Genomic DNA, 61,041 nt, shown 5'->3' on the forward strand with positions numbered 1-61,041 from the left:
GTTCAGCGGTTAACTGGCCGAATAACAACCCTATCTCGGTTCTTGCCGAAGTCAACAGACCGAGCTCATTTCTTTTTTTTAGTGTTTAAAGAAATCGATAGAATTCCAGTGGACAGAGAATGTGAAATTGCTTTCCAAGAACTGAAACACTTCTTGGCAACCCTTCCTATCCTGACAAGACCAGAGCAGGGTGAGGAGTTCCTGCTCTATCTTTTCGTGATCGAGAACGCACTTAGATCTATGCTGGTCAAAGATGAAGGAAATGTACAACGACCAATATACTTCATCAGTCGAGTTCTGCAGGGACTCGGAGTCTGGTACCAGAAGATAGAAAAGTTGACCCTTGCCCTGGTGATAGCAGCCTAGAAGCTTAGGCCATACTTCCAGAGCCACCAGATTACGATCTAAACTGACCAGCCGATTCCACAAGTGCTCCAAAAACTAGAACTATTGGGCAAAATGATCACATGGTTGGTGGAACTTTTCAAATTTAGCATACAATATCAACCTCGCAAACACATCAAAGTTCGAATAGTAATCCTTGGATCTTGTTTGTGGATGGAGCTTCTAATGTTAAGGGAAGTGGGGCTAGCGTCATCTTGGAGGGACTAGATGGGCTGCTGATTGAACAATCCATCTGCCTTGGCTTCAAAACTAGTAACAACCAGACCGAGTATAAAGTTCATAGACGGACTAAATCTAGCATAAAAAATGGGAGCTACTTAATTGATCTCAAGAAGCGACTCCTAGTTGGTGACGAATCAGGCGAAGGGTGAATTCCAAACAAATGATCCTCAACTCGATTGGAATCTTAGTAAAGTCAAAACCTTAGCTGAAGCGTTCGAATCCTTCGACATCAAGTACATTCCATAGGAATAGAACTCAAGGGCAGACCTACTTTCAAAACTCGCTAGAATTAAGAAACTGGGGAACAACTAGTCTGTTATACAAAAGACCCTGAACTCACCTACCATCAACCTGGTCGACATGCAAGCCATAGAGATAGGCCTCGGTTTATGAGGATTCCCTATCATCTAGTTCTTAGAAAATGGGGTACTACCCACTAACGCCGAGGAGGTTAAGAAACTAAGAAGAGTAGCCGGCTTTTACGTCTTGGTCAAGAACTAGCTTGCAGAAAAAGCCTTGCGATGTCACTCCTGAAGTGTATAGATAATGACTAATATGCTTACATCATGTTAAAAGTACGCGAAGGAGTCTACGGAAGCCATATGAGAAGCCGATCCCTGGTAGCAAAAATTTTGAAAGTCGGCTACTATTGACCGACCATGAGAAGCGATTGCCTAGAACATGTACGGAGATGCAACAAATGCCAAAAGTTTGTAAATGCGCACCACTCCTCACCAAAAGAGCTGTTAAACCTAGGCACCTCATGACCTTTCTACAAGTGGGGGATAGACCTACTCGGGCCCTTCCTGACCGCCCCTAGACATCTCAAGTTCATCATTGTGGCCATCTATTTCTGTTCACTTTAATTATAGTTGTTTGTGTAAAGTATGTTTGGACTATTTAGAAATGATTGGCACATTGTGTTTCCTCGTTAAACCATTTTGTCGAATTCTTATAATTGTCCTCAAGTAATAGTTCCATTAATCATGTTATTCTCTCTTGATATTAAGTTCAGGTTATAGCCTTTTCAATTTATGTTTCACCTTGTAAATTAATTCTTTCAATGTTTTACAATGTGATGCTAGTCAAAATAGATTTCCATGTTAGCAGGTGTAGGAAAAAATTGGGAGACAGATCTACCGTCATAGCTAGGAGGTTCTATTTTCACTCGTTTCATGATAAATATCTCGGCTAAATATTGAGAATTGCTATTGTCAATAGTACCAGCAATGTCCCTTCTAATACATATCTTCTGGCACTCTCCTGTACAAAGTTAAAAATAAGAAATAATAATTTTCAGAATTTTTCACTACAAAAAAATTGATTTTTCGCGACAATTTTTTTGCGACAGTTTCTTTAACATTTAGTGGTGGTTTTTTAAAACTGTCGCAAAATTCATTAAAAATTTAATTTTACAACGATTTTCAAAAAATCGTCATTAAATTTAAAAAATAAATAATTAATTAAAAAATAAAATTGAATTTTGTGGCGATTTTTGAAAATCGCTGCTAAATTCAAATAAAATTAAATAATTAAATAAAATTTAATTAATATTTGCGACAATTTTCAAAATGGCCACAAATATTTAAAATTATTAAATAATTAAAAAATTTAAAAATATTAAATAATTATATAAAAATTAAATTTTTTATTTAAAAAATAAAAATAATTAAATAAAATTTAATTAATATTTGTGGCGGTTTCAAAACCGCCGCAAATATTTAAAAAATATTAAATAATTAAATAATTTAAAAATATTAAATAAATAAATAAAATTAAATTTTTTATTTAAAAAATAATTAAATAATTAAATAAAAATAATTAAAAATTTTAATTTAAAAAAATAAAAAAAACATGCAGCAAAATTTTAATAATTTTAAAAAATAAAATCTTTATTTTATTTTTTAATCAATTAATTTATTTAATTTAATCTAATTAATTTATTTAAAATTTATTCTATTATCCTTTTAAAAAATAATCCATCAATTTATGTTTTTCAATTTATTTTTAAAAAATATAGAATATAATTTTGAAAAATGGGATTGATTTAGTATATAAATTATATGTGCGAATAATAACTAATGAGGCTTTACAAATCAGCTGGTCTTGTGCACGCGCGCATACGGGAGGTTGCGGGTTCGAATCAAGAGAAATGAGAGGTTGAAAATTAAATTTCCAGCATGGCCACGTGGTGCGCGCACATGCAGCCACGTGGTGAGTGCGATGGGGGTTAGGCGCGGGCTTGAGCCCATGCTCGCGAGCGGGGCCAGGCGCGGGCGTGCAGGCCCGCGCCCATGAGCAGCGGGGCACCCAGCCTTGCTTTACCGCACTGGTGCGGTAAATAGTGGGCGTTTTAAAACCGTCGCTAAAATTCAAAATTTTTGAATTTTTTGTGGCAGTTTTGGAACCGCAGCTAAAATTCAAATATTTTGAATTTTTTAGAAAATTCAATATTTTGCAATTTTTTTGCGGCGGTTTCGAAATCGCCGCTAAATATTTTAAAACCGTCGTAAAAAATAGCATTTAGCGGCGGTTATTCCAACGGTTGTTGAAAACTGCCGCTAAATGCTTCATGACGTTTGATTTAGCGACTGTTTTCAAAACCGCCGCTAAATTATTTGAACCGTCGCAAAATGCAAAAAAATCGCCATAAAATTCAAAAACAAATCACCACTAAATGCTGGTTTTTTTGTAGTGTTTGTTGCTAGTAGTGTAACTTCTTCTGATATAGATTTACCTTGAGAGGCAAAATGTTGTGTGCTAATGCATGTTTCCTTTTGATAGACAAAGTGGGAGATAAAACCATTGCATTGCTGCTCTTAGCTGCATTTGGATTCGGTATAAGGAAGTTCTGATCAGGGTGCAAACTGCAGTGTTGGTAGTGTCATGCATGAGTAGCAGAGGAAGATAGACGCTTGAAGATAAATTTTTATATTGTGTTAATTTTTAACTATTTTTATTTTAAGATTTAATGTTATTATCATTACTTATGTAATACCCCATAATTGTGTGAGGTCGTCATGAAATTTGGATGAGTTTAAAATACCGAAAAGTGGATTTGATAATAAAATAAATCGTCAAATTAGCTGTAAGGAATGTCCCGAGGCTGAGATTTCAAAGGAAAATAATATGTCATTGCTAAGCCTCCTGAGATAGGATTTTTAGTATCAAAAGAAATCGAATCGGAGTTAATTTTTTATACAGCTTCAGTTTGGGCTGAAAATTGAATTGTCGATAGGGAGCACTTCAGAATTTAGATATTTAAAAGAAATGATATATTAGATTATAGTTATTTTTTTATAAAAGATATTATAGTTATCATGTAAAAAAAAAAAAAATCAGATTTCAGCGTGAGGCATGGCCGCCTGCTGCCGTTGCCGTCAAATCAACAACCAGGGTATGGACGAACCTGGCATGGATGTGGGGGGGGGGGGTCTCTAGCTCACGTTACCCCCTGTGATTGGTTGAGAGAGGTTCGGATTTGGCTATAAATAGCCAAGTTTTGGTTGAAGATTTTCATCAAAGTTCATAAACTTAGATCGAGAGTTTGGGAAGGAATTTGAGCGTTTTGATAAGGGGCTTTTGTTCCCTAGGTTGTGAGAAGCAATTTTGGAGATTTTGAGAGTTTTTGGAGTGGTATAGGGGTGTTTTTGCATTCGACCGTATATATATATATATATTGAGTGAAGGTGAAATCAGCTTGTAGAGTGAACAATCGAATGATCTAATAAGGGGCTTTTGGTTGCAAGGTTATGGGTAACGAATCTGGAAAGTTTTGTGTCAATCGGAGTTCGAATCGAAAGTCAATTTGGTTCGTCGAGTTCGGTGGCGGGTGGCTTGGGCAATCTATTTTCGGCCAAATCGGAAAGCTTCCGGTGATTTTTTCCGAGCAAGATGGGTATCATTGGGATCGACTAAGGGAGAGGAACAGCCTGGTGTCATCGCTTCGATTTTCCTGTGTGCCGTCGTCGGAGAAGATGACCGGAGGTATTTTCTGCATTTTTTTAAATACTGAAAATATAGAAAATTCGAGAAAAATAGAATTAAAGGAATTACAATTCTGAAAAAATATCCAGAAATTCAAGGAAAAGAAATAGTTTATTTTTATGAATTTGTATCTTGAAAATTTCTTGAGGAGATAATTATTTTTGATTTTTGAAAATAAAGGTAAATGAAAAATAAATATGAGGAATTTTTATAAAATTCTGGGAAACTTCCAGAAGGATAAGGAATTTATTTTATGAGTTTTGGTGATTTTTCTTGGAGGATATTCGAAGGAAATCAAGGAGAAATAAATTTTCTCAAGAAAAAATAATTATGGAAATTTGAGAAAATAGGAGAAAAATCTAAAAATTTTCACAAAATTCCAAAGGATTATAAATATTGTTTTATGAATTCTTATGGAGAAAAAGATGGAAAAATTCTTGAATAGGTATTTATTTGGAATTATCGAGAGAAAAATAGGATGAAATTAGAGAAAAGATTATGAGAAAATAGATATTTACTTTCCTTTGAATGCATATGATGTTTAGGGTATCGTTGAAGCTCAAAGTTGAACTACAGGGCGCTTGACACGAGAATTGAGGTCAGGCACGCATTTCTAGAGATCTTGAATTTAGCCCAAGGTGAGTGTTTATCCCTATGGCTTGGTTTATTGTGAGTGATTCTATGGAAAAACTCATTTGTGGCATACGAATGGTTTACTGTTCATCCCCATGACTAGGTTTATTGATAGTTTTACAAATGATTATTTACACCTGTGTTAGATTTTATACGGTAAATTGCATGTATTGAGATATTAATTTTATGTCATGCATGTTATGATTTTTGGCATTGGCATGTTGTGTGTTGCCCATGTGGGACATGGGTTGTAATCCTGTGACGTAGCCCTCGAGTGATAGCACTCGAGATGCGTGCCGAGGATTAATACTATGTGACCCACTTGGGACGGGGCTGAGACGGATTTCACCCTACGGTACTCAAGTGGTGGGGCTGAGAGTGGACACCACCCCGGTTGTTGGCTCAAGTGGCGGGGCTGAGAGTGGACACCACCTCAGGTTCCTTTGAGCAATAGCATTAATACCGATGTGTCGTTGATTTCGGGGATAGTGCTGATATGATACTCTTGGGGCTAAGGTTGCGTTGGGTTTTGAAATGCTTTTGAGTAGGAGCGTAATGCCTAACAATGACAATGGGGTGGTTCCCGGGTTCATTTGTCGAGGTTGTCCCTCTTAAACAGGATTGGGTTTCCCAATGGATCGATGTGGTCGTGTCGCCTTTAGAGAAATTGCATTTTTTCCAGTTAGGGCTAAATGCTGTGTGGGATTCTCTTAGGTTGGGGCATATCAGGATTTGTCGGTTTTATATATGATTTTTCATATCTTCATGAAAAAGTTTTTGAACTCTCGCTTAGATGATTCAGCATCTAATTTGGATTATGTCCCTAGAATATTCAAACGTTCCAGGTGAAAGTAGTGGCGCTAAGGGAAATGATGTTGTTGAAATGTAACTGCTATGTTTAGTTTTCGTAGGTCTTTGTCTATGATTACGATGTTTAGAGATTATGTAATATTTTGATATTTTCATGTGAAACATTGATTTGGTTATTGTAAAAGGAATTGTCAGTTATATATCTTTGAGGTTTTGATCTTGCTTCCGCTGATGTGATTGATAATACCTGTCTTAGTCCATTAATTTTTAAATTTTGATATGCTGAGAAGGTATAATCGAGATTGTCGGGAAATGAATATGATGAAGGTATGTATATCGAGAGACTTATGTTGTGTATGATGTTGAAAAAAAAAAATATTCTCGAAATCTCGAGGTAATGCGTGTATTGAGAAAAAGGGACGTTACAACTTATATTGGTATTATGTACTAGTCACATTCAAAACATTTGGAGATTGTAGTTGACATTAGTTTTATTTTATGTAATTAATTGAAATTTTTTTAAGTTATATATTGTGTTTTAAATTTCATCTAACTTGTAAGGGTTGTAGATTTAGAGAAAAATATTATTCTAAAAAAAAAGAATTGTTTTTATATGAAATTGAATTTAATGATATCGTAATAGTTAATTAGTTGCATACAGAATTAACTATGAAAATTTAATTTTTGATTACAAATATATTGATAGAGAAAATTAATTTTCTACGAAAATTGTTTTGTGAAAATCAATTTACTACGAAAATTTACTACAAAAATTGGTATGTGAATCAATTTGCTATGAAAATTGGTATGATTAGCTACGATTTGATGTATTTAAAAATAAGTGATTTCTCTACACTTTGACATTTGTAGAAAAAGTAGTGTTATCTGTTACGAAAATTAACATCACCAACTATGAAAATTAGCATCATCACCTACGAAAATCGACATAATTAGCTACAATATATGTTGCAGTAGAAAATAAATGATTTCTCTACGTTTATTTGATCGTAGCAAAAAGTGTATTATTGTCTATGAAACCTTAAATTAAAGCTAAATACTATTAGCTATGAGCATTTGGCTACGATTCATGTTACGAATAAAATTTCGTAGTTGATTAGTTTTTGCTACGAAAATTGAATTTTTAACCATGAAAAATTTCGCAGAGAAAACTAAAATTTGTTGTAGTGAAGCTGAGCCCTTGGCCACTATCACTACTGAAAAGGTTAGGAAGTTTTTATGGAAGAATATTATTTGCAGATACAGCATACCCGGAGTACTTATCTCAGACAATGGCACTCAATTCACCAACAAGAAACTTTGGGAATTTTGTAAAGAACTTAGCATCCACCATATCTTCACCTCGATCAAGCACCCCCAAACAAACGAACAAGCTAAAGCCGTTAGCAAGGTCATCCTCATCAAGCTTAAGAAGCAGCTCAATCAGGCTAAATGAGCATGGGCAGAAGAGCTTCCGATGGTGTTATGGTCGTATCACACCACAACACAATTTTTGACAATGCAAACCCCCTTCAGGCTCACCTATGGAGTCGAAGCCATGATTCTAGTAGAGTTTGAAGAACTAAGTCCTAGAAGATAACACTTCCAGGAGAGAACCAACGAAGCTAAGTGAAGGGACAACCTTAACCTTATCCAAGAGTTACATGACATGGCACACATCCGAGAACAAACAGCTAAGCAAAGAGCAACCCGAAAATACAAGACAAAGATCTTGCCCTGGAGCTTCCAAGAAGAGGACCTAGTCTTAAGAAAGGTCGAAATAGTAAGGCAACAACCCAGAGAATGGAAGCTCGATGCTAACTAGGAAGGCCCCTATCGAGTCACCCGTAACCTCGACAACGGAGCATACCACTTCGCTGAGCTCTCAGGGCAACCCTTACCACATGCATTGAACATTGCTAGCTTGTGGAAGTACTATAACTAAATGGCCATCTCAAATTCTTTTATGCATTATTAATTGATTCATTGGATTCATTATGTCCATATTTATACCAACACGAGTTTAAGCCCGATTTTGTGTCTTTACCTTGTTTCAATGTTCATTGCTTCAGTAATTATGCCACTATTGGTTTATTATGTTTTATTCGACTACACGCCAGCGAACCACATAGTATCTCTAAAATTGAAAATTCTGCTCGTCTCTTCTTATTATATACAAGGTTGTTAAAATTGAGATTTTAAGTGGGATCGACAAAGGGTCCATAAAATCGAATCGTAAAATCGTAAGATTTTAGAGATAATTAAAAATACGCTTTAATTTTTGTAAATATATGTTTATAATAACATAATTTTGTAGAAAATGAATTAATATCATTTAATAACCTAATTATTCCTTATTATAATTCAAAAGATGATATTTCCAAAATATAGCTCAAAAACTAGCATGTTGGTATAGGCAATTTAAAGGCAAAATATAGGTAATTTAAAGGTAAAATATAGCTTAAAATTCTTTAGAGGATGCTTCCAACGTCTTCCATTAGATTTAGATTACAATTTTTTCTTGATTTAACATTGATTAAATCAAGTAATATCCCGATTTGGAGTTGGGTGGTCCATTAATTAATTACTTGTTTGTCTTGATTTACTTATGCAATCAATGTTAAATCAAGTAAAAATTATAATTTAAATCAAGTAAATTGAAACTTATGCAATTAATGTTAGATGATATGTGACATTGGAACTTATGCAATCAATGTTAAATCAAGTTCCAATTTAGAGGCAAAATATAACAATTCATTGCATAAGTTCCAATGTCAGATGCTATGTGACATTGAGACGTTGGAAGCATCCTCTAAATTACAACTTAAATCAATGGAGGTCTTTGAATCGTAAAATCGTTTGGGGATCTCTGAAGCGTAAAATCGTAAAATCGTACATGTAAAATCGAGATTTTATAGGATTTTATCCCAAATTGAATTTTACATGGGATTTGAATCGTTTGGGGGTCTTCGAATCGTAAAATCGTACGCATAAAATCGGGATTTTAACAACAATGATTATATACAATTGCTCTGAGCTTATCTCGGTCTCCAAAGCTGTGCCCTAGGTCAGATAGGGTCAGGTCGGTCCACCCCCAAGTGCCTGGGTCAATCCCAGTTGGTGGACCTTAAGTAATCCCGGTCTCCAAAACCCTTTCCTAGGTTAGACAGACTTGGTTAGTCCACCCCAAGCGCTCGGGTCAATCCCATAGGTGGACCTCTAGTTATCCTGGTCTCCAAAATAGTGCCCTAGGTCAAACAGGCTCAGTCAATCTACCCTCAAGCTCCCAAGTCAATCCCAACAAGTAGACCTTCGGTCATCCTGATCTCCAAAGTCATACCCTAGGTTAGACAAGCTTGGTCAATCAACCGCCAAGCGTTCGAGTCACTCCCAACGGGTAGACCTCCTCTCATCCCGACCTCTTCAATCTCCTTGAAGCCAACGCACTCACTTCACTTAGTGTTGGAAGTAAACTAAGAGGCAATAGAGGAAACAAAATATGCTACGCACAATAAAATCAACATACAAAATGAATCATGCACAACAAATTGTTAATAAAAAAAGTCCATTAATTTCATTAAGAGTCAAAATTACAAAAAACATACCAACCTACACTATAACAAACAGTACAAATAGTCGAGCAAAAATGTCCTTTAATTTCATTAAAGAGTCAAAATTACAGAAGATATACCGACCTACACTATACAAATCTACTACAAAAAAGAAAGAAAAAAGAAAAGAGTCAAGGTTCGGTAGGTCCAAGGGCAAGCTCGACTATGGGCTCGATGGGTTGGTTAGCATCCTCCATAGGCTAGTCTCCCTCGGCCTCTAACATCTTCACCAAACACCAAAGGCAAATCCACAAGCCAACCAACTACGACCTCTTTGAAGGCACTGCAGGCCGAGAAGTTAGCCCCAGTAAAAAGCACCAGAGCTTGGGATAAGGCCTTCGTGAAGCCCTGTAGAAATTGGTTAACGGCCTCATCCTTTAAGCTTTTAACCTTGGCTTGCACCTTGATTGCCTCACTCTTCAGTCGGGCAACCTCGAGCTTTTCCTGGTTGACTTGGAGGACAGCGGCTGCAAGGTCGGTTGTCAACTTTGCCACCTTCTTTGCTCCTTCCAAGGCAACAGCTTTGGTAGCATGGGTCTCCCCCATTAGCACCGTTAATTCCTCTAAGCCTCATTCCTGCTACTACAATAGTTGCCTGAAACGATCTTTAGCCCGGAGAGCTAAGGTCTCTACCTTTACAACCCGCTTCCACAACTCCTCTATCTCGACGGTCACCTCCCACTCGCCTACTCAACCGTGTTCTCGCAGGCCCGACTGACCCTTTTCGATTGGGCTCGGTACTCTAGCTCTAGTGTTCGGCAAGCACTGGTAAGGTGGAAGGACTGCATCTTAGCCTAACAGCATAGCCCCCTAATCCCAAGGTCTAATTCCTTCTGTCGGTCAACTAAGAAAGAGAGATGCTCCTCAACAAAGGCCCTAGGGTAGAAATCCTTGCTCTAGAGGCTCTTTGAGTCAAACTTGGCATCATCACAGCCCCATAAGTCAGGCCTCGATAAAAGTTGGCCCGTGCACAATGATTGATCGGTGGCTGAGCTTAAGGCCCTAGATGGCTTGGACTCCTCTTCTTGAGAAACTTTAGGCTGCTTCCGCTGCAACGGAGTCTTCTTGATGTCAATTTGCTCCTCGACTTATCGGGGGACCAAGTATTTTGAAGAAATAGGTTGCGAAGCCATTCGAGGAGTCGTCACGTGACCCTTGGTTGACACAGGGGCCTTGGAAGATCAGGCACCCCTCTCTAAGGCAAGGACCTTCTCAACGACCTTGTCGACTAACCCAGAGCTCAGCTTAGCACCCCTTCTCTGGAGTGCGCGCTACCTCACATCCCCAACAATCATCTTAGGGGCCATCTCACTTGAAACAAAAGACAAGCAATATAACAATAAAAGATAATCAAGAAAGAAAGGTAAGTCAAAAACTGACCCATATAGGCGGCCAGACCCTCTCGTTCATTCCCATACTTGACAAAGATCGAGCTTTCCAATACTGGTACTCCCCAAAGAGATCCATAGTCAGCTAGTCCTTTTAGCTTAAGCTTCGGTATTCCATTCCAGTAATGGAGAATAGCTCATTGCTCCAGCACAAAGGGAATCTGACAGCAGCATTCTTATCCAAGAAGAAAGCAAGCTCGTTCTGCCAAGAAACAACTTTGAAGTAGCTGGCCTTGAAGTTCTTGTAAGAGCTGTCGAAGGCCTTCAACAATTTCCTCCTCAAAAGCTCACCGAAAGAAACCCAACTACCCTTGCTGACTCTCTTCAGCTAGAAGAAAGAAAATAAGACCCTTGTGCTCGCTTCTCGACCTAAAAAGCTTGACAACACTTCAAAGGCCCTCATGAAGGCCCAACTATTTGGGTGCAGTAGGGTTGAGGTGATGTTCAACATCGCCAACACCAAGCATTAGAATTTGATAAATGGGAGTAGAAGATGAAGACACTTGAAAAATGTCTCGTACACAAAAATTGACCTCGAGTCACGGCCAAGAACACTCACTCCTCTTTCCCATAAGGTCGACACTCAAACAAACCTTTATCGCCGTTGACAAAGAGATCTATGACCTCAGCACGATGACATTGCCCAGGGAGTCATATATCAAGGCAACCTTGGTTATGTCCTCACTCACCTAGCTCTAATCGCCACTCGCACCAGAAAACGGACTTGAAGGTGACCCAGCCATGGATCCAACACCTCCACTATCCCCGGGGAATAAGAGAAAATAGAACTATAAGAAGTCGATACCCTGTGCCTACTTTCAACTACATTTCAAATACCCCGATCTATATGTTGAATCATTCCCCTAAGCTCAACTAGAAAAGCTTAACAGCTAGCCCTATGCATAGGCGTCAGATTCCTCGCCGGGAGCTCTCCCATGACAATAACGGAATCACTTATCTCCTTAGATTTGCTCCCTAAACTCGCCATAACGCTTGATAACCAGTAAAAAATAACAAAAAGAAAGAAAGGAAAAGAATCAAAAGAATCATGTTTGTGGAGTTACCTGTGGAGCAAACAGAATCTGTAGAAGAAGAGTGAAATGAGAACTTGGCCCAAGCTGGAAGCACAGGACCAATCGAAGGCAGGAAGAATGTGAAAGCTTTCAGAGAACCAGGGTATGAAAATCAGACACATGAAAAAATGGGATAGAAAAGCAAGAAAATGGCTTACAAGTGTCCTTATATAGATATCGCTCAACGATTGTGATCTAGGCCCATCCCTGATGACTTATTAGCACTGTATGATCCATCCAACAAACAGAGATCAAAGGTCGTCGATCACCTATAGAGATTGTGCCACCTATCGCACCACCTGACATACATTGAACACCTGAGTAGAAATGGCGGGACAACTCCCTATCCACCCACGACATCACATCTTCTAAAAATAAGCGTCTCGAGTTTGGAGATTGGGTGCACTACTTGTTAGTGCCTTAAAAATGACCCCTATAATTGGAAAGCTTGGCCCTAGCAAGCTCTACTTGAGGTCAAGGCAAGCTAGAACGGTTAGAGCACCTTGGTTGCGTTGAGGTCATGGCAAGCCAGAATGGTTAGAGCACCTCAGCTGCGTCCTGAGCTCGAATTTTTGCCCTTGTGAACATTTAACCTGGGGGGCTATGGACTGTACTAATTCCATTGAGCCTAGCCCAACAAGAAGCCCATTGCTCAGTACTGAGCCTGGTCCCCAAGACCCATCCCATCAATGTCAGATCAACAACATCCTCCATCCCCTTATCGTTATGCCAAGATCCTTGCGCTTAAACCATGCCTCAATTGCCCCGAGATTCTAGACTCCTAATCCACTTGCAATAACCGGCGACACACAATGGGCTCTCTCCTTCCCTCCTATATAAGCTAGCCGGCCATCAGCTAAGGTATGTTCTTTTCGATCTAACAAAAACTCTACCACCTTAAACTCTTACTTGAGTGTTAGAGTACTTACAGGCGCCACCCTTTCGTCATGTGGATTACTAGTGCCTCAAGACCTCCATTTGATCATTCCTTTTTTAGCCAGAAGGAATAGGTTTTGTCTATTTTGTAGTGTCCAGGCTTTAGGCGCTTTGGATTTTCAGTTTTGAGGTTGTGTTTGTTTGTTTGTTCTAGGACTATTCTCCTTCATTAATTAATCAAAGAATAAATTTTACATATTATTTTTTAGACTTATTTAAATCGTATTAATCATTTTTTCTTTTTTTAAAATGTTAGTAATCTCATTTAGGTTAACTTTCACACAATACATATCTCTTGTTATTAATTAACAACAATCAATTTTATTAAAATTTTCAAAATATCATTCCTTCATCTAAAATTACAAAAACAAAAAAAAAACAAAACTTAACTGAAAAAACTAGCTTGGAGTTTCGATTTGCAACAGGGTTTTGATGAACCCACTATTGTAGTGTGTTTGTTGGTTGAATCCATGCACAATGGGCTTAATTAAGAGGGAGGGGAAGAGAGATCAATTTATTTGGTCTCGTGAACCTTTATTGTCTTTAGTTTTTGTATGGGTTTCTAATTGAAAATTGAACCATATGGGTTTTCATCTTCATGGAATTGATCATCTTTGCGATTTTTATATTCATTGTATCATTCATCTTGATTAAAGATTATCTTTATTCTTATATGTTGACGTACGAGAACCGTCAACCGGAGTTCAAGAACCCACAATGTGATAACAAGTGCCGAAGAGTCAGGAACAGAAGCAAAAGAACAAACAAGAAGCACACAGGATTTTTACGTGGTTCGGCCCGAATGATGCCTAGTCCACGGTTGTTCTCTGGTTATTCTGGCAGAGTCACAGTATGTAATTCAGTGATCCATCCTTTTACAGTGGCGTATCCTTCTCTATAAATAGAGTCGTGTTGTTTACAATTTGAATCAGTTCTAAGTATGGAAGAAGTCTATTCCGTTGATGGCGTTTTTCTTATCGGCTTCGGAATATCAGAGATAGGTTCCTTGCCTTCAGGGATTTGAATTACTTCTGATAGACAGGTATATATCGCTTCCGATTATCTCGCGGTCTTCTAGCTGTTCTAATCTTTGGCGCGTCTTTCGGCAAAGCTGAAGTCGTGATGTTGTGATGCTGGGATGTTGTTTTGAGCGAGCTCGCTTAGGGCAAGCTCGCTGTCTTTAAGCGACCTGACTTTTTACCGTGAGACTCTTCATTGGTGGTTTTCGATTTCTGGGCTTGGTGGGCCTCTAAGGAATTCTGGCCGGCCTATTGGGCCTTGGGTATTTTGGGTTTGCCCTGCGGGGGCGGGTCCAGCCTGTTAGCTGATTCCCGGAGATCGCCCATAACATAAGCCCCCCAGCTCTTAGTGCGAGCTGCGGACTGAGAGCTGTTTTAGTTGTCGCGACCTGTTTATCCGCATTTCGGACTATCTCCCGTCCCTTCCTCGAGAAACGTTTCGAATGGCATGTCTTGTCCGTACCGCTTTTAATGTGCGCACTTTACCATTACTGCGCGTGATTATGCCTGTGGGCCCCACGAGATATCGTCCGGCGGATTTACTTGGGGTATGCCATGAGCCGTTTTCTGATCCGACGGTTGAGATCTTTCGAGTAAAAGGTATAAATAACGGGAAGAGGCTTCCTTCTTCCCTCTTCGCTTGTCATTTCGAATTTTTGCTTGTGCAAAGGCTTTTTCTTCCGTCTTCGCGCTCAATATCGGTTACGATCGCCTTCTTGGTTTTTGGGTGCCTTTGCTGCCGTTCCCGACTCCGGCACCACTCGCCTGCTGTTTTTCCGGTAAGTTCCAACTCTTTTAATTTGCCTTTTTGTTAGCTACACTTCAGCTTTACTCACGTACTGCCTTCTTCGTGATAGCTATCTTTTTCCAGTTTTGGAGCGTCGTTTGCCCCTTTTTTGGCTTGCGGCTGTAGAAGCGAGCTCGTCTCGCATTTAGATATCTTTCGGGTTGGAATGTCCAGCCCTCCCCCCCCTTTGCTTTAGGAAGTGTCCTTGTTTCGCGAATCTTGCGCGACCTGATTGAATGGGGGAGTCCTTAGGACTTTTTTCTATCTCGCGAGTACTGGTCGGCTTTCGGTGACCTGACTCTAATTTTTTCATAGATGTCCTTCTTAGGTCACAGATGCCGCGACTACAAGATAGGAGACATGGACACTCCGACTTCTTCGGAACCATGCGAAGGGTGGGAAGAGACTGTTCAAGAGCTCTCCTCTCGGCGAGATGGGGGCGCTCGGGAACTCGCTTCGTCTGTCTCTACTACTTCGTCTCAGTGGTTTGAGGATGACCGAAGTGCCCGCGAGGTGTTCGAGCGTCATCCTTCAAACGTGACCTTCAGCGAGCTCAATTCATGGGTTAGGGAGTATAGCTTCCCTTCGAGCTCCAGTGCCATGGTTCCTTCTCCTGAGGACCATGCTGCCAACCCCCCTAAATGGTTCATTGCTCTAAGCCTTCAACATCTAGAATCTGGTTTTAGGTTTCCAGTCCCTCCTTACTTGATAGCCCTCCTGAACGACCTGAGACTTTCACCTTTCCAGCTCACCCCAAACTCCTACACCTAACTTTCTTCATTAGCTCTCCGTTTTAAGAGGGCAGGCCTTGAGCCTCCATCCCCTAGGATCATTAGGTTCCTCTTCTCTTTCAAGGGTTTAGGTACGGGCTGTACTATCTCACAACTCGTAGGTCCAAATATAAAGATCTCCTGCCAAAAGGTAAGGCAAAAGGGAAGTCTAATGTAGGGGCATATAAGGCACGGTGGTTTTTTGCCTCTTGCATTTCTCTTCACGAGCTCAAGAGCTACGACTTCGTTCAATGTCCCAGTAAGCGAGCTCATATCCTTGTCTTTCATGCTTTTCCCTTATTCTTTTGACTAACTACTTCCTTTTTCAGATACCTCTGGTGAAAAGCCCAGCTTGACCAAGGACGAGATTGAGCTGCTCGAGAGTGTTGCGGCTCTGAAGACGGATGCCGATGATATCGAGCCTTCTGACGACCTGCTTCGCAAGTTTGGGCTCGCCCCCTCCCTTAATGTAAAGGAGATAGACAAGAAGAGGATAGGGGTCTGGGGGAGGAAGGACGTTAAGTCCGCCCTTGAACAGATTGACTTGGGTGTGAGCTCGGACGAAGGTGATCGAGAAGAACAGGCCGGTCCATCGTTGCCGAAGACAGTAAAACTGAAGTACGCCCTGCGCGGCAAGCCGGCGGCGACCTCTGCTGCAACTCCTTCAGCTCTGACCTCGCAGGCTCGGGTGAATGTGCCCGGGTTTGAAGGGTCCATAGTACCTGCGGTCGATCCTTCAGTGATTCCATCTGCTCTACCCGCCCCAGAGACAGTCACGACCCACGACCCCGAGGTGGTTGTGGCCATACCTGCTCGTGGGAAGGCTCAGGTCGAAGGTCAAACTGCCTTAGCTTCTGGGAGACTTCGTCTCCTACTACAAGGGGCTAAGCCGAGAAGAAGAAAAAGGCTGCCGCTCTTCCGGACTCTGCAGCCCAAGAGGTTTCTGCAGGGGGAGTATACTTTGACCTCCTTTTGGACAACCTGAACCGAGTCCTCGGGAATTCTGCTCAGGCCCTGGAGAGGGAGAGTGTTACGGGAGAAAGACTCCCACTCTTTTCTGCTCGTCACGGCCTCTTGGTAAGCTTTCCTTGTTTTTCATATCTTCGTTGTTCCTTTTGTTTGCAAGTTTACACGTTTTGTTTTGCCTTTCAGTTTGTCCTCAGCTGCGTCAAACAAGCGGAAGAGCTCTCTGTCCTCTTGAAGGAGAAGGAGAGGCTTGCGACTCTCGCGAAGGACCTCAAGGAGGATAAGAAGAAGTTGCAAGATAGCCTCTCCTATCTGACGGAGGAGACCCGGAAGATGCGGAGTCACCAGGAGGGGCTCGAAGACCACGTTCGGGTGGCCGAGGAGACTAAGAGGGAAGCTGAGGATGAGCTCTTTAAAGAGAAATCCATGTATGTCGAGGCCTTTTCCAATTATAACGTGAAGCTTAAGAAAGCTTTGGAGGAGCTAGAGGAAAGTAGGAAGGCACAGAGGTCGGCCGAGGAGCGAGCTAAAGCTGTTGCTCGTGAGCTGGAAAAGTTTAAGGAGGAGCTCGTGCAGAAAGAAATCGAGGTTGGGGCTCGTGTGATCCGAGAGCGCGAAGAGGCTGCCTCAAAAAATTCAATCGAGTTTCTGTATACTTTGTGGACAGTTCACCCCGAGCTGGACGTCTCTTTCTTTGGTGATGATGCCGTGGAAGAGTTCGCAAGGTATGCAGCTGAGGCAGCTGAAGGAGAGGCTGCTGGGACTTCCACTCAGCCTGATCAGACCGAAGCTACCCCTCTTACTCAAGATGCTGCCGGCCTTCCTCATGAAACCGTGGCTCCCCCTCTAGCTAGGGTTTTTCTCCCCCCCTTTTTTTGTATGACATTTATGTTTCAATGAAACCCCAATGCTTTTGTATCTCTTTGATTTTTTCTTCGAGCTCAGATTTGGTCGAGCTTTTGGGTCTTGGTAGCTCAAGTCTTGGCGGGTCGGGCTTCAGGGTGCAACTTTAGAGAACGAGTAGAGATGTTAGGTCGTGTCAGAGCGGGCTTTGAATTGGCTTTGGGTCATTTCGAAATTTTCACACTGCGAGCTCATTATCGGCTGTTCGAAGACCCGTCAAGGAGCTCGCACCTCGCAATGCTTCGGATATTGGCCTAGCTCAACGCTCAACCTCGCATCCCCTAGCTCGCAGTTCGTCAGGCGATCTGGGAGCTAAGGTTTAATTCGCCAGCGATCTATCCTTTGCTTTACGAAGTTGGACCTGTCGTCTTGGGACTCGCCATATCCTTGGGAATAACTTTTGGACTCCGGGAATGGTCAGCGGACCCAGGAACGAGGGCTACCATTACAGCCCCGCTTTTCATGGTTTTGACCGTGCGTCCCCCTTTGTTCCAGGACGAGGCTTATAAATACCCCATTTGTTTTTAAGCTATCAAGGCATTTTTATTATGGGTTGCTTAGTGAAATGTTCTTGCAGGCGTGAGGCTACTCGCTGTACTCCGATATTTCAGCTGCGGCCAAGCGGTTCGACAATCTTCTTCTTCCTTTTCTGTCGAATGTGGGACAAAGAAGATTGCCGGCCGCTCGGTCAAAGCTGAAGATTGTTGGATCGCGCGGCTAAAGCTTGAAGACTGCCGGGAGAGGCCAGAGATCATTGTCTTTTTCTTGCTTTCAGGAGAGGCCAGAGATCATTGTGGATTCTGGTTATCCTCTAGTTTGTTTAAGCTTCATTCCTTCATGTTGTAGTTCGATAGAAAATTCTTGTATCAGATACCTTCTTGTAATAAAATGATGTTCACTTTGAATTAATCCTGTGATCTTAAAGAGTTTCTTAGAACGATTGTTCTTTAATAATAAATCTTTGATTATAGGTCGCAGGTTGCTTGTCTCGAAAGCTTTGCCTAGTTGAGTAGCAGGTCGTAAATAAACTTTAGTCGCTTTAATCAGTTCGTCGAGGGGATAAATGATCTGCTGTTGAAATAACTTATAAAACCAAAATGAGTTGTTGCAAACATAGAGAGAGAGAGAGAGTTGTATCGTGACTTGGCCGAATCATACGCCTGCATAGACCATTTCACGATCTCAGCTAACGGGCTGCGGCTCGAGACGAGCTTCCTGTGGGAGATATATTTCCGCAGAAAAGTTGAAGACATAGCCAAGATACATGTCCAGGTAGGTGGCGGAGCGACCTCAGCTAACACATCAGGGCTTTTCCATAAGTTTTTTCATGGAAGTTGAAGATCCAACTAAGATATATGTCCAAGAGGTCGCATAGCGGCCTCAGCTAACATACCATGGCTCTTCCATAAGTTTTTGCATGGAAGTTGAAGATTCAACCAAGATATATGTCCGGGTAGGTCGCAGATCATGACCGTATTGGGGATGAAAGGGGTCTCAGCTAGTGATCCCTTCGCTCGAGATGGAAGTGGTTGCCCAGGTAGGCGCCAAACCGTGACATTGGGTCAAGATGAATGGGCCCCAGCTAGCAAACCACGACCTGGGGGAGGACCAAGAGGAATGCTTAGATAAGCCACAAACCATAGCCCGTCGACTAAGATGAATGGGCCCTAGCTCGCAAACCATGGTTTTTATCCTTCCCCCAAAAATGTTAAGATGTTGTGGTGGAGAACAGACAACAAAGTGCAGCAAAATTGATTAGGCAAAAATTTATTAATCTCAATCGAGCTTAAAGAATTGTAACATGAAACATAGGCAAAAATAAACACTTTTACTGATAGTAGGGGCGGAGGTGCTCCGCGTTCCAGGCTCGCGGGAGGACAGCCCCGTCCATGTTGGCTAGATGGTACGCCCCGTTGCCCAAGTCTTTGTGGATGACAAAGGGTCCTTCCCAGTTTGGGCCAAGCGTGCCGTCACTGGCTTTCCGAGCTACGAGAAGTTTTAAGCGTAGTATGCGATCTCCAACTTTATAATGCCTGATCCGGACTTTTCTGTTATAGTAACGCGCTACCCTTTGTTGGTATATGACGATCTTTAAACGAGCTATGTCTCTTGCTTCCTCCAGTAGGTCCAAATTTACAGCTAGCAGTTCGTAATTCCCTTCTGGGTTAAAGGTGGCTCTTCGCTGGCTTGTCACCTCGTATTCTGCTGGGATCATAGCTTCGGATCTGTAGGCCAATGAAAAAGGGGTCTCCCCTATGCTGGTGCGAGCTGTCGTCCGATATGCCCAGAGCACTGTTTGCAGTTCGTCTGCCCAAGCACCCTTCCTGTTCTTTAGTTTCGTCTTTAGGGCATGCTTGATGATCTTGTTAACTGCCTCGACTTGCCCATTTGCTTGGGGGCGGTCTACGGCCGTGAAGCTCTTCTGAATGCCTAGTGACTCGCAAAACCGAATGAACTGCTCGCTAGTGAATTGAGTCCCGTTGTCCGTAATTATCTGTTATGGGACCCCAAACCTGCAAATGATATTATCCCAAACGAATTTTTGTACCTTAGAGGTGGAGATTTCGACGAGTTCTTTTGCTTCGGCCCACTTGGTGAAGTAATCTACCGCCACGATAGCGTGCTTACAGTTGCCTCGAGCCGTTGGGAGCGACCCGATTAGGTTCATGCCCCAGAAAGCAAATGGCCATGGGCTGCTCATCTGTTGGAGGTAGACCGGAGGAGCTCGCGGGATTTTAGCAAACCGTTGGCACTTTTCACACCTCTTCACCAGCTCTATCGCATCCTGTTTCATCGTGGGCCAATAGAATCCCTATCGAAGTGCTTTCTGGGCTAGCGACAGAGCCCCAGCGTGGTTGCCACAATGTCCAGCATGTATTTCCTCCAGCACGGTCCGGCAATCAGGGCCCTCGATACACCTTAACAGTGGAGCTGTGAATCCTCGCTTATACAACACCTCATCGTAGATACAGTCGCGGACAACTCGAGCTCGCAGTCAGTGCGCTTCGAGTTTATCTATTGGCAGCTTTCCACCCTGTAGATACTCCAGAATAGGACTCATCCATGAATCATGGGGCGCGCCAATCACCATCGTCTCAGCCGATTGTTCCGTGCTAGGGGCGGCTAGAAATTCCATTGGTATAGCCCCCAGGAACTTTGCATCTCGCGCAGTTTCCAGTCGAGCTAGTGCGTCTGCATGGGAATTTTGAGAATGGGGAATCTGGCATACCTCGAATTTTGGGAGAAAGGCCAGAAGCTCGCGTACTTTGAGCAGGTATGCCGCCATCTTTGCACCTTTCACTTGATATTCCCCCCGTATTTCATTAACGACCAGTTGGGAGTCGCTGAAGATTACAACTGCTTCGGCTTGTACCTCCTTTGCCAGGCGTAGCCCTGCGAGCAATGCCTCGTACTCGGCCTCATTGTTGGTAGCTTGGAAACCGAATCGTAGGGCACAAAGGATCCTGTGGCCCTCTGGGCTGATTAACATAACTCTAGCCCCAGCTCCTTGATCGCTTGATGATCCGTCAACATATAGCTCCCAGGACAGTCCTTCCGAGGCTTCTTCTCCCACTTGGGCTGGTCCAGTGAATTCAGCAATGAAATCCACGAGTGCTTGTCCTTTGATAGCCGTCCTTGGTTTGTATTCCAAGTCGAACTGAGCGAGCTCGATCGCCCATTTCAGCAGGCGACCTAAAGTGTCTGGTTTCTGCAAAATCTACTTCAGGGGGTACTTGGTCAGAACGTCGATCTGATGGGCCTGGAAATAGGGACGCAACTTCCTCGATGCTGTGACTAGGCAGTATGCGAGCTTCTCCATCGGTGTGTACCTTGTTTCCGTGTCCACCAACCTCTTGCTGACGTAGTAGACGGGGTATTGCACCCCCTTCTTCCTCCCGAACCAATGCTGCGCTAAGAGCGTGCTCTGACACTCCCAGGTAGACGACCAATTTTTCCCCATCCTTAGGTTTTGAAAGTAACGGCGCTTGCCCCATGTACGCCTTCAACTGTTGGAAGGCGAGCTCGCATTCTTCACTCCAATTAAAGCCTTGGGCTTTCCTTAACGTATTGAAGAAAGGAATACACTTGTCGGTCGCCTTGGAGATAAACCGGTTCAGGGCAGCGACCTGACCGGTAAGGCTCTACACATCCTTCATCTTTGTGGGAGATCTCATATCCAGCAAGGCCTTTATTTTTTTCGGGTTGGCCTCGATGCCTCTGTTGTTGACCATGAATCCCAAGAATTTCCCGGAAGCCACTCCAAAAGCGCACTTCAGTGGATTTAGTTTCATGTGGTAGCTCCTGAGGATCTCGAACATTTCTCCTAAATCGCAAACATGATCTGCGACCTACTCAGATTTAACCAGCATATCGTCGACATATACCTCCATTGTTCTCCCAATCTGCGTTTCGAACATCGTATTCACGAGCCTCTGGTAGGTGGCCCCAGGATTCTTCAGTTCGAACGGCATAACTTTGTAGCAGTACAACCCACAATCGGTGATAAATGAGGTGTGCTCCTCCTCGCTAGGATTCATGGGGATCTGGTTGTATCCTGAGTAGGTGTCCATGAAACTGAGGAGCTGGTGCCTTGCTGTTGCATCCACGAGCTGGTCAATCCTGGGAAGGGGAAAGCTGTCTTTCGGGCAGGCCTTATTTAGGTCGGTAAAGTCAATGCAGGTCCTCTATTTTTCGTTCTTTTTCTTCACCAGGACTGGATTGGCTACCTAGATTGGGTACTGGGCTTCTCTGATGAATCCATTGTCCAAGAGCTTATCCACCTCCTCCTTAAGGGCAGCATAACACTCTGGAGTCATTGGTCTCCTCTTCTGCCGCACTGGTTTGTAGCTGGGGTCCACGTTAAGCCTATGCGACATGACCTCCGGGGCTATGCCTACCATATCTTCATGGTTCCATGCAAACACATCCAAGTTAGCTTTAAGGAATTCAACCAATTAGCATTTTACCTCAGGGGCCAGATTCTTTCCGAGCTTCAGACACCTTTCAGCATCCACTTCCCTGGCCGGGACTTCTTCAAGTTCTTCTACCAAGCCGGAGGCCTTGTCACAATCCACTTCTCGGGGATCTAGGTCATAGTTTACCCCGCTCTGACTTGAAGGTCGTTGAGCTCCTCCTGCGACCACGTTCACTTTCTTTCCTTTGGCCCCCATCTTGACTGGGTCCTCATAGCAGCGTCTCACGAGGTGCTGTTCTCCCTGCACGCATCCTGTTCCATTGTTGGTCGGGAACTTGACGGTCAGAGCCCTAGTTGAGGCGACCATGTCCAGCTCATTCATCACTGTCTGCCCGAGTACGACGTTGTACGCTGAGGGGACAGTCAATAATGAGGAATTCCGCCATCGCCGTTGCTTCGCGACTTGGGCTCCCAACAGTGAATGGGAGTTTAACCCGCCCTATGGGAACAACTGCGTCTCCCGTGAATCCGTAAAACGACTCTAGGGACGAGCTCAATTGCTTGGGCCCTAGTCCCATCTGGTCGAAACAGGCCCTATACATCACGTTCACCGAGCTGCCAATGTCCACCATTATTCTTCGTACCTCCATGTTGCCGATGTGAGCACGAATGACAAGGGCGTCATTGTGCGGCCAGTGTATGTCCCTGGCATCATCTTCGGAGAAGGTGATTTCGTTCATTGCCACCCTAGCTCGCTTAGATGGTCCCATCTGCTCAATAGATCCTGCTATCAAGACGTGATTAGCTTCGCGTACATACCTTTCATGCGACCTGTTCGATGTGCCTGCGAGGTGAGGTCCACCGTGGATTGTGTAGATCGTTCGAACCGCAGGCGCATGCTCATCCTCAAGGGGAGGTCGTTGTTGATTCGTCTGTTGGGGTGGCTGGTTTGCAGGTCGCACCACTTAATCTCGCAGCCGGCCCCTTCGAATCAGTTCTTCAATTGCATCTTTCAGGGCGTAGCATTCGGAGGTGTCGTGCCCCACCTCGTTGTGGTACGCACAAAACTTCTCCCAGTTTCTGAACTTATTGGGAGTTTTTATCGGGTTCGGCCTCCCGAAATCTTCTCTCCTTTTTTCCATAGCGAAAATCCTCTCTTGAGAATCCGATAGGGCCGCATAGTTGCTGAAACGGCCCTACCGTGGAGATCGCTCCTCTCACTCTTCCCGTCGAGCTCGCTTGGCTACCTGATTGCTAGACCGCTCATCACGGTTGTCCCTTCCATTTCCCCCGTCGTTTCTTTTCCTGTCTTGACTAGAACTTCTAGCTTCCTCCCTATGTCTGGCGGGCTTCTTCGAACCGAATGCCTCTTCCCACCGGATCTCCTTTGCAGCTCGCTCATAGAACTCTCCCAGATCTGTAACGGGGGATTTGTAGATGCTCTCATAGAGCTTTCCGTCTTTCCGGAGGCCTGCCGAGATGGCCGTCAAGATACTTTCATTAGAGGGACTTTCGACGTTACTCACCTCGCGCCGGAACCTGGCGATGTAGTCCTTGAGGGACTCGTTCGACCTTTGGAAGACCGTGGCGAGGTGGCACGGAGGAGCGACCTGCCGCCTCAGTGCCCTATACTGACCGAGGAACCTCCGCTGGCATTCTTCCCAACTGCCAATGCTGCGAGATAGAAGGCTTCTGAGCCAAGCACGCGGAATGTCTCCCAAGGTCCCAGGGAACACCCGACACCTTACCAGTGAGCTAGTGGTCTGCAGGTCTATCTGGACATTGAATGCGTCCAGATGGTCATAGGGGTCGCTGTCCCCATTGTACTGCAGTATGCTTGGAACCTTGAATCTCCTGGGGAGAGCTTCGAGCTCAACTTCTCTCGTGAACGGCGTCCTCTCTCCGTAGCCACTATTTTAGCCACGAGCTCCTTGCTGTGCCTCCAACTCCTCCCCAGCTGTGCCCTGGTCCACAGATCGCTGGAGCTGAGGTCGCCTGCTTCCTCTCCCCGGGGAGCGATATAACGGGGGTTCTGTACTCTTGGACTTTGAGTTAGAGGAATTTACTAACCCTTCTGGCGAGGGAACTCTATCAGCTTCTCTTTCATTTGGCGGGGGCCTTTCCTCTCGTGGGTGGCGAGCTCTCCAGGATGATGGTGGCTCTAGCTGTCTCGAGACCGTTTGCGGCTGGGCCTGGGCAAGGGCCCTGACGGCTTCAGCGAGCTGCCTTACGGTGTTTTCCAGTGCCTCCTGACATTGCTGCCAGGCCTGAATCGCCTCTACTCCGACGGGTGGGTCGGCAGGTTGAGCCGAAGCCCGCGGGAGCACTCCAGCAGTGACTCCGGTAATTAGTGGAACCAAAGTTTCCGTTGCTGGGGCAACGGACCCTCCGATAGGCGGATCGTCGTGCGGTTGGTTGTGACGATTTTCTAGCAAATCAGCGATTGCATCAGAGCTTCGTGCATTCCTTCCTCTTGCCATTGCTATCGATCAGTGTGGGCCCTTCCTCTAGCGCCAAGATGTTGACGTACGAGAACCGTCAACCGGAGTTCAAGAACCCACAATGCGATAACAGGTGCCGAAGAGTCAGGAACAAAAGCAAAAGAACAAACAAGAAGCAGACAGGATTTTTACGTGGTTCGGCCCGAATGATGCCTAGTCCACGGCTGTTCTCTGGTTATTCTGGCAGAGTCACAGTATGTAATTCAGTGATCCATCCTTTTATAGTGGCGTATCCTTCTCTATAAATAGAGTCGTGTTGTTTACAATTCGAATAAGTTCTAAGTATGGAAGGAGTCTATTCCGTTGATGGCATTTTTCTTATCGGCTTTGGAATATCAGGGATAGGTTCCTTGTCTTCAGGGATTTGAATTACTTCCGATAGGCAGGTATATATCGCTTCTGATTATCTCGCAGTCTTCTAGCTGTTCTAATCTTTGGCGCGTCTTTCGGCGAAGCTGAAGTCGTGATGTTGTGATGCTGGGATGTTGTTTTGAGCGAGCTCGCTTAGGGCGAGCTCGCTGTCTTTAAGCGACCTGACTTTTTACCGTGAGACTCTTCATTGGTGGTTTTCTATCTCTGGGCCTAGCGAGCCTCTAAGGAATTCCAGCCGGCCTATTGGGCCTTGGGTATTTTGGGTTCGCCCTGCGAGATCGGGTCCAGCCTGTTAGCTGATTCCCGGAGATCGCCCATAACATTATCGAACTATTTATCTTTAACAAAGATGAACTAGGTTTGCAAGAAATCGAACCTCCAATATTCAAAAACCTAATTTTGATAGGAGAAAAAGAAGAAAGAAGATAATAAAGAAAGAAAAGGGAAGAGAAGAAGAGAGAAAGAGATGGTAATGATGGTCCAACAACAACGAAGACCACCTCGTGCGATTGGACCATTGCCATTGATGAGAGATGGGAGAATGTTAAGAAAATAGAAAGAGATGGTAATGATGGTCTAGCAACAACGATGACCACCTCGTGCGACTGGACCATTGCCATTGATGAGAGATGGGAGAACGTTAAGAGAAGGGGAGATGAGAGAGAAAAATGATAGGGAAAGAGAGAATAAGTAATTTAAATACATGAGCGAAATTGTCCATTCTTAAAATCTATTATAGAGGTTTGTATAAGTGCAATTTAAGTAAATCTCAAAAGTGGAATATAAAATTTACCAAGTCCTCTTTAAAAAAAGAGACATATTTACAATGTTTATACTAATTAATTTTGGCATTATATTAATTAATTTTGAGAGGAAAATTTTGAAAAAAAGTAAAATATGAATAGACTAAAATTTTCTATGAACAAAACATATTCAAAATTCGAGGAAATACTATATTTACAAACAAGTTTGATAAAGAACTTTCACAAACTAATATGACACGTACAAATTTATAATAGTTCTATGCATTAAGCATCATCTATATGTTAGCAAATGAACCTAAACAATGTATGATGACTTTAAATGTATAAATTATTTTTATATGAAAAATTATATTAAGTTTTTGTAATTTTAAAATATAATTTAAATGTGTACTTGTCAAAAAATGAACTTTTTGAAATTATAAAATGTAAATATAGTTTTAATGCTTAATCTAAAATGAATGTATATTAGATATTTATGTAATTTAATGGTAATGCTAACTATTGTGTAGTAAATATATTTTGTTTTCAAGTAATTAATATACATTTATTGCACCTTATCATTAGTCTAGCATTATACTTAATTTTGAATGCCAAAAAGAAAATTAATATTGATTAGATTTTTATTTCTTTACAATGTTAATTTATCCTTTTATTTATTCATTTAATATTTTTAAAATAATTTTATAATTGATAAAATAAATTCTTTTCAATAAAAAATGGAAAAATAAAAGATGATGACTTTAAATTACTTCAATGTAATTTAATATATTTAATAATATAAATAATTTTAATCCAATTGAATATGATTTGAAATTTAATAGATCTAATAATATAAATAAATTTAATTTAATTTAATGTGATTTCAATTTTGTGTCATTTTTTATGTTTATATATATTTTTATATATAGATACTAGAAGTGTGACTCATGTACGTATAAAAAAATAAAATATTTTAAATAAAAATTTATTAGGTGACTATTGATAGTTATAGTTAAATTATATTTTTAAGACAAAATTTAAATAAAAGTTAAAGTTAGTAGAGACATAAATAAAGTTAAATATTTTATATTTGCAACATGAGATCAAATCTTAGTGATTAAGTTTTATTTTTATTTTTAAACAAAATTTATAAAAGATATTTTAGGAATTCACTTTATTGACATACCTTTATAGCACTAAAATGCCCTCTTTGCTTATATAATAGTATGGATAGATATGCATATCTATATATAAATACATATAGGGTAATTGAACCATTCATCCCCTAAACTTTGACTATTTTATTAGAACACTCATTTCATTACTAATAATATTAGGTAAATTGATTGTACACCACATAAATTTTAGGTTTTTGACTTGAATACCCTATGAAATGTGGGTTTTTAGTATGGACACCTATTGAAAAAATAAATTAATGTTCAATGAATCTCTGATACAAAAAATCAAAATTCAAAGGATATGTTGTCAATTCAATTGACACTACTAGTATAATTAAATAGTTAAAATTTTAAAGGATATATGTATACACAGGGATGATACATAATTTAAGTATGCATATATAAATAGGTAATTTAATTCCAATCAAGAAAACACTAGAATCTACAATTCCCTTCTATTTTTTAATTCCTTGTTATAATTAATATATAGCTAGCTCCTTGAGAAGCTGATGAAGAAGAACACAGGCCACAAGGTTCTCATCCAAACACATGCCCACATGCATGCTTATGCTTCTCTTCTCTTCTCTTCTCTTCTTTGTGGACTCATTAATATATATCTTAATTACTTGCCTTTATATCGTAATCTTCTCGGGATCTTATTGCAACTATACATCACTATTTTATACATATATATATGGGACCAAAGTTATGTATATGATGATATATCTTGCCCCCCCAACGCTCACAACAACTGCTTTCACGCACGAGGGGATAGATTAGTAGATAGGGGGAGGAAATGAGCTGTGATTACACAAATATGGAGTTTTTTTTTAATAAATGAGTAGAGTCCATTAATTAATTCATGATGTATAATTCAATTTGTTTGGCTCATAAGTAATAATTCAATTGAATTACATAATCTATATATTCATAACAAAATGGAGCCAAGTCAGGAAACCACAACTCAGCTCAACCAGACTATCATTTCAAACTCTTGGATAGAAATGAATTATATAAAAAATAGCGGTGTATAGTTTTAATCCATCTGTACAAAATTTTATTAATGAAATCTATAGTTAGTTAGCAAATTGTATCTTATTATTTGCAAGAAAATCATCACTTGCTCCATGACACTCATATTTGAAGTTGGTTGTAATAGTTTGAGTGTTTTTAGGAGATCACACAATTGGTAAAATGCGCGCTCTTGATGTTATATGAATAGGTTCAACACAATACTTATTATCTTGATTTATTAAGGTAAGTAGATAAAATTTTCTAAAAGATGTTGTATTGATACGAGGTTGTCTGAGTATGCTATTACTAATCTCATACTCATCAAAGACTAAAGCGTTTACAACAACTACAACTACTGCAGTCCCTTGCACATGGCACGAACAGATTGGGCATCCATCTAAAGAAAAAGGATTGTTGCAAAAGTACAAACCGTTGTCAAATCTTAATCAAATTATTAGGGTCCAACCTTACACTACTAAAGCATCACAGAGAGTATTTTAAGGCAACAAGAACATATCCAAAGCATCAAAAACTCTCTCCGGCACTCTTTCTCTCTCTCTCTCTCTCTATTCAATTATAGCAAGCTCTGAGATTACCCAACTTTAAAAAACTATTTTTCTATCTACTGAAAAGAGTTTGTAATTGACTTATGTGTTTTCTTTCTCTCAAACAATGAAAAATGGGGAAAGTATTTTCTTTTAAAACACTTTTTCCTCAACAAAAAAAAAAAAAAAAAAATCTTACAAAAATTGTATAATTGACCTCACATAATAAATAGAGACTTAATATGTTATTCTTCTCTACATAAAATTGAGAGATATTTAAAGGGATCATGGACATAATGCAATCTACGAGCCAATCTTAGATTTCTTGAGAAACCCCCCTTAATAGTTATTCACAAGAATTTTATAAAGTTTTTTACCTTTAAAATTTATGAATTTTATGACAAATAGCTACTTAAATCATCCGAGACATGTACAATATTTTTAACTTAAAATTTTTTAATCTCAAATTTAAGGGTGTTTGCATATTTGGGTTATTGTCATGGAGCTTGAGCTGCATGTTAGTGATTCACCTCACTTCTATATGTACAAATGCTTAATTGCTAGCACTTACTTTTGATTTCCTTAATTTGCATATCTTTAGTATTTTTTTCGGTCGATGCGCATTAAATATCACCGCCCACTTTGTCTTCTATTGATTTATTATTATTATAATAATTACATGGTGATTGATTGCCACTAAGATAGACTAATAATTATTTTGAAATTGACAATCATCCTAGCTAGCATATACATACATACATATAGTTCATATATATATATTTTGGTATTAGAGCTTATCCATGATAATGATTGATTTAAGTTTTTCAATTTTGAGGACAACAAACCAACTACCAAAGATTTAAAGTGTAAATTTCACCTAGGATCTGTTAAAAAGTCATGATTTTATATAACATATATATTAGATAAAAAGAATAGAAAAAGATAAAGACTTTTAAGTAAAAATTATAAAATTGATTTTAAAACAACCATTAGATTTGTATTTATCTTGTATAATATATGTTTTTTTTTTAATTCTTGAAAAAATGTATGTTGCTTTTTCTATAGTAATATATGTAAGTAGTTTTAAAACAATATGAAATAGTCAATAAATTTTGTTTTATTGTGCAATGGGTCGAGACCCATATTGAACTGAGGTCCATTTCTAAAAAAAAAAAGTCCAAAAACAACAGATAAAACAAAAGAGAAAAGCTACAAAAGGTCTCCGGGAGACATTGGCAGAATTCCATAAACTAAATTATGTGGAGAGACTCGCTCAATTGAAGTCCATAAACCCATTCCTCAAGGAGACTTCTCCTGCATGGTATTGTGTAAACACATGTTTTCGATTTTTTTTTTTTTTTCAAAAATTACGCAAAAAATAAGACTTATCTACAACAGTCCAAGTCATAACTAATTTCAAAACAATATATATTCTTATCACCAATCTCCAAACTCAACCATAAATAGAAAATAATCCATCTGGTAAATCACTTTTAATGGTTTAAGAGTTCTACAATTTTTCAACAATTTTCATTAATTTGATTTAAGTATTAGAGAACCCCTACATTCTCTTATGTTTCCTTGTTGTAGCATGCATCTTGATGGCTTGAAGTTGAATTTTTCAGCAAATAACTTGAAGTTGTATTTTTTAAAAAATAAATTTATTGTTGTGTTCTAGCGACAATAAATTTATAAATTATCTAAACCAATTTGAAAATAATTACTTTCAAATTAACATATCTAGTTAACCAAACAAATAATCTTACAAGGTCATATCTATATAGCAATTAACTTTATTTCTTATAAAGTAGAAACAATGATTTTAAATTAAAAATACACTATTCATTCATAGTTCAAAAAGAAAAAAATGAATAGTAAAAGTTTTTAAGAGATTAAATTAATCTTATTTAACTATGACAGTTCATCTTTAATTTGAACAGAGACGTAATTTTTCTTCTCTAAATTTGATATAATTGATCGCGTAGGTCTTCTTCCTCCTCTATTTTTGGTAAAATACAAAATACGCAAAATCTTGATCGGCCTACCACTGTTGTTTCTCCATCCGTGATTATCCTTGCCTGCCACCATCGTCACCCACCGTCACTACCAACCATCATTAGGTTGTTACCAATGTAGCCATCGATGCTGACCCACGTCTCGTGATGCTAATCCATGAAGAAATTGAAGCTTTGGACTTCCTTATAGTAAACCACCACTCTTACCACCACCACTGAACTACCTTACCACAACAAATGAGAGAGATCTGGCTGCAAAACTATTGCACCCACAACCTGATCCTTTGGCGCATAAGGCCGCCTACTTCTATTTTTGTCATTATCGTTATTATTGTTGTTTTTTCTTGACTATTTTTCATCCATCCTGCTAACTTTGTGGTGATTAACTACTGATTTTGGTCAAGAAAAGGAGATGGGTTATACCTAGAAACCAAGCTCAATGTCAAATGGCACAACAAAAAGGAAAAATGATGTCCCAAAAAAAAAAAAAAAAAGGATACCTAGGAATAAAAGCAGGTGGAGTCCAAGCCCAGCATGTATACCCTAAGATGGTTGGGGACCCAATTTCAATTGTGGATAACACATAAAAAGGTGCATATGGAGGAAAGACTAGGTCCATAAGGATTGAGTTGATGACCCCTAAGGGCTAGTAATTAGAGACCGAGTTAAGACTCTACCAAAGCAATTTGCTCAAACGTAAGGGATGTTCGTCTAACTACAGGCTAAGGACAAATCAAGTAATAGTGACAAAGATACCCACAGGAGAAGATGACAACTTTAACATTAATGGTGACAGTAATGATAATCATACTAGGACAAGCTTGATTAATTGGCAGGAATGTGCAACTAGAACTGATTAATTGGCAGGAATGTGCAACTAGAACTGACCGAGTGAGGAAGACGATACAAGAAGATACCTATAAAGGTGTTAGGTAAATGAATTGAGTCCAGATCTGTTGTCTCCTTTCGTGTTCTCTTGACTGTTTCACCAATAAAAATAAGTCACATTATCAAATTAATACACATTACCAAAATAAATAGTGATTATCCCAAACTAACGATAGAAATTATAACCTTTTTTTTTTTTCAAAATTCATTCTGCAATAAAAAGATATTTTTTTTTCTATTAATTATAAAATAAATTTTGGAAGAATAATGTTAAATTTTTTGTTATTAATTAATTAATTTAAGATCATTACTATTTGATGATGTAATTTATTTTCATTAATGAAACAGCAATGGGATAGGGATCTGAGACAGCAAACCTGGGCAAATGAACTAGAGTGCAATTCTTGGGGTAAGATGACCAGTTTTCAAGAAGGAACAGTAACATTTTGATAATAAGCTGATGTTCCATTTTAGAAGATCAAGGAATAGGGAACATTTGACCTATCTTGCGTAAAAAGAAGATCAGATCTTGAAAGAAAAAAAAAAAGAAGTTATTTCCTATGTCAAAGTGCTTCACGAAAGAAGCTGCTTGGGAACAGGAAAAGGAAAAATTAGTCTCAAATTTCTGATATAAGGGGAAGAATGGGGCATTTCCTTGGAATTAGTAAAAATTTGAGGTTGAAAATGTTTGTAGGAATAAGAAAATTTTGAGGACAAAATTTCGTTTAAGGGGGTGGATTGTAATATTCAAAATTTTAGGAATATTGAGATATTAAGAAAATTAATTTTGTATGGAAATACATATATAATGGGAGAAAATTATGAGTTACAATAAATTATTTGTAATTTTTTAAAATAATTTTTATCGAGCAAATATATATATATATGCATATATTTTGGGAACTGAATTAATACATGAGTAAATACATATGATACCCAAAAAAATAAAATATATATATAGAATATATATATATATGTGGGGGGGGGGGGAATATATATATATATCTAATATGTTAAATATGTGAATAAGAAAATTTAAGATTAGTAATGATGATTAAGGGATTAATTTGCAAATATTTTTGAAATATCTTAGGGATTGATTTACAGATATTCCTAAAATATCTTAGGAATCTAGAGAAGAAAATTAAAAAAATTTAAGGGATCAAAATAAAAATTTTGTAAATTGGAAGGGGTCTAAGTATAATAACAAGAAGTTATTTAGGCTTTCCTGAAATAAATTGAAGGACAAACTACAATTTTTGAAACTCAAAATTGTCAAGCAACCCACAAGTTCACATTGCTTCTATGGCACCATGCACCCCTAGGATCCCCTTGGACAAGACTTAACGATAACCCTACAATCAAAATATGGCATCTAATCAATGGATTAAGCTAGTTTTGGCTACAAATTAAGGTGTTTGGCCAAGGGTTTACGACACGAATTCAAGTCTTTGAAGCTTAAATCAATGAGGATTAGAGAGTTTGTGAGAATTTTGATTATGGAACTTTTGTATTCAAGTCTTTGAAGCTTAAATCAATGAGGATTAGAGAGTTTGTGAGAATTTTGATTATGGAACTTTTGTTCCTAGGTTCAAGGGGTTTCTTTTGGGATTAGTTTGAGAGATTTTAGTATAGATTTGAGGGAATTTTGAGCTTGCTTAGAAAATCGGTATTTTGCCAGAATTTTAACTACTTTTTAGGTGTATTTTGGGTCAGTTTAGGGTTATTTAAGGGTATATTTGGTGGAGGAGATTGAAAGGATGTTAAAGATAGTTTTGGGGAAGATTTTGGTTCAAAGATGAAGGAGTTTGGGTTGATTTTCAAGTTGCCAAAAATCAACCACTCATTGAAAAACCAATCCAATGAGGGCTTAGAATCGGCGATTTCAAGCTTCTTTCCACTAGAAAAGAAGAAGAAAAGAAAAAACAAGAAAATAAGAAAAAATAAGGGAAAAAGAAAAAGAAAAAAAAAATAATAGAGGTTATAGGCAGAAAAAAAATGCTAGAGAATGAGGCATGTGAAATATGTGCCAAGCCAAGCATCTGTGGAGGCACGTGAGCCGAGCACATGTCCCTCATGCACCAGGCAAAGAAAAATGAAGAAATCGAATAAAAGAAAATAAAAAAGAAGAAAATAAAGAAAAAATCAAAAAAATATAAAAAATTCATAAAATTTCTAGAAAATTCCAAAAAATTATCTTGCTACTTGGGATACATACCAAAACAAATTCAAGATTCGAGGCACATTCTAGCTAGGGGTGTGCAAAAAAATCGGCACATTGCGAAAACCGGTCGAACCGAACCAAACTGTGCCGAACCGGTCAGTTTTTTCATTAGAGCGATCGGAAACGGTTTGCAGTATGCCCAAATCGTAGTTTACACGGTTTGGGCCCTTGGCGGTTCGGTTTGAAACCAAACCGCTCGACTCTTCAAAAATAATAAAAATTATAATTATATAAATTATTATTAAATTAATAAAAAAAACCATCATTTGCATTAATTAATGATACTCTGCGTGGGCCAATGCCATTAAGACATCTCCTTTGCATTTATTAAAGCTGTGCAGGTGCCAATGCCAATGCCACTAAGACATTTTGAATTGACACTTTGAGAGACTCACACGCAACCCCACCATTTTCTCTCTCTTTCTGCCCTGCAGCACAAGTGACGCCCTTATCTCTCTCTCACACACAGCCCCTCTCTCTCTCCCCTCCCACAGCCTCTTCGTCCCACCATTCTCTCTTGCACTCTCTCTGCTCGGCACAAGTGACCCCCATTTCTCATTTCTCTCTCTTTCTCACATTATCTCTCTCTCACTCTCTGCTCCCATAGCCTCTCTTCGATCGCTGCCACTGCTTCTTATCGTCACGAGCTCCATTGCCCTCCACTGCCAATATCTCCACCCTCTCACTGTTGCCATCCACAACGTTGTAGCCGATGGTCACTGACTCGTTGCATCTAGCTTAGTGGCCGACGATCGCTATTATGCGGGTTGACCAGCGCCCGTCTCTTTCTTGCGCTCGCTCTCGCTCACTACCACTGTAAGTTCTCTCATTTGCTCTATTGGGTTCTAAGTTTCATGTATGGGTTTGGTTTATAAATGTGGTTGTTGCTCTGCTTTGATCAATATTGCATCAAACTGCGGAAACCGTGCCGCAAATTGCAGTGCGGTCTGGTGCGGTTTTCGCAGACCAAACCAAACTGTGCGGTTTGGTTTAATACCAAATCGCATGTTCGGTTTAGCATGTTGAAAATACCCTAAATCGCCCAAACCGCACTGTGAACACCCCTAATTTTAGCACATAAAACAAGACATAACACACATATTAAGACACCAAATTGAACAAAAATATATGTGAGTGATTATCCCTTTCTCATTTCATGTTAAGCATATTGGCACATGCATCATTGTTATGTGATGTTTATCATAACATATTTCTCTCTATATATCCCAAATTTCTACCGTTATTATGATTAATTACATTTGATGACAAATCTATGCATGGTAACCATGTACCAATTGGTGATAACTTTTGGGTTAATTTGTTACTTGTGTAGTAATAAGGGTTCAATTATAAATAGCCGGTGTAGCATACATGTGTGGTGGAACCCTCAACAAATTGTCGCTAAACCCTTATGTCACATGGTGATAATTAGTAATATGGAAGCATGTCATATTTTCTTGTATGTTTTTATACAAATCTCTTCTAACCCTTACTAAGATAGCCATATCTTACAATGACAAATTTAAAAGTGCTAAGTAGGTGAGCTATAGCAATAAAAGGTGAATAGGTGGTGGAATTTCGATATTATTGCTGCTATTGTCTAATTTTCACTATTTATTTCCAATTTAAAGACATCATTTTCCATGAGACGAATAAATAAATTATGAATTTGTTATTGTTTTCCAAATTGTAAAATTTCTGTCTAAAGTCGAGAATTTAGTTTTATTTGGAAAATAATTAATTTTAATACTTATTCTAGTTTATTTAAGAAAATAATAAATGTTATTTAAGATCTTTATTCCCCAACTTCATGTTCAATCAATGCCATGTTTCATGCTAAATTCTAAATACCTACATTAACTTTATTATTTTGTTTTTATGAGGTTACTATGTTAAGAGAGTAAATTCGAAAATGTTTGGGTAAAAATGTAATTATTGAAAATAAAATATGAATTTACAAATTATAGTAAGCTTGGAAAAGTGGGGTCTTAGGATAAAGTCTATAGACATCCTCTAGTTGCCATTAAACTTTTTCGCTAGGACAATATTAGACATCCAAGTTAGGGAATGAGCTGCTTTAATGAAGTTTGTCGCTAAAAGCTTATTGACTTCTTTTTCATTAGCTTTTTGTTTAATGATAGATTCTCTTTTTTCTAAACCACTGACTTTATCTTCAAACCAAGTTTGTGGCAATGCTCGATGATTGTTCTGTAAATACCAAACATGTTGGATGGTTACCACGTGACGTATAAATATTTGCTAATAGAGTGTGTTGGCAACATTTACTTGTATGGCATCACACACTTAAGGGGGTTGAATTAGTGCCTTAAAAAAATTGTTTTGATGAGTGTTTTTGAAAAATAGTGAGTAATATGAATGTTAAATTTTTTTTATTTGAAATGCAATATAATAAAAAGTCGTTCTACAGGGCTAGACAAGCTTACCAATGTGGTTACCAAATGGGGGCAAAATGATGAAATTGCCCCCGCCCACTTTGCAAATTTGCAAGCCACTGCCCTGTTCTCTTCTCTCCCCTACCATGGTTGTCGCTGCCCTCTATCGGCCCACTGCTGCACCTCGCTGCCTTGCCTCCGTCGCTACACGGCGAAGCGAGGCGAGACGGCGATAGTAGCGAGGCGAGGCAAGGTAGCAAGACGCAGTGGCGAGCATAGGGCGGCAGCCATGCGAGGGGAGAGGAGAGAGCAAGGCAGTGGCTTGCAAATTTACAAAGTAAGCGGGGGCAATTTCATCTTTTTGCCCCCATTCGGTAAGCCCGTCAGTCACTTTTTCTGGCTCTCAAGACTTTTCCTATAATGAAAGGCTTTGAGAAAGTAGAAAAGTACAAGAAACAAGAAGATTTTAGAGTAGCTCGACTATCCTTAGCCTACATCCTTGCTCTAGCTCCCTACTAGAGATTTCTAAATCTACTAAAAACAGTTTAAGCAAATATAACCACTAGCAATCTTCACTGGTCCTCTAACACACCTGTTAGGAAACAACAAGATATAAGATTAAAGAAATGAGAGATGCAATTCTTAACAGCATTGTTGAGTAAATATCTCGCAAAACCGACAAAACCCACGAATTAGATCGAAGAAAATTACACAAAATAGTGAGTTAAAAAATAAAATGAGAAACTAGAAAGACCAAAACAAAACTCCCTGTTGTGCTCTAACGAATCGTCGACGAATGAGGAGATGAAGGTAGGGCTTCAAGGCTCAAATTGATCGGTCCAAGACCTACTAAGGTAAAGCCAATGATTGATCTCAAAGAAAAACCCAAACTAGCCTTAGATCGAACCCAAATCTATCCAATCGGAAGAAAACTCCAAGCCTAGAATAAAAAGCACACAGGGTTGAAAAATGCCATATAGGCGAATATCAATGGCCACTCTTTTTCTTCTCTTCTCACTTTTAGCTCTCTCCCTCTCTCTCTTTTCACCCATTTAAAACCACCCCTCATATACACAATATATAGATAACCATCAAAGAACCAAATAGCATTTCACCAAGATAAGGATAAGCTCTCTAGGTATCCGAAAGAGATGAGATGAGGGTGAGGAAAAAGGGGAGAATAAACCTGGGAGTTGAATGGCTTGGATGACCAAGTCTTTGACTTCTTCATTAAATAGGCTAGATCAAGATAAGATGGATAATGGGCTTTAGATAGGGCAGTTAATGGGCTTAGACCAAAATGGGTTGGGTTTGATTCTTATTTGAGCAACTGGATTAAGCTCACTTTCCTCAAAGACAAGATAAATTTACTTGGGTCATCTTCTTATCAGGCTTCCTATATGTGGGTTTGGACCTTTCCTTAAATCTATGAATCCCAGGCCAAAGCCTATGATAGTTTTATACTTACTCGATCTTACCATCATCGCCCTAGACTTGTTGGGTATCACACCCCATCAAATCTCCACCTTCATACCTAATAAGACCTGCACACAAGCAAACAAAACATTAGTTAATGAAAGTACCAAACAAATTGGAATGCTCACATACCTTTACCAATGTTTAGAAATGTAAGGCAACTTCTAAACTTGGCCAAAGTGAGAACCTTAGTTCCCATATCTAAAAGGTTATACTCAAACAATTACCTTTTCAAGCCTAACAACATCTTGAGACACAATGTCAAGTATAAAATGAAGTTTGACATCTATGTGCTTAGTGTGTTCATAAAACACTAGATTTTTGCATAGATGAATAGCAGATTAACTACCTCATTATACGATCACATTATTACTTAAAACAATTAGTTCTTTAAGTAAGCCCTTAAACCACAGTGGTTCTTTAATAGCTTTAGTGGTAACTATATATTCTTAGTCGGTGGTAGAGAGTGGAATAATGTGTTGGATTTGTGACTTCCAACTAGTGCAAGAATCACACAAAATAAGCACATAGGAAGATGTAGATTTCCTATTATCCCTATCACCTGCATAATCATCATAAGAACCCTTCAGATATCTTAATAACCATTTTAATGCCTCCCAGTGTTTAGGACTAGGAACAGACACAAACCTGCTAAGTGTACTAACTGCGTGAGCTAAGTGAAGTCTAGTACACACCATTAAATACATTATCGATCCAATGACATTAACATACGGTATTTTACTCATGTATTCTTTTTCATCTTCATTAGTAGGGGACTGCTCCTTAGACAATATGAAATGGTTAGCTAAAGGTACAATCATGCATGCCAAATTTTTCAATATTTTCAAGATATAAGATGATTGATGTAAAAATAAACATGAATTTAATCTATCCTTTTCAATTTCCATGCCTATGATTTTTCTAGCATTCCCTAGGTCTTTCATATCAAATTCTTTATATAGAGTTATTTTATCTCATTTATTATATTTTAATTTGAGCCAATTAAAAGCATGTCGTCAATATATAATAATAAGAATACACAGTTATTATCATGTTGCTGAAAATATAGGTAGTGATCAAATTCACTCATTTTAAATCCAATGAAATGCACAAAAGAGTCAAAGCATCTGTACCATTGCTTAGGAGACAATTTCAAACCATATAATAATTTTTTAAGATAACACACATGATTAGGTTTATCTTTATCTTCAAAACCCCTGGGTTGAGACATAAATCTTTTCTTCAAGATCACCATGCAAGAATGCAGTTTTCATGTCAAGCTGTTCAAGTTTCCAATTAAAATATGCAACTAAGGCTAGCATGACACGTATAGTGGTATACTTGACTACGGGAGAAAAGATTTTATTATAATCTACCCCCTCCTTTTGGGTGAATCCCTTAGCTACCAATATACCTTTAAATCTTACTGATTCATCCCCACTAGTACCTTCTTTAACTTTATAAATCCATTTACAACCCATTAAGGATTTGTCCTTCGGCTTAAGTAATAATTCTCAAGTTTGATTTTTATAGAGGGGCCTCATCTCCTCTTTCATTGCTTTGATCCATTCCTTAGAGTTTTCACTTTTAATTGTCTCATCATATGTATTTAGCTCTTTAACAACTAATTTTTGATAACTGACATAACCAAGACTATAATTGATTCCCAATCTTTTGGGAGTTCTATGTGATCTTCTCTCTTTATCTCAGCCAATTGATAATTGGTTAGAGGGCCATGGTCATCAAGATGTCCTTCTATTATATCCTTACTATTTTCTTCCTCAATAATAGGCTGATCTTGTGTGTTATTCTCCCCCTTACTCGAGGCTACGAGAATGTGGGTACTCGTTTCTTCCATCTCATCCTCAGACTCTCCACTGACCCTATCTTGTTATTTCTCACTCACCAAATCAAACTCATTCTTAAGACATAGCATATCTAATTCATTAAATGTGACATCCCAACTAATAATAATTTTAACACATTTTTGGCTCCCATCACATAACCTGTATCTCTTAACACCTTTAGGGTAACCTAAAAAGACACCTCCTAGCTCTAGGATCTAGCTTTCCTTCACTTTGATGAGAGAAATTAAATGGCACAACCAAAGGTTCTCAACACAAAATAGTCAACACATTTACCATACCAACGTTCATAAGGAGTATCACCATTCAAAACAACAGAAGGAGTCAAATTGGTCAAATAGCTTATCATTTCACCCTATAATGACTTAGGTACACCAGAACTCAACATTATACATCTAACTTTATTAAGTAAAGTCATATTCATCCTTTTAGCAACACCATTATATTGTGGAGTATAAGGAACTGTTTTATGTCTAGTGATGCCACTCTCAATGCACATATTATCAAAATCAGCATTACAGAACTCAAGACGATTATCTGTCCCCAAAAATTTTATTTTATTGCTAGTTTGATTTTTAAATTGTATTTTCTAATTTTAAAATTTTTGGAAAGTATCAAATTTTTCTTTTAGTAGATAGACCCAGACACGCCTAGAGTAATCATCAATGATGGATAAAAAATATTTATTGCCTCCAAAAGTGGGATTGCTTCCAGGACCCCACAAGTTCTTATGAATGTACTCTAAGACTCTAGATGTGACTGCTAGATGAGAAAGAAAGCCTATGGTGATTACCAAGCACGTAGTGGTCACAAAAATGACAAATCTGACACCTAGTCCTTACCAGACAAACCCTTATCGTTAATGAATTTAAGTCCCTTAATACTTACATGGGCTAACCTATTATTCCACTTTTGTGTGCGATCAGTGTCAATGGATGCAATAATGTGAGTAGTGCCACTAATTACTTCAACATAAGTGATATAAATGTTATTTTTCCTAACAGCCTTAAAGGCTCTAAGTGCTCCTTTAAACATTTTAATCATTCCATTGCCAACCCTACTCGTAAAACATATCTTCTCCAATTCCCCTACAAAAATTAGATTTCTATCCATTTATGAAATGTACCTGACTCCATTCAGTGTATGCATAAAACCATTTTCAAATTTAACAGTTATGTCACCAACACCAACCACTTTATAAGCAATATTATCACACGTAATGACATGCCTATGATCAGACTCATGTAAGTTTTCAAACCAGTGTTTATGAGACGTGACATGAAAAGATGCACCGGAGTCTAGAATCCACTAATGCATATGGGAGTTCATAGATAGGTTAATCTCAAAGGGTTTAGGGTCCATTAACATATATATATCCCCGGTCTCACATTGAGAAGATATAACATTGGCCTCATTTTTTTCTCTCTCTTTCTTTGTTTTTCTCTACATAACAGTCTTTTATAAAATGCCCTATCTTTTCACAACCATAGCATTTTCTACCTTTCGCCTTCCCTTGTTACTTAGACCTACTTCTACCCTTTTTTCTCACTCTTATTTTGTCTCTCACCACCCCTAGTTTGAGACCTTCCTCTCACAAGATGTATTTCTCCACCTCTTCTCTCCTTTCTCTCAGTTTTAATTTCTCTCTCCTTACTCTTAAGAGATTCAACTACAATATCTGAGGTAAGGGTCTCCCTCCCATATTTGATAGCATTCTTGACCTACTTATATATGTCAAGAATAACATTTAAAAGAATGATAGCTTTATATTCTTTGGTAATTTTTTCACCACAGTTAGTGATATCTTGAACAAATTTATTGAAAATATTAAGATTATCATCTATATCTTTCGAGGAGTCAATTTTAAACCTAAAGAAACTTTCAAGTAATAAGAGTTTGTTAGGAGTAAACTGAGTTAAATAGAGTTTCTCTAGTTTTTTTCCAAAGTTCTTGAATAGTATCATTTTTACCAACTTTGCGTAAAACCGAGTTAGACAAATGCAAAATAACAGAAGTGTATGCAAGTTCATCACTTTCTTATTTTTCTTCCTTAGTGATAGATTTATCAAAAGAATTATCAATAGCTTTTGAAACCTTTTGTTGAACCAAAATTCCTTTCATTTTTTGTTGTCAAATTACAAAATCACCTTTTCCATTAAACACGCCTAACTCGAAGTGTTGTGTATCCATGAGATGCATAAGCACACAAGTTGCAACAAGAAACAGATTCAAGTAAGCTTTTCTAGACTGTAAATACACATTTCTTTTAGACCCCCTAGATGCCAACTGAAACAAATTCTTAGGCTAAGGAAGAGGACTAATGCAAGTATGGTTTCAAGGTGCAATTTTAACAACAACTAGACAAATAGGAAATCAACAAAAGAAAAATTGTTACTTAGTCACACAAAGAATGTTAAAACAAAAAACACATTTAATGAAGGCAAATAATCACAGTTAACCCTAATTCTAGCAACATGCAATTGTTACAATCATAGTGTAACCCCCAATCCTAATGGCCACCCCCACATGATGGCTTGCTAGTTGTTGGAATTTAAATCAGGGTTAAAGTATTTCTCACCGAGCGGACTAATTTTACAGTCAGTAAATGAAAGAGAGATGGGAAAATCAAACCACGTAGGACTAATGGGCTCGTTGGTCTGAGCATGCTTGTGAAGTCATGTCTGTCGGAGTTCCATGTGTCGTCACTAGAGCTGCCATGCGCCATCCCCGGAGCAACCACGTGCCGCTAGCCACCGGAGGTTCAAACTTCGGGCACCACACCCACAAGTGTATCTCGACGTTAGGAGACCAACGAAAGGTCTCGCATGCCCTAATATGAATGAAGCAGGAGGATCTAGGCTAATCTTCGAATCTGGGTTAGGGTTTTGCGAAACCTCCCAAGATCGTAACCAAGCTCTGATACCAGTTTTGTTGAGTAAAGATCTCGCAAAACCCACAAAACCCATTAATTATATCAAAGAAAATTGCACAAAATAGTGAGTTAAAAAAACAAAATGAGAAACCAAAAAGACCAAAACAAAACTCCCTGTTGTGCTCCAATGAATTGCCAACAATGGAGGAGATGAAAGTGGGGCTTCAAGACTTAGATTGATCGGTCCAAGCCCACTAAGGTAAAGGCAAGAATCGATCCCAAGGAAAAACCCAAAGCAGCTTTAGATCGAACCCAAATCTGTCCAATCGAAAGAAAACCCCAACCCGAGAATGACAAGCACACAAGCTCGAAAAACCCCACACAAGAGAATACCAACGACCACTATTTTTCTTCTCTTCTTACTTTTGGCTATCGCTATCGCTATCTCTCTCTCTCTCTCTCTCTCTTCACCCATTTAAAGCCACCCCTCATATACACAATATATAGATAACCATCGAAGAACCAGTTAGCATTTCACCAAGATAAGGATAAGCTCCTTAGGTATCTAGAAGGGATGAGATGAGGGTGAGGAAAGGGGGGAGAACAAGCCTGGGAGCTGAATGGCTTGGACGACCAAGTCTTCAACTTCTTCATCAAATAGGCTAGATCAAGATAAGATGAATAATGGGCTTTAGATAGGGAAGCTAATGGGCTTAAACCAAAATGGGTTGGGTTTGATTCTTGTTTGAGCAACTGTGTCAAGTCTACTTTCCTCAAGGACAAGATAAATTTACTTGGGTCATCTTATTATCGGGTTTCCTATAAGTGGGTTTGGACCTTTCTTTAAATCTATCAATCTCGGGCCGATGCCTATGATAGTTTTATACTTACCCGATCTTACCATCATCGCCTTGGACTTGTTGGGTATCACACCCCAACAAGCATAACTCACTCTTAAATTTCAACAACAACAAGGTTGAAAATAGAATTTAATTATAGAGAATGAACCAAGCCTTGTGAAATAGAAAAAATTAGTATGAATAATGTAAGCTCAATGAAATAGTGATGGAATTTTACTAGTCGCTAAACAGCGACGGGGACAATTCTGTCACTATTTAGTAACGGATAAAATTTTGTCACTAATTTAGTGACGTAAAAAATGTCATTCCGTTAAAGCAACGCCTAGACTCTATGCGGGCGCCACGTGGCATCGCTTCTGCCCACCACTTGGCGAGCCCACCAACAGCCACGTGGTGGTGCTGGAATCATTTTCCAGCATGAGGATTTGCTTGCCTTTCCCAGGGATTGAACCCTAGACTTCCAATCTCACCCCTGCGCATGCGACCAGCTGATCTAGAACACTTCTTAGTTTATCAGTTGCATAAAATATTTTTATACTTTTTCTGTTTAAACCTTTCAGAATTACTTTTCCAGTACTAAAATTTTCCAAACTTATTTTTAAAATATTCCATCACTCATTTTGAATTTCATTTTATTGATTTTTTATTTTTTAGTGACGGGTGTGACCCTGTAGCTAAATTTTATATTTTTTTAAAAATTTTAGAGACAGCTGTCACCCCGTCGCTAAAATTTAATTTTTTATTTAATTTTTTTAAATTTTTTAGCGACGGGTGTCATCCTGTAGCTAAATTTTATATTTTTTTATTTAATTTTTTTTAAAATTTTAGTGACAGGTGTCGCCCCGTCGCTAAAATTTAATTTTTTTTATTTTTTAGCTATGGGTGTCGCCCCGTCGCTAAAATTTAAATTTTTATTTAATTTTTTAGCGATGGGTGTCGCCCCATCGCTAAAATTTAATTTTTTTTTTTTATTTTTTAGCAACAGTTGTGACCCCTGTCACTAAATTTTATATTATTTTTTTAATTTTTTTTAAAATTTTAGCGACGGATGTCGCCCCGTCGCTAAAATTTAATTTTTTATTTAATTTTTTAACAATGAAATTTTCGTCGCTAAATTTAGCTAAAGGTATTTTCGTCGCTAATTCCATCGCTAAATTAAAAAAATATTTAAAAATATTAACGACGTCAAGTCCGTCACTAAATTCCGTAGCTAAAAATTATTTTTCTATCACTAAATTCCGTCACTAAAGATTATTTTTCTTATAGTGCTTGTACTCTTTAGACCATAACTTTTTGTTCCGATATCGAAATTAAGATCCGTTTTTTTTTTTTTTTTTGGTTGCAACCATAACTCAATTAGATTTGATTTGATATATAATATCATATATTTTGATTACGATTGAAGTCATTTAAGGCTTTTCTCAATCCAAATTAAGTATAATTGTTAGAATAAGTGGCTATTAAATGTTTCCTCTAACATCACTCAATCCTCTAAGATACTAAGATGTGATTGGAGATATATATATATATGTATGTATGTATGTATGTATGTATATACATGGGATTCATGAGATAAAAATATAATTGAGCTACATGAGTAAGCATGATAATCACGTTTGGGAAGTTGTTATGAAATGTTATTGGTTGGCTTGTCCATGGAATCTCATGTATGATGCATTATTATCATTATATTGTAACATCCTAAAATTTGGAGATAAATAATAATTATAAATACCAATGTTGAGGTCATTATTGAGTATTTGGATATTTAAGAAAAAATAATAATTTATGTTGTTTTGAGGAAATAGGAAATTAAGGCAATTAATAATTTTAATTTGGGGTATTTATGGAGATAGTGAAAGAATAAAATAAATAAAATTAGTGAAATTTAGGAAGTTTTAGGGTGCAAGTAAAATAAGAGAAATAAGGAGTAGGGTGTGTGTGTGAAATTCGAACGTTGTAGGGTGTGAGGGCCCACTCTCGAATATTCCCGTTAGCATAGGATATTCGAAAGGAGGTCATCATAGAGATGATACAGAACAAACCATAATAAAATAAACAACTCAATTCATTACTAGCAACGAAAACTAAATTAAGATTCAGTTACACTTCCAATATCCCACAAGTTTGGGGCTCAAAAGCCATACCAATTAATTAAGAGGCTCTAATGTTAACCAACAAAATAAAAATCATTTCAACTCAAATCTCACCAAAATGCTAAACAGGATCTTCAAGTTAGGACGCGTCCTCGTACACCACTATCCTTAGGCCCTAGTCCTACTAGACTCACCCCCAATAATAGTCTTCCCTTTACCTGGAATGGCAAAGAAGATCGAGTGAGCCACAAAGCTCAGCAAGTTCTAGGACAATAAACAATGAACAAGAACCAAGAATAAGGTGACACCAAAAGAGAGTAATCCAGAACTCAACAGTTGTATACAAGTTTCATAATTTAAGACTTGGTCAATTCCAAGTTAAATGTATCATACCACCATGTACCAGTATGCAAATGGGCATATAAATTTAATATCAGTATCCAATCTCATAGGCTCGCAAGCCATCAAACAACATATGCCAAAGTGCATCAAGAGAGTAAAAACTCACATTCAATATAGAGCCAACCTGTCGGGCTATGGCCACCTCGTCCCGTACCAGGTGCTCTAGGGTACCCTTCCCTCTGCGCAAAATAATAGGTGCGCAAAATTTAATAACAATAGTATATATATCATATTCGACATGCCATTTATGAAATCACGCAAGATTACCAACTTGAATGCTATGCTCTCAAATGCATAAATAAGTATCCCCATGGTTTAATACCACGTATTGATGACAGGTATACCACCACAAAAAGTCTCAAATTTATGATTAGAGTTCCCATGCAACTAAAAGAACCACATCATGAACATTAGAGCTATTAATCTTTACACATCGTGGCATTTAATTTATTGGCCATATTCCAATGACTATTAAAAATGCAAGAAAAATTTTGATATAAATTCTCATAAATTTAGGCTTATTCAATATTCATTTAATAGATAATTAAATAATGCTTATGACAATATACAATGGGTGCGTGGGTGTTAACCATGTGTACACACACACATATATATATATATATATTATTTGGGTGCTCTTAGACTTACAGAGATTATTAAACATATGTTACATATATATTTATATATATATATTTTAAGTGTCTTACCTTAAACTTACAGAGTATCAAACATGCATATACATATATACATATATATATATATATTATTTAAGTGCCTTACGTTTGTTTCTAAACTTACAAAGAGTAGCAACCATACATATACATATATATATATATTATTTAAGTGCCTTACATTTGTTTCTAAACTTACAAAGAGTAGCAACTATACATATACATATATATATTATTTAAGTGTCTTACGCCTTTAGTGAGTGTTGAACATGGTATTAAACATATATATACACATAATATATATATTTGGATGTTTATGCCCACAGTGGGTGTTTCAACGTGCACGCATATATATACATATAAGTGGGTGAGGATTAAATGAAATGAGGGAGAGAGAGAGAGAGAGACTACATTGCCGTGCATATATATCTATATATATGAATATGTAAATGGAGGATTGGTTGGGACAGAAGCAGGGGGCGTGCGTACATGAATATACAAGGGCTGTTAGCATATATATATATATATATATATAGGGATATACAAGTGGGTCACTCAACTAGTACAACAATGGAGATTGTTATATGTACAAGTGGGTCACTCAACTAGTACAACAATGGAGGCTGTTATATGTACAAGTGGGTCACTCAACTGGTACAACAATAGAGGTTGTTATATATATATATATATATAGGTGTGTGTGTGTGTTTTGCTTGAAACAGAGGAAGAGCGCCCAGACTTGCTGCTACGTATGTATATATATATTATATATATAACCTTTACTTACTTTAGGCTATTCCAAAAGTAAATCTTGGAGTAAATCAAACCCCATTTGGATACATCAAAGGGACTCACAGGGAATAGAGAAATAGAACAATGGTTGAAATATAGAAAAACAGAACAACAATTGATTATATTTCACGTAATACATAAGGAGTGTTTGGATAGAACTTGGGCTTGAGAATAAAATAGAGATACAGGAAGACCTTACCTGATGAAAGGTGCAACCCTCAACCAGCAACAAACACACGTAGCAGCGAATGAAGAAGAAGAAGTAATGCAACAGTGGGCAGCAACATGGGTATATTATATGCACTGAAAAGTGGAGATATGATCTGTGCATAAAGTAAAAGACAAGTAGAGAAGGCTGGACTGCACTGTTCCCCTCAAACGACTGATTTGCCCCTCCTTTTTTGGTAGCAGACAAGCTTTTTGGGGCGTTTTTTATATTTGACAACTATTTTTATTTTAATTTATCTTTCTTCTTTTTTGTTTTTTTCTTCTTTTTTTTTTAAATTTAAATCTCTTTTACTATTGGGCCCAAGCCCAACCCAACAATTTATTTAACCTATCTGATAAACCCATGAACTCTCATTTAACTATTTAAATGGAGTCCAAAATATTAATTTCTCAAATTCTTAAAAATTAGACTCATACACTTAAATTCATGATCACATGCACCAAGAAAATTTCATATTAATCTACTATCATTTTATGCCATCAAAATAAATTGTTAAAATACTTCAACCCATATTTAGAATACCCTTGAGTTAAAATTAAGTATTAAAAAAAAAAACACCTAGACCCAATTTAGGGTCATTACATAGGGTGTTGCTATAATTTTGGAAAGTGGGCCAAGGATGCGTTTAAAATAAATTAAAGGAAGAAGAGAAAGCACAAGCAACTCGGGGAAGAGGAAGAAATTGGAGAAAAATAAAATATTTTGAGTATTATTTTTCGGTTTAAAATAGCTTGATAAGTGGATAAAATTGTTAGAAATGTTATATACTTGACTTGTAGATTTTTCACAGTTATATTATGCGAATTACGCTGTTAGATTTAATTAATTTAAGCAACGATTTTATTAATTGCTATGAAACATTTTACTTCATATCGGGAGCATAGAAAAGTCAAGAATCAACCGTTTACAGACAAGCTTCTAACCCTATCCTCGTGTTCTTTATTTTTCATAAAAGTCTCCATGGTTTCTCGTATTTTATTCTCTCCCTCACTGTGAATCGGTTCCACACATTAATAATAATAATCCGCATGATAACCACCCTATGACTTATATTTTATTAATCGGTTTATTGTTAATGGAATGAGCTAAGCAGTGATATCTCGGTGTCGTTCCTTTCGTCCGTCACGAATCTTCGTATCGCTCCACTTTCCTTGGGAATGATGCCAAATTCGTTGGGGCTAGATTCTTAGAAAATATTATGGTTTAGATTATGGGAATATGTTAAGAGTCTATTATGTATGTTAAGATGGTTTTATATAAATAAGAGGGAATGAGAACAGGAATTGTAACACCCCGCCTCGCCGAGCGTGTCACTATAAGGGTATTTTTGGGAGTCTTTTTTTTTTTTAAATAACATCATTACGCACGGTGCTTCATGAACAACCTTTACATGCACACACAAGATCCCGAAAACCCCAGTCTTGCCCGTTTAACTAACAAAATTAATAATCTTAACAACTATACGAGAGATATCATAATGCAGCGGATACATTAACATCAAACACTGTGATTCTTACATAACATTTCCATAACGAAATACATATTACAGATAACCAAACAATAACAATGTTATCGTACAACTATTTATACACACGCTGAAATACATACCAAAACCCCACAGTTTACAACGACTATCAATCTAAGCATTGTTGACCTTCAATCGGCCATGTCCTTGTCCTCGCAACCAAGGTTGTTAAAATCGGGATTTTAAGTGGGATCGACAAAGGGTCTATAAAATCGTATCGTAAAATCGAATCGTAAAATCGTAAGATTTTAGAGATAATTAAAAATATCCTTTAATTTTTGTAAATATATGTATATAATAACATAATTTTGTAGAAAATGAATTAATATCATTTAATAACCTGATTATTCCTTATTATAATTCAAAAGATGATACTTTTAAAATATAGCTCAAAAACTAGCAGGTTGGTATAGGCAATTTAGAGGCAAAATATAGGTAATTTAGAGGTAAAATATAGCTTAAAATTCTTTATAGGATGCTTCCAACGTCTTCCATTAGATTTAGATTGCAATTTTTTCTTAATTTAGCATTGATTAAATCAAGTAATATCCCTATTTAGAGTTGGGTGGTCCATTAATTAATTACTTGTTTGTCTTGATTTACTTATGCAATCAATGTTAGATCAAGTAAAAATTATAATTTAAATCAAGTAAATTGGAACTTATGCAATTAATGTTAGATGCTATGTGATATTAGAACTTATGCAATCAATGTTAAATCAAGTTCCAATTTAGAGGCAAAATATAACAATTCATTGCATAAGTTTCAATGTCAGATGCTATGTGACATTGAGACATTGGAAGCATCCTATAAATTACAACTTAAATCAATGGAGGTCTTTGAACCGTAAAATCGTTTGGGGATCTTTGAAGCGTAAAATCGTAAAATCGTACATGTAAAATCGAGATTTTATAGGATTTTATCCCAAATTGGATTTTACATGGGATTTGAATCATTTGGGGGTCTTTGAATTGTAAAATTGTAAAATCGTACGCGTAAAATCGAGATTTTAACAACAATGCTCGCAACAGTCCCTGACTGGAACATTGAACGTTCCAAGGGCATAACCCAGGTTAGATGACAAAACATCTAAGTTACGGCATGAAACAGTTTAGATAATACATGAAAAACATACGAGCATGACATACACAGACAAACGACACGTGCAAACATGTCTACCTTGAGAAATCTCTCATGAAAAATCCATTCCACACACCGTTGGGGTTGACCTTTCCGCAACATACTTAATCTCTCGAGTGCCCTACCGTGTCACTCGTTCACCAGGATTAACCTTGTCCCATTCTCAAGAAGATCTCATCCCATCCCATATGGACCCAATAACGACACGAAAATCAATCTCGTCCCATATTGACCCAATAACGACACGAAAATCAATACCCCGATGATATGAAAATCACACGCCATGCACCGACTCTTTTGAAAGTAAAAATAGTTGATGCAATATACCACATGATTAATATGTAAATGATGTCATATATACATGAATAAAACGCATAAACATAGCATTCTGAGTTCTGGACTTGAGTGCCCTACCGTTTCACTCATTCACCTGAACTCACACCAAGACATATCCAAAACAAAGGTAGAACTAGAGTCAAACCACTCACCTTATGCGAAAAGTCAATTTTTGCCTCGTAATGCGTGCTAAGCCTTAAAATGGGCGTCTGAGTAATTTTCTAGCTTTGGCATGCTCCCATAACCTCAAATTAATCCTCAGAATTTTCTAGAATTTTTTCGAGAATTTTCTCTAATTTTTCCTATTTTTCTTCCATTTTTCCTTTTCTTTCTTTTTTTTCTTTTTCTTTTCTTTTTCTTTCTTCCTCTTCATCTTCCTCCTCCCGCCACCTCTGTTCTTCCAGCGAGCGCACCAGCCACCGCGACCAGCGTGCCAACGGCCACCCCCGACCACGTCGACTGCCTCCTCGACCTCCACCAACCCCGCCGACCTCGCAACCGCCGGCCAGCTCCTTCTTGCCGTTGCTACTCGCCTCCCGCCATGGTCGCGTCGCCCAGCTGCAACAGCCACGACTGCCATGGCTCCCTCCGCGCACACCGGCAGCCTCCTTGCCGGCCTTCCCCGACCTCGCTGGTCACCGCCCCACGATCCAGCAGCCTTCATCGCGGCTGCTCCGTCCGCCATGGACGCTGCCCAGCCGCAGCAAGCTTGTGGCTATGGCCTCAACTTGCTGTTGCAGCTTTCCCCGGCCGCTATCTTGGTTGTCTCCAGTCACTTCCCAGCACTCTCCCTTAATCCTTCAAGCTCTCAGTTGCTTCCACAAGCTTTCGGCCACTTCCTCAAGCTCTCGGCCACTTGCTGCAACTCTTGGCTATTTGCTATAACTTCTCCTTCTTCCATTTCCTCTTTGCTTCCCTCCTCCATTTCTCTCGACTTCTACCGCTATTTATAGGAAACCCACCGCCTTAAAGGGCCTTGGACACCACTCTTGCATCCAAACTTGGCCACCACTCCAAGCAAAATCGGCCACGAAGCTTCTCGGCAGCTTCCACCAGCACACACGCACATAAATATATATATATTTATATCTATATATTACCCTATTAATATAAATAAATTAAACATTACCCCCCAAATTTCCATCTTAATTTCACTTGGGTAAATCTCTAATTGCAATTGCATCTTTAAACCTCAAATTAATTTGAATTATAATACCGAAAGCGCAAATTTAATAACTTCAAAGTTACTCGATAATGACGATTTCGCCCCAGAGTCCTCATCAGGCTATTGTTTCATCCTGAAACCACTGAAGAGTTATTTCTTACGAAAAATCAAAGCCCCATCAGGCTACTGTTGACTTCCCGGAGGTCTCCTATATCAATTCGGTTTCTAAGCCTAATTTGCAGCTGTATTTTAGCTGTACTGAAAACTGTTCCTGATCCCACTTCTTTCATCACTAAAATCATAATTCGAATCACTTGTCGATACTATACAATTTTCCTTGGTTGTCTAGGGTTCGGGGTACTCCTTCTGATTGATTCAGTCGCTTAAGACTGCGATAGTGTACCCTAAAGCCTAATTCTTTTGATAATTTCAGTTATACCCTTCATCAAATACCATTTATACCCTTAATAATTTCTCGGGTATTACAGGAATGGTATGTTAATGGTTATGTTACGAGTGCATGAGATGTCATGGGAGTAGCTTAAGAAATGTTTAGTCGGAAATGTATAAGTTTGATATTGTTAGTAAGTGTGTCTAAGGGGATGGGGTACAAAGCCACTGACAGTCGACCGTGAGTGGTGGCAGTTGATGGTTGGATGTATGGGCGCCAGTCATCGGCTGTTACGATAAGCGCTAAACAGGCTAAAAGAGCTTGTACTGCCAGATTCCCACCTTGACTGTGTGCATATCATTTTATGTGTGCTGCATGGGGCTCGGGTTGTATTCATTTGGGGGGAACATGCCTTGTGTATGATGGGATGTGTGAGCATTTACATAACCCGGTTGGTCTAAGAGCCAACATGGGTTCTTTAGGTGAGCTGATGCATTTAGAGAACATCGCATGTGTGAATTCCTATGTGGGCGTAGCATGGCCTGATGCTTGGTTTATGGGGGCCTTGTCATCACGTTTATGCTATAGAAGCCATTGCATTTCCTATTTGTTGCATTACATGGTGAGGATATGTGGCTATTAGTGATGAGGACGGGTGGCGCCCACCACGGATTGTAGGTCGTGGCAGTGGACCACAATCGCAGCATGGTAGGATGATATGATGGATGATAGGAAAATGATGTTATGAATGTCAGGAAAAGATAGGTTTGTTGAATGATGTTATGGTAGCCTATATTAGGCTGCAACAGGTTTGTATGTGGGACTTGGGTACCAATGTGTGGCTTATGTGGACCCCAATGACCCTTTTTGTGCAGTAGATTTTACATTATGCATTTAGAGCTAGGGTGTTTATTGATCATGACATGGTGTGTTGTTGCATTGGCATAAATTGCACGGGATGTCGGGGAAGAGTGCTACCCTTAACCAGTTGTCTTTCTTTCATGAGCTTGCTAAGTCTCATGACTCACCTTTGCTTTCTATCATTCTAAGTAAGAGAGTCGTCCGAGGGATCAGGTACGTTCGACGGGGCTGGGTTCAGTTCATTGAGCCATGATAGCAAGTGCAAAGCTCTCCCGAGACTAGATCTTGGGTGTCGTTGTGCCTGTGTTAAGGTTAATATTTTATGTTTTTGTGATGGATGTATGTTATGTAAACCCAGGTGGGCTCACGGTGTGAATGCTTGTGTAAGGACATGTTGGGAACAGTTATGATATATTATGTGTAAGGTTTGATTAAGGGTTGTGTGAGAGTTTTGGTTTGTGTTATTGTTCTATATCATTCAGGTAATAACCCTCTCACGGATCCTCTATGTTAGCGAGGGCTCTGAGAGACGAGCCGTTACACTTATTATTATTTTGGCGAGACAGCTAAGTTCCGTAAGTGTGTGTTGGGATATCCCATTGAGTGTTTGACACGAGTGAAGTAGCCATAAATGTAATGACACTAAATTGGGTCTAAGTGTTTTTAATATTTAATTTTAGCTCAAGGGCATTCTAAATATGGGTCGAAGTATTTTAACAATTTATGATAAATTATTTTGAGGGCATAACATGATTTTGGATTAATATGACATTTTCTTAGTGCATGTGATCATGAATTTAAGTGTATGGGCCTTTTCTTTTTTAGAATTTGGGAAATAAATGTTTTGGACTCCATCTAAATAGTTAAATGAGTTCATGGGTTTATCAGATGGGTTAAATAAATTGTTGGGTTTAGGCTTGGGCCCAATGGTAAAGGAGATTTAAATTCTGTTATGTGAATAAAAAAAAAGAAATAAATTAAATTAACATTTGTCAATAAAACCCCTAGACATTTTTGTCTATTTTATGATAAGAATGTCATTTTGGTAAAATTTTCTTGGCATCGGCATGGAATCTGTACACAGAAATTTGTTCAGCCTTTTCTGTGTACAGATCTTCTAATTCTAGTGCATATCATCTCCCTCTTTTCTTCACGGTTCCATTTCTTTCCTCACCTCCTCAGCATCGTCTTATACTTCACCTCCTCCTTGTGTTTCTATTCAATTCATTTTTTCGCTATCTTTCATTGCGTTGATGGAGTTCTCTTGCTAGCATCTTCATCAGGCAAGTTTCTCTCTGGTTACTAATATCTCTGCTAATGCTTTTGCTGCAAGTCCTTCTGCACTCCTATTTCATTATTAGTGCATTTCCCTTAGTCCTCTGAATTGATTCTGTATTATTAATCCATTGTGTAGTGCATCTCTATCTATGTGTGTATTTTATTTCCCTCTTGCTGTTCTGCTCGGTTGTATAGGGAAGCTTCACATATAAATATAAACTCATATACACAGCCTTATTGGAGTTAGAGTGGGGACTCACATCACCCCATCCTCTTCGTGTGAATGGCATTTTCTTTCAAATTACAGCGAAGTTTTATTTAATTTGGCTGCTCTCTGTTCATGAGTTAGTAAATATATATATGCAACTACACTTACTGGCCTATTTATGTATACACTGTGTTTGGTAGCCTTGAACCAGCGAACAACGTGACCTAGTTGCAAATATATATATATATATATATATATTCACTCCATTCGCATGCCATTGTTCTTCTTAATCCTCCAGTGTACATATATATACATATATACATAAGCAGGTCCGAATGCTCCCTTGTTCTAGCCTACCCACCCACATATATACATATATAGTTATATGCATCAGAGAAGCCATTTAAATGTGAGCTCTCCCTCTGCCCATATATATATACATACATATACACTGATAGTGCAGCTGTTCAGATAAACCTCGCCATCATCCGAATAAGTCTTCTGCTCAAATAGTTCCTCACCATTTTGAGATTCCCTCATACATATAAACACACATATATTTGTATATAAATATATATATGTACATACCTAAACCAGCCGAACCAGCGATCCACTTTCATGTATATATATGTATATACGCACGCCACTGTTCTGTTTCCCCTGTTCTAGCCAACCTCATATACCTATATATATATATATACACACACACCCAATTCGCATGCCCAACCCCTATTCACATTTGGAAGCCCCTATATATATATATATACATATAATTAGTTGAAGCACCCACACACACCCAATTCGCATGCCCAACCCCAATTCACATTTGGAAGCCCATATATACATATATATATATATTATATTTGGGTGCTTCAACTAATTATATGTATATATATATATGTATATACATGTTTAATACCCATGTTTAACACTCATTGTAAACGTAAGCACCCAAATAATATGTATATGTATATATATGTTTAATACCCATGTTTAACACTCATTGTAAACGTAAGCACCCAAATAATATAATATAAATAAATATATATATATATATATATACACACATGGTTAGCACCCACACACCCATCGTATATTGACACGGGCATAATTTATCTATTTAAATAATTTTTTTTAATATGCCCAAATTTATGAGAATTCATATCAAAATTTTCCTAGCATTTTTTTTAAATAGTCATTAGAATATGGTTTGAGATGAAATGATTGTTATTTTGTCAGTTAACATTATAGAGCCTCTTAATTATCTTGTATGGCTTTCGAGCCCCAAACTCATGAGATTTTGGAAGTGTAACTGAATCTTAATTTAGTTTTCGTTGCTAGTAGTGAGTTGAGTTGTTTGTTTTATTATGGTTTGTTCTATATCATCTCTATGATGAGCTCCTTTCAAATATCCTATGCTAGTGGGAATATTCGAGAATGAACCCTTATAATAAACCCCAGTAGGTGATGCTTCCGCCATCGTGAGTGGCTGATGAATTTTGATATATATATATATATATAGTCATATGGATGTGGAGACCTAGAGGGCTAATGTGACACATGTATTCTATCATTTTATAAATAATGCATAAGCATGGATCGGTGTCTTAAAGGCATGATGGTATGGTTTGGGAAAGTAAGAACATCATGATTTTATGTATTGACTCACGTATGTATCTGTGGAGTCGGGCGTACTCTACTTTGATTTTTTTTTTGTCTCCATATTTGTCTACATTATTACACCTATATATTTGCTGAGACTTGTGGTTCACCTTGTTTAATTTTTGTCATTCCAAGTAGGGGCAAAGAGATCGTTAAGGGTGAACTAATGGGGTTTGAGCCCAAGTTTATTAGTGTACAGAGACGTTCCCATCAAAAAGGTCCGTGTTAGTAGTTTTGTTGAGGGCATGTTGTGAGAAGATTATTATTTTGTTAATTCCATTAGTGCCATTGTATTCATTTTGTATAGGCTATAGTGCCATGATGATGTAAACTTATATTATGGCTTCCGCTGATAATATCTAAAGTTAGAAGTTGTGATGTTGAGTTATATTGTTCTATATCATTTTTGTGACGACCTCCTTTCGGATGTCCTATACTAGCGGGATTATCTGAGAGATGGCCGCTGCATCACAAGTTTGTAAACTAATGGATACACATAATTTTTCTTCGTCATTATTAACTTTTGTGCAAGATTACTAAGGTCCCGTAATCATTAAAAAACACTTTTGATTTAAAGTTCATCCATCCAAATACAGAGATTACAGAAAGAAATTATGAGCAATGAGACCTGGACAAGTAGAAATAAAAAATACTTCTAATCCACAATCCACATCATTCATTAACAAATCAAAATTAGGAAAATAAACTAAATCACTTTTAATCTACTTTAAAGATATCAAAATGTCAAAAAATAAATAACTAATAAGGAGATTTTGCTTATAGTTATGGGTATTCAAAAAAATCAATAAAATGCAAAAACTGACCGGACCACACCACACCGTGACGTTTTTTGGGGGGAACGATTCAGCACAGTTTGAGAAATCCTTAAATTGTGCGATTTGAGGTTTAAGATGTAAGGGCTCACTCTCGAATATTCCCGCTAGCATAGGATATTCGAAAAGAGGTCATCACAGAGATGATATAGAACAAACCATGAATAAACAAACAACTCATTTCATTACTAGCAACGAAAACTAAATTAAAATTTAGTTACACTTTCAAAACTTATGAGTTTGGGCTCGAAGGCCATACAAAATAAATAAGAAGCTCTAATGTAATTAACTAACAAAATAAAAGTCATTTCATCTCAAGCCTCACCAAAATACTAATTAGGATCTTCAAGTTATGACGCATCTCCGTACACCACTATCCATGGGCCTTAGTCCCACTGGACTCGCCCCCAATAATAGCTTTTCCTTTACCTAGAATGGCAAAGAAGATCAAGTGAGCCACAAGGCTCAGCAAGTTCGAGGAACAATAAATAATGAACAGAATCCAAGAATATGGTAATACCAAAAAGAGTACTCAAAAACTCAACAGTTATATATAAGATTCATATTTTAGAACGCCACTATGTACCATTATGCAAATGTACATATAAAATTTAATATCAATATCAAATCTTGTAGGCTCCCAAGCCATCAATCAACACATGCCAAGTGTATCATATAAACAAAATCTCACAAATAAATATGGAGTCAACCTGCCGGGCTATGGCTACCTCGTCCTATGCCAGGTGCTCTGTGGTACCCTTTCTCTCCGTGCAAAATAGTAAGTGCGCAAGATTTATATATATATAACATGTACGTGTATACATCATATATGCATTGCCAACCACGTGCATTTAAATTCTCGTTTCCTCAATATTCATAATTTCGACACCATTTACCCATACTGGGTATTTTACCATCATTAGATAATTCAACGTGTCTTATTTCATAACATTTACCATGATCAAGATGAAAATTATAACACATAAATAATTTTTGGGAGATGTTATTTAAAGTTAAATCTTGATTCACCGTTTAAGGAGTACTACAGATTTAATATGTTATTTTTCTCATCATATAATCTCTAATCATTCATTTAATAATTATGTTAAATTGATATTGATATGTATTTTGGGAAAATTAAATAGGGTATTCAGATTTTAACATTTATATTTGGATATGGGAAAGTGCATTCGGATGGTTTATGGCCTATTCGGATATGTTGGAGGAGCATTGAGTGATATTTGGATGGTTAGAGGCATATTCGGATGTCTCTATGAGTTTTTGAGAGTGATATTTGGATGCTGCAGTAGTGCATTCGAATAGATATCCGAATATGGGCTAAGTCATTTGATGCACCATGTTTCAGAAATTCAGCTTCAATGAGGTTTCGTATTTTGAGCATAACTTTCTCGTCCAAACTCCGATCTAGATGTTTCAATATTATATGGAAAATAAAGAAAAATATCTACAACTTTTGTGTTTTGAGTTTTCATAGATTTGGGTCTAATGGAGGTTGAAATTGGGCTTGAAGTTTGTTGCTATTGTGATACATTGGAATGTGAATATACAGTTCGACAGTGTTTGGTATTCCGGGAATATCTCTCTCGTATGAACTTCGATTTAGATGATTCAAGATGCTATGGAAACCCAAAAAAAAGATCTACAAATTTCGTGTTTTGATTTTTAAAAGATTCTGGATTCATCAAGGTCAAAATCTGGTTTGAAGTTGTTGCTATGGTGATCTATCCAGATATGGTTATCTTTGAAGGGTAGCATTCGGATGGGTTGATATATATATCCGGATGAGACACACACTCATCCGGATGTTACTCACATGGCTTCCCAAGACTCATTCGAATAAGCCATTACCTATTCTGATAACTGCAAAACGATTCTATAACTCACTTAAGAAGATAATGATTTATACATATATATATATATAACACAAGCAATACTTATGGCTACACCATTTCGAAAGAAGATTGGGGAAAACAATCCCAATTGAAAATAATGAAAATCTGGGATGAACCAACGCTAGATTAGAAGGGAATATATAACTGTGTGTATTTATGTATATATATATATATATATATGGAACAGTATATTTATAGAGAAGAAGAAGAAGAATAGCTTCAACCGATCATCTAAGTGCATACTCTTACGATCAAAAGAACTCTTGAATAGAAGAACGAAATGAACATAAAAGAGTGGTGCAAGAAGAAGAACTTGCTGTTAGAACAGGTAGGTTCTATGGCACACACCAAGAGGGGGGGTGAATTGGTTATTTTAAAAATCTTTGATAGAACTTTGAAATCCTTTTGATGGAAAATTCGATGCAAGTGAGGATTATTGAATTGCTTGAAATAATAAATGAAATAAAACCACAAGCACAAGAGAAGAACACAAAGGATTTATAGTGGTTCGGCTTAACCCAAGCCTAATCCACTACCTTAGCTCCTCACTAAGGATTTTTCAAACCATCCACTAAAATCCCCTACTTAAACCAAGTAGGTCCTCTAGTCCAAGACTAGGAATTACAAAACCTCCCACTCAAATGGGCCCTCTAACTATACAAGCTAGGAAAACAAGAAATATATAGTTGGAGAGAATCTAAGAGATGAATCTCTTAGTTACAATGTCTCTCAAAAATGATACAAGGCTTAAATGAATGTAAACAAATTAAGATCACAGCCTTGAAGAGAGAAAATTGAAGCACAGTGAATGTAAATAGAAACGAGTGTAAAATGTAATCTCAATTCAATTCGTTCCCGTCCATTAGCATCCTCTTGATCATCTATGACATGTATATATAAGTGTCCCACGAAGTTGAAGAGAAATATAGCCGTTTGGAGCCGTTGGGATTTGAAAAAATAGCCGTTGGAACTTTCTGCAACAAAAAAATAGTCGACAGAAGAAATATATAGTTGACTATTTTTACAACTAAAGCAAGAAATAGTCGACAGACAAAACGAATAGTCGACTATTTTATAACACAAAATTTCAATAGTCAACAGACACATTTCAATAGTCGACAGATGCTGAGATATGAAGAAATTTTTGAAACTTATGAACAAAAATAGTCGACAGATCAGAAGGCATAGTCGACTATTTTTACTCGATAGTCGACAGATGCTAAAATAGTCGACAGATGCTTAAATAGTCGACAGAACATCAAAAATAGTCGACTATTTTAAAGCATAGTCAACAGAATGATCCTGATAGTCGACTATTCTATAGAAAAACTTGAATTTTCAATACATCCTTATTCGATTCTTTAAAAACTCATTTTGATTATCTTTAAAGCAAGTTGAGATTATCAAAAGTATATTTTGAAACAAATCACACTCAACCTTACTCAATATTTCTTCTATAGGTTTTCATACCTTGCTTCAAAACTCATATATTAAAAATTCATTTTCTCATTCACAAAATCCATATAGATTGATTTTCATATATTGATTTTCATATAGACATTCATCAAAACCATTTCATTACTCAAGAGTAAAATATCACTTGCCTGGTAAATGTAGAAGAGACAGCACCAGTGCAAGGTTGCTTTTCCTGAACCTTGTCTCACCTCAAGAAGAAGAATAGGGACAGGGTACACAATAGTTGAAGGGAAGAGCAAATAGAGAAAATGAAATAGGAAGAAAATGACAACAAAAGAGAGAGAGAGAGAGAGAGAGAGAGAGAGAGAGATCACAATGGAACAGTGAATGAGGGAAAAGAGAGGATATGCATTGCCTGAAATAGGAGATCCGTTCTGACCAAAAGCAAAAAAAGAAGAAGCAGAAGGAACGGTTGCAGGCTACGTTGCCCCCACCCCCTCCCCAAAAAAAATGGACTTATTTGCCCTTCTTTTATCTCATTACAAAAAAGTTTTTTAGGGTATTTTTTATATTTGACACACATCCTTATTTTAATTTTTTTTTCTTATTCACATAAAATTTAAATTCCTTTACCATTAGGCCCAAGCGCAACCCAACTATTACATAGTCCACCTGATAAATCCATGGACTCATTAACTAATTAACTAAGGCTCGTTTCATTATTTTTCCATTTATTAAAAATTATACCCATATAC

General features: G+C 38.1%; 1 protein-coding gene and 1 long non-coding RNA gene across 2 annotated transcripts; both read right to left on the reverse strand.

The window, feature by feature from the left end:
* Positions 1–20,502: 20,502 nt before the first annotated feature.
* On the reverse strand, positions 20,503–22,384 carry LOC127804391 (uncharacterized). The gene is made up of 5 exons (XM_052341251.1): positions 22,248–22,384; positions 21,893–22,127; positions 21,618–21,809; positions 21,338–21,514; positions 20,503–21,225 (listed from the first exon to the last, which is right to left on the reverse strand). Exons 1-5 carry the CDS (start codon positions 22,382–22,384, stop codon positions 20,503–20,505), a joined length of 1,464 nt encoding a protein of 487 aa, XP_052197211.1.
* A 23,064-nt stretch (positions 22,385–45,448) lies between these two features.
* LOC127805029 (uncharacterized) lies at positions 45,449–47,624 on the reverse strand. The gene is made up of 3 exons (XR_008023795.1): positions 47,529–47,624; positions 45,973–46,045; positions 45,449–45,682 (listed from the first exon to the last, which is right to left on the reverse strand). It is a non-coding gene; the product is annotated as an uncharacterized LOC127805029 (long non-coding RNA).
* Positions 47,625–61,041: the final 13,417 nt, after the last annotated feature.

The sequence above is a fragment of the Diospyros lotus genome, chromosome 6 (genome assembly GCF_014633365.1).
Source record: "Diospyros lotus cultivar Yz01 chromosome 6, ASM1463336v1, whole genome shotgun sequence".
NCBI classification, from domain to species: domain Eukaryota; kingdom Viridiplantae; phylum Streptophyta; class Magnoliopsida; order Ericales; family Ebenaceae; genus Diospyros; species Diospyros lotus.

Coding starts and splice junctions, on each gene's coding strand:
- LOC127804391 (XM_052341251.1), bottom strand. CDS start 22,384: ATGTCGCATAGGCTTAACGTGGACCCCAGCTACAAACCAGTGCGGCAG. Junction 22,128..22,247: donor GGATTCATCAGAGAAGCCCA/GTACCCAATCTA, acceptor TCCCCTTCCCAG/GATTGACCAGCTCGTGGATG. Junction 21,515..21,617: donor CAGGTCGCTGCCCTGAACCG/GTTTATCTCCAA, acceptor GCCTTCCAACAG/TTGAAGGCGTACATGGGGCA.